Source organism: Humulus lupulus, chromosome X (assembly GCF_963169125.1).
Source record: "Humulus lupulus chromosome X, drHumLupu1.1, whole genome shotgun sequence".
NCBI classification, from domain to species: Eukaryota; Viridiplantae; Streptophyta; class Magnoliopsida; order Rosales; family Cannabaceae; genus Humulus; species Humulus lupulus.
The window spans coordinates 192,592,609-192,664,331 of record NC_084802.1 but is presented as its reverse complement, the minus strand read 5'-3'; the positions used below and the strand labels follow the sequence as shown (position 1 = coordinate 192,664,331).

General features: G+C 39.0%; 4 protein-coding genes across 4 annotated transcripts; 3 read left to right on the top strand and 1 right to left on the bottom strand.

The window, feature by feature from the left end:
- Positions 1-23,531: 23,531 nt before the first annotated feature.
- On the top strand, positions 23,532-26,398 carry LOC133803857 (outer envelope pore protein 24A, chloroplastic). The gene is made up of 3 exons (XM_062241998.1): positions 23,532-23,859; positions 24,188-24,547; positions 26,128-26,398. Exons 1-3 carry the CDS (start codon positions 23,659-23,661, stop codon positions 26,206-26,208), a joined length of 642 nt encoding a protein of 213 aa, XP_062097982.1. The 5' UTR covers positions 23,532-23,658; the 3' UTR covers positions 26,209-26,398.
- A 2,245-nt stretch (positions 26,399-28,643) lies between these two features.
- Positions 28,644-32,560, top strand: LOC133803323 (uncharacterized). The gene is made up of 11 exons (XM_062241321.1): positions 28,644-29,290; positions 29,373-29,427; positions 29,547-29,646; positions 29,744-29,966; positions 30,098-30,157; positions 30,253-30,380; positions 30,690-31,272; positions 31,397-31,511; positions 31,613-31,662; positions 31,872-32,015; positions 32,200-32,560. Exons 1-11 carry the CDS (start codon positions 28,778-28,780, stop codon positions 32,449-32,451), a joined length of 2,223 nt encoding a protein of 740 aa, XP_062097305.1. The 5' UTR covers positions 28,644-28,777; the 3' UTR covers positions 32,452-32,560.
- A 21,745-nt stretch (positions 32,561-54,305) lies between these two features.
- Positions 54,306-58,108, top strand: LOC133806559 (uncharacterized). Its single transcript, XM_062244649.1, has 10 exons — positions 54,306-54,893; positions 55,020-55,364; positions 55,466-55,708; positions 56,182-56,367; positions 56,455-56,556; positions 56,657-56,985; positions 57,088-57,214; positions 57,278-57,464; positions 57,622-57,784; positions 57,880-58,108. Exons 1-10 carry the CDS (start codon positions 54,306-54,308, stop codon positions 58,106-58,108), a joined length of 2,499 nt encoding a protein of 832 aa, XP_062100633.1.
- A 620-nt stretch (positions 58,109-58,728) lies between these two features.
- Positions 58,729-59,250, bottom strand: LOC133806558 (uncharacterized). Its single transcript, XM_062244648.1, has 2 exons — positions 59,182-59,250; positions 58,729-59,070 (listed from the first exon to the last, which is right to left on the bottom strand). The coding sequence occupies exons 1-2, from the start codon at positions 59,248-59,250 to the stop codon at positions 58,729-58,731; spliced, it is 411 nt and encodes a 136-aa protein (XP_062100632.1).
- Positions 59,251-71,723: the final 12,473 nt, after the last annotated feature.

The following is a 71,723-nucleotide window of genomic DNA, read 5'->3' as shown; positions in this document are numbered from 1 at the left end:
CTTGAGTGGGAAAAGTCCATGCCAGTTGTATGATTCACCATGGACTACAGTAAAGTCAAACGAGGTAACGAATGGTATTGGAATAGAATCTGTGATTGATGGTTGGCAGTGGGAGATGATAATCAGAAGCCAGAAAGGTTATTATGACTCTAGAGTATCCTGAAGTTAGTACGGAGGGATGTAGTTATGGACCATAAGGGTGGATTACCTTATATTGCAGGTAAGATGAGTAGATACGAAAAGTTGTGACTCAACAGATTGAGTTAGAACACTTTGGTTCATGTGAAAAAGTATCACAAGAGTGCGTATGTGCGAAGGGATACCGTATGTCTCTGTGGGACACCAAAGTCGATAGGGTTGGATTGAGACCCTTTATTTTCCCAAATTCTAAAAAGGGTCGTAGAGGGCGATGAGTATAAGATTGGGATTTAGAATTATCGATTACCTTCAGAAAGATTGACAACCTAAAGGAATGACCCAGATTTTAAGAATTTTACCTCGAATGTGTAAGTTTTTAAGGCATTAAGGTAAGTACGGTCCCTTGATTGAATAGTCATGATGATGAATGCCGGTCAACGGCTAGGGTGATTCTGAATAAGATATAGGGAGATAGGGAATGTGAAGTACTCATCCTGAGAAATTAGATGAGGGACAAGAAGTATTTTAGTTCGAAATTGGTCTGGAGGACCAATGAAGTTGTCTAGGATTGTTAGGGCAGGGGTGTCTGCTTATTTAAAAGAACATAGGGTTCACAAATTTAAATATGGGAATGTGGAGTCCCAAGACTAGAGACGTTATACTTCTCTGAGTATTGTGGACTAGAAAGGATAAGATAGTTTGAGAAAGAAAGAAAGAGGAGTTTTGACTCTTGATTTGATAGACTTGTGAGATCCTAACCAAGATTAGGCCAGGGGCCTACATATTAGCCTTACCCCAGCATGGGTAAAGGCTTGTAAGGCGTTACTGGTGCCAGTGTTAAGGAAAGAGGTATCGAGTACTACCCCTGATTGAGTGAAGAAACCCTGGAATGTCAGTGGGATTTATTGTGTAAGGAAAGGACATTGGAAATCACAGATAAAAGAGATAAAGTCTTACAGAATAAGACTGTCAATCTAGTGAGGGTGTTATAAGGAATATTAAGGTAAAGGACTAGGCTTTGAAATTATAGTCAGATTTGCTAGATTAGTATCCTGAGATGTTTGAATAAATTTCGAGGATGAAATTTCAATAAGGAGGGGATAGTTGTAACGTCCCGAATTCGCTATTAAGGCTAAGTGCCTTGAATTATGGTGCCTGGAGGGCATAATAAGATTTATATGTGGAATTAATGGAACATATGTGTTATTATGTAAATATTTATACATGTTTATGTGTATTAAATATGCACGTGGGCTCGTTCTTGTGAATTGAGGCTTATTTGTAATTTTTGACCAGTTGAGGGTATATTTGCATTATGTATGTATTGTGAGTGAGACCCCAGTGTTATGGGGATATATTTGAGATGTATGGTCTGAGATGATCCTAGTGAGCGAATTAACGGAATAGTCACAACGGGGTCAAATACCCGGCTTGAGGTGAGCCAAGGGGTATTTTGGGAATGTAGTATGTATTCGAGGTTGATCGGGTAACGAGTAATTATTTAGTGATTATTGGGTATGTCGGGATTGATTGGGAATTTATAGGGCTGCTCGAGGATTATAGAGAAATGTGGCAAATGACAATTTTGCCCTTGGGGCCATTAAAGGATTAGAGTGTGCTTAAGGGGTGTTTTGGTCCTTTGGCCATGGGATAGACCCAACCTTAGAGTGACTCATCCACTTAGAGACTAGAGGAAACATTCAGAAGGAAGCAAAACAAAATAAACACCCAACCTCTCTTCTCCCTCTCGTTTTCTATCTCTCTCTCTCACCCTCTTAGTTGGGGTTTTGGAAAATTGAAGGGAAAGGCTCGGAATTCCTTGAATTTTTTAGGTGATAGCTAGGGAATTAGAGCTGTGAATTGGAGCTAAGATTGGGGTTATGGCAGGCTGAGGTCAGAGCTAATCAACTGAGGTAAGGTAAATTCTTTAGCTTTTCTGAATTTTCTGTTTAGTTGTAGTGAGAGGCTGAATTTCTGATTTTGAATTTGTGTTAGAGTTTTGGTTTAGTAGTTGGGATGGTGGTACTGCTTTGGGTGTAGGAATGAGAAGTAGAGGCTTAATTCTGGCTTTAGTTTATGTTTCGGGGGGGTTTCAGTGGGATTGGCTTGAGAAAACGCAGGGGAATTATGGGTTTTGGAGCTCGAGCTGCGCCGCAGGCTAGGGCGCCCCGTGACCCGTGTCCCCCAGGAGAGAGCCTTGGGGCTCTCTGACTTGTAGCGCGTCGCGGCCCTAGGGGGCTGGGTCGCGACTCAAACTAAAGGAAATAGCCAAAACAGGTTTTTAAGCTCGGGAACTCAAACCTAAAGGCTCGGGAAGGATTCTACTACCCGGTTTAGTAGAATTTGAGGTTAAAACTACACCTTGAAACTTTTGAATAGTCTATGTGATTGATGATTACCATTATTGCTTGTGGCTAGGTTATACCGCTAGGGCTCAGGGAGAGCGATCGTGCTCGAGACTGCCATATGCTAGCTGCTCGGGACTTAAGGTAAGAAAACTGCACCCGGGTTGTGAATGGGGCTTAGACCCCTATTAACGAATATGTTATGATTGTGGATATATCTGTATCTGAGAATATCTGGATAGGCATGCTTGTGTATGTTGCCTTTGATTGCTTGTTATGCAATGTATATTTGTGATTATATCTATTTTGAAGGGCGCCTGGGACCGATAGCAAGCATGTAGAATGCAGTCCGACCTAAGCGTGCCGGGGTCGGCTATAAGACGAGAGGACTCAGCATAAGGGCGCTGGGCCTGAACATGATACAATAAACATAAGGTTGTTTGCACTTAACTAATTGCATTGGTTGATGAGATTGGATTATGTGTCTGATTGAGCTGAATGTTATTGGTAAGCTTATTGCTTATATCCTATTATTGATTGAATTTATTGATCTAAGTTTATTTTTTATATAGTATTGCTTATTTGTGCCTGTTCATTTAAGTTTTCTTGCTGAGCCTTGGCTCACAGGTGCTATGTGGTGTAGGTAAGGGAAATAGATAGCTGGACTAGCCATGAGTTGGAGAGCTTCAGGGGTGGTGTGAACATATGCAGCCTACTCGACCACCACAGCCAGGATAGCCTGGGAGGAACTATGGTTGAACCCTGCTTTGCCGCTTAGGACAACTAATTTGTATTCCATTTGTCTTTTATCAGTCTGTAACCACTTTTGGGATCTTGTGTATAAACTTAATATTTTTAATGAAAAATAATCACTTTGTTGACCAAAATGTTTAATCCTAAGGAGCAAGTTAGTGGTTTAGTCACAACGGAGAGTAATACCCAGCTCGGGGCGAAAAAATGGGTATTTTGGGTGTTGAGGAGAGTCACCGGGACTCATGGTATCGTGGGTCGTATTTTGGGAGAAATGGCAATATTTCGAGTTTAGCGAAATTATCTAGGGAGATTTGGGTATAGAGCGAGATTAGAGAGTGAAAATTACGTTTTTTCCCTTATGGGGTGTTGAGAGAGAAGCGAGTTGAGTGGGGGCATTTTGGTCATTTGAAACCTTTCGAATATAAGGTTAAGGCTGAGTTCATTATTAACTCAGAAAACACAAACCTCTCCCCATCTCTCTCTCGTTCTCTCTCCCGTTCTCTCTCTCTAAGCTTGTTAGCGTTTTTGAAGGAAACTCGAGTTTTAGAGCTCGGATTCGAGCAAGAATAGAATCATATAAATTCTAGGGAAGATTAGAAGCTTTATAGCCTGGGGATTTAGCTGAAAAACTACTTTATTAGAGGTAATTCGAGCTTTCAAGTTTCTAAGTTTTGGTTTTTTTTAAGTTTCTTAAGCTTTGCTTGAATTTTGTGATTTTGAGGGTGTTATGGTTCAATTTTGACTTGGGTTTTGCTGCCTCTGATGTATTAATGATGTTTTGGGACACAATTATGGGCTTGGTGATTAGTGCTCAAAAATACAAATTTATTAGTTTTAAAGTGTAAAATAAATTAATTTTTAATTAATATTTTCATGAATTTATTGTAATATATTTTATAATTGAAAATATTAATTTTAATTTAATTTATGTTTAATTTTCAGGAAATAAATTGCATTTGGACACTAATAAAAATGGAGAATAGAGAAATAATTAAAACTGAAAAAGAAAAGGAAGAAAGTGGTATTTTTGGAAGAAATGAAGCTCAGGCCCGTTGGCCCAAGCCCAGCACAAGCTCTCCCTTCTCTTTGCCCAGCTGCCACGTGTCACCGCCACCGCCTGCCAAGCGTCCCAACTCCTCCTTCAACACCTGCATTGACCACCATACACATATATGCATATCATATATCATGTAACCTTGCCTTCTTTTGCTGAGGCCCAACGCAAGCCACCCATGTTAGCCATTTCCAACATTGACCCACATATATGCATATATGCATATTTGATTTCCTTCAGCAAAGCTCCAACGTGAGCTCCTACTCTCCTTCAGCAAAGGCCCAAGCCATTCATCACCAAAGGCCCAAAGCACCCAATGACCCAGTCAAGGCCCAAGGCATTTTCTTCAGCCAAGGCTGCCTACGTGGCACTCTCTCATTGGTTGAAAATGGGTCAAAACCCTCTTGTGTCACCAGCCATGTTTTGTGGGTATTGGGCTTTGTAAATTGCTATTTTGAGCTTTATAGATTATGTTTTTGTGGTATTTTAGAAAAAGAGCATTTTGACTATACACAAAAATAGCTAGGGTAATATTGATAATAAGATTTGATTTTTCAAAATCATATTTTATTATTAATATTTCAGATTTATTTTGTAAACCCCATTTTGTTGTTTAATTTCTTTTTAGTCATTTTCCCCATCTATAAATAGGGACACTTTCTTCATATTTGATATGTAATTTTTAGAGTAGAGAAACTATAGCAAAATTTTCACTCACTTTCTTCTCATATTTTCTTCTTAGAATTTTGTGAGAATCATGAGCATAACGGCCTAATCTTCCTAGGAAGGTTAGGGATGATTCCATATGCAAGTGATGTTATTTTGCTACTTTGATTTACTATGTTCTTAATGTAATATATTTGAGTTATTTATGTTCTTTCATCTCTATCTTTATTTTGTTATCTCTATTTACTTATGCTAATAGTATATAGGATTAGTCATGCTCTTTCTATGTGCTTCTAATTAGTAAAAGTAATATTGATACATAATTTTATGTCTAATCTTCTATTGCATTATTGCCCTTGGGTATTTTGTCATTTTTAGATTTTTCATAAGATTAACATTGTGCTTTTAAAGTAAAGAACTTTATAACTCAAATGAACTTTTGTTAGAAAAACTATGGACTTTAATGTTAGATTTTCCAAGTAAATGTTGGGATATGAACTATTTACTTGTGTATTTTTGTAAATCAAGTAACCAAGCAACTAAACAAGCATATGGATGATTCTTGAAACCTTTCATTTTCTCAAACTCTTGATTACATCTTACCTTTATTTCACTTATCTCATTTCATCACTTTATCAAAATACAATACCAAAATCTCAATCATCTTTCTATTTACAATTTTATTTACTTCTTGTTACTAACTTTTTGTGCTATTTTCTACTAACCTTTTGATTTTAGGTTACCTCCTTGTGGATCGACCACCCGATCTTACTACAACTACCGCTTAGTGTAATCACATTTTGGGCGTTAAACACTTGGTATCGCTTTGGAGTGAATATGCAAGGTTTTGGCTTGGAGAAAATCGTTGTTTTTTTGAGTTCGCAGGGCTGCACCGCAACCCTGTTCTTGGGGTGCCGCAACCCTCATGAACTCAGGGGCCAGGGCAATTCCTTGAACCGCCATCGCGCCGCGGTGCTTGTTGAGCTGCGCCGTGGCCCATATCCATGAAAATTAAGGGCTAGGCTCTCTGACTTGAGGAGAATCGTGGCACTTGGGAGGGACGACACGACTCAAATTAGAGACTTTTGGCCAAATTAGGTTTCTGGTGGGGGGAACTCAAACCTAAGGGCTCGGGAAGGATTCTACTACCTGGTTTAGTAGAATTCAAGGTCCCGAAGACTAGGACTCGGTCCGAAATTCTTTATTTACTCGATATTGATGGATATCTTTTATTATGGTTATGACAAGGATACCGCTAGGGCTCGGGACGGGATCGTGCTCGGGGGTCGTGTTAATTAACTTGTGCTTGGACCAGTGGTTAGAAAAATGCACCCAATACGTGATATATGTGATTAGGGCTTGGCCCGGTTGTTAGATATAGATATGATTAGGGCTCGAGCCCATGTGAATGAGCATGATTATGATTATGCATGTGATTACTTAATTAAGCATGCTTGAATACTATGTATTTGGATAATTGTTAAATGATGTATGCTTGTTTGCATTATCTGATTGAAAAATAATAACTTATAAGTCAAGGACGACACTAGCGCGTTGAGCGTAGATCGAAAGCATTGATTTATAAGTCAAGGATGGCAATAGCGTACTGAGCGCTGGTCAATATGGTTAGGCCTAATCAATAGCGTGATATACACTTGACTGACCCTATGGTTGTTGGAAAATTAAAGCGCTAGGTATGCTAGGCCAGCTCTAAGGCTGGTTATCCAAAGGATGGGGCAATGGGCCCCGGGGTGACTCTATAGTCCCTATCCTAGGGCAACAGGCTTTGGTATGCCTTATTAGTCATTTATTTAGGGCAGGACCCCGAGGTGACTCTTTGGTCACGTATTTAGAGCAATGGGCCCCGATATGACTTATTAGTCACTTATTGGAATATAATGCATGCATGATTAGGGTTATTACAGCTAGACATGCTTATTATGATTCTGTAATATGTTATTAACTGCTTATGAGCATGTTTAAGTTTTCTTGCTGAGCCTTGGCTCACAAGTGATATGTAGTGCAGGTAAGGGGAAAGGGAAGTTGGACCAGCCATGAGTTGGAGAGCTTCGGTGGCGACGTGTACATATACGACTACTCGACCACCACGACCGTGGTTTCTCAGAGGAACTAGGGCCAAGCCCTATTTTCCACTTAGGTCGGCTGGTTATAACTTTTGAGTTGCAATTAACCCTTTAAACACTATTTTGGGATCCCATGATGGAATTAAATGGTTATTCCTTTTGACCAAAATTTTTAACCCTAAACCGCTAATCATGTTTAGTTACACGATTATGGCTAAGAGACTTGGTTGGAGAGTCTAACACTATTTAAAACACCGTGTAACGGTCTTGGCTATCCAGGGAATTACAACTTGGTATCAGAGCGTGCCAAGGTTAAGGGTTCTTGAAGACTTGCTGGACATGTACACTCGCCACTAAAGACAAGCTGGAGACAGGGTTTGGTAACTATTTATGTGGTTATGTGTTTAATTGCTTAAATAGGATATAAATGCCTTATCTGCCTGCCTTATTAGGGAGCATGAGATATTCCGATAGGGCCTGGCCCTTGACTATTGAATGATTGATAAAGACATGCTTATTAACACTGATATTGCTTGTGAACGTTAAAGAAATGCTTATTAGTGCTATTATATACATATGTATACCAAAAAAAATGCTTATTAGCATCGTTATTTGCTTATAAATGACAGGAAGCGCTTATTAGCACCATGTTTGGGTATGAATATGAATCGACATGCTTATTAGCAAGATTGTTTAATGTGAATGCTTGTTTATTCGGCCAAACCCCTTCGAGAGCCCCTGAGAACTGGCAGCAAGTGCTTGCTAATATGCAAGCCAAATTGTAGAGGCAGGAAGAAGAGATCCGCCTCCTGAGACAACAATAGGTTCCTGCAGGGAACATTTAACCAGAGGTGCCACCTGGGTTGGTGCTGGTAGTAGTACAGCCGCCAAAGGCTGAGAATAGATAGGAACCTCTCTATGAAAGGTTCAGGAAGCAACACCCTCCAGTTTTTTAGGGAAGTGCAGATCCGGCCAAGGCCGAACAGTGGATGAGTATGGTTACCGATATCTTGGATTTTATGAGGGTAGTTGGTAATGAGAGGGTGGCCTGTGCTACATACATGTTTCGTGAGGATGCCCGAATTTTGTGGGAAGTAATATCCTAGACCAGGAACGTGAATACCATGAATTGGAAGGAGTTCAGAACAATATTCAATGAAAAATACTATAATGATGCAGTTAGGGCTGCAAAGGTAGAGGAATTCTGTAAGCTACTTCAGGGAAACATGTCAGTGACAGAGTATGCATTGAGATTTGACAGATTAGACAAGATTACTGCAGACTTGGTACCCAATGATGGGACAAGGAAGGAAAGGTTCCTTCAGGGGCTACAACCTATGATAGCCCGGGATGTTCGCATTACCATCGTGCCTGGAGTGACGACTTATGTAGAGGTGATGGAGAAAACCCTTACTGCAGAGGGCAAAAAAAAAAAAAGAAATCTAGCACGGGAACGCGGCTAGAAGAGAAACTAGGAGGATGAGACCTCTGTTTATGGGTTCAGGCAGGGGCGGAGGCCCCGGTGACTAGAAAAAGGAAGGCTCCAGATGCATTTTCAGCTTTAGGCCCTAACAGGAGGCTACATGGTATATAGATAGGCCGCCAAGGTGACAATGAGGGTTGGAGGACTTACCCAGAGTGCGACAGATGTAGGAGGCGTCATGTGGGAGAGTGTCGGGAAAAGGCTTGCTTTCTGTGCAGGATAGTGGGACACTTAAAGAAAAATTGCCCGAGAGCAAGAAAGGAAGAATCAAGGAAGGCGGATAGCTCGACTCCAGCTCGAGTGTTCACACTAACGCAAGCAGAGGTTGAGGCTGAGGCTAGTCCCTCAGTGGTGATAGGTCAACTTTCTAGTGCTGGAACCTCTTATACTGTTTTGATTGAATCTGGTACTATACATTCTTTTGTTTCTAGTAGGATAGTTGATAGACTATGTAGGCCATATGATTATTATGTTGGGGGGTTCGAAACCTTACTACCCACTACGGAGTTAGTAGTTTCTAGAAGATGGTTCAGATCACTACCAGTGACAGTGGATGGTAGAGAATTTTCAGTTGACTTGATATAGTTGGTTATGAAAGACTTCGACATATTTCTGGGTATGGACTGGTTAGTATAATATGAGGCAACCATAGAATGCAAGAAGAATATGGTAACCTTTGAGCCTAGAGGTGAGGATCCCTTTGTATTTGTTGGCACTGTGCATGGACCCTGTGTACCTATGATATCGGCATTAAGGGCTAGAGACCTACTGTGACGTGGATGCATAGGATTCCTAGCTAGTGTACTCAGGTCGTGTTAGTGGGACCAGAAGAGGCTAAATTAGTTAGTGAGTTTTTGGATGTGTTTCCAGAGGATTTACCAGGGTTGCCACCACACAAAGAGTTTGTTATTGAATTGGTGCCAAAGACAGAGCTAGTGTTTAGGGCATTGTACTGAATGGCACCAACAAAGTTGAAGGAACTGAAGATATAGTTACAAGAGTTGTTAGACTTGGGTTTTATTAGACCCAATTTCTCTCCATGGGGTATGCCAGTTCTATTTGTAAAGAAGAAGGACGGTTCTCTGAGGATGTGCATTGACTACAGGGAACTGAACAAGTTAACCATTAAGAATAAGTATCCTCTGCCAAGGATAGATGACTTGTAAGACAGTATTGTCAAAGATAGTTCTTTGATCTGGTTATCACCATCTGAGGATAAAGGAGGGAGATATACCGAAGACTGCTCTTCGCACCAGATACAGGCATTCTGAGTTTCTAGTCATGTCATTTGGTTTGACTAATCCCCAACAACTTTGATGGATATGATTAACAGGGTGTTCAAAGACTATCTGGATCGGTTTGTGATAGTCTTCATCGATGATGGTTTATTCTCAGTCAGAGGCAGAACATGAGCAGCATCTCAGGCTAGTGCTACAGAGATTGAGAGAACACAGACTGTATGTGAAGTTCAAGAAGTGTGAGTTCTGGCTACCGCAGATGATTTTCCTTGGTCACATTGTCAGTAGATATGGGATCAAGGTGGACCCAGCTAAGATCGAGGCAGTCAGAGATTGGCCAAGGCCAAGGAACGCCTCAAAGATCAAAAATTTCCTTGGATTGGCAGGTTAATACATGCATTTTTTGGAAGGGTTCTCAAGGATTGCTACGCGACTGACGGAACTGACACGCAAGAACCATAAGTTTGCGTGGTCAGATAGGTGTGAGAACAACTTTCAGGAGTTAAAGCGGCGGTTGATTACAACTCCAGTATCGAGTCTTCCAATAGATCAGGAGAAGTTTGTAGTGTACTGTGATGCCTCGAGACAGGGTTTGGCTTGCATTCTTATGTAGACAGGGAAAGTGATTACTTATGCATCATGTCAGTTGAAGAAATATGAGCAGAGGTACCCCACTCATGATCTGGAGTTAGCAGCGGTGGTCTTTGCATTAAAGGTATGAAGGAACTACCTTTATGGGGAAAAGTGTGAGATATACACTAACCCCAAGAGCCTGAAATATTTCTTCACACAGAAGGATTTGAACATGAGACAGAGGGGTTGGCTGGAGTTGGTGAAGGATTATGACTATGAAATCATGTATCACCCAAGAAAGGCCAATGTGGTGGCAGGTTCTTTAAGCCGAAAGGGGTCGGGGCAATTATATAATGCGAGATAGATATCCAAGGAATTGGCAAAGGATATGACCAGAGTTAGAATAGAGTTAGTGGTGGGCCAGTTAGCCAACATCACACTAAAGTCTACTCTTTTGGAGAGAATTAGAGGGGACGTCCTAGTTGATGAGGATTAGAGGGGACGTCCTAGCTGGAGTGGCTAGGGACTATATAGTGTTAGAGAAGAGCTTACTGAGATACAAGGGTCGGATCTGTGTTCCGATGGATGCTATTATCAGAAGGGAGATTCTAAATGAATCTCACACTACCCCTTACTCTTTGCATCCATGCACCACGAAGTTGTATCAGGACCTGAGGACTGTGGCTAAGTGCCTGACATGTCAGCAGGTCAAGGTTGAGCATCAGAGACCAACAAGGCTATTACAGCCTCTGGATATCCCATAATGGAAATGGGAGGATATCACAATGAATTTTGTTGCTGGGTTACCTAGGACCATGGGTCAACATGATTTGGTGTGGGTTATCGTGGATCGATACACCAAATCAACTTACTTCTTACCAATGAGGATGACTTATATAGTTGATTGGTACATAATTCTCTATGTGAGAGAGATAGTGCGCCTTCATGGGGCTCCGAGGTCGATTGTGTCAGATCGGGACCCAAAATTTACTTCCAAGTTTTGGGGAAGTCTGCAGAAGGCTATGGGTACACAACTGAAGTTTAGTACTACCTATCATCCTCAGACAAATGGACAATCTGAGAGGACGATACATATATTAGAGGACATGCTGTGAGCATGTGTGCTGAACTTTGAAGGGTCTTGGAGTAAGTATTTGCCTATGATACAATTTTCCTACAATAACAGCTATCAGTTGGCCATTGGGGTGGCTCCTTATGAAATGATGTATGGTAGGAAATGTAGATTGCCCATTCACTGGGATGAGATAGGAGAAAGGAAATACTTGGGTCCTAAGGCAGTTCAGAGGACCAATGAGACTATTGAGAATATCAGAGCTCGGATGCTCGCATATCAAAGTAGGCAGAAAAGTTATGTAGATCTGAAGCACAGGAACATGGAGTTCCAAGTGGGAGACTATGTCTTCCTTAGAGTTTCACCATGGAAATGGGTGAAGATATTTGGAAAGAAGGGACAAGTTGAGCCTTAGGTTCATAGAACTGTTTGAGATCCTAAAGAGGATTGGTCAGGTGGCCTATTGATTGGCTTTACCTCCGGCATTGTAAGTTGTACACAATGTGTTTCATTTCTCGACGCTTCAGAAGTATGTATCAGATGTGACTCATGTATTGAGTGATGAAGATCTGGAGCTGCAGGTAGATCTTTCCTATGAAGAACAGCTAGTCCAGATACTAGACATGAAGAACAAGATCCTGAGGAACAAAACCATACCTTTGGTTAAGGTATTATGGAGGAATAGCAAGGTCGAGGAGGCGACCTAGGAATTAGAGTCCAACATGCGGGACTAGTATCCCGAGCTGTTCAGGTAAAATTTCTAGGATGAAATTCTTGTAGGGGGGGTAATTGTAACGTCCCAATTTCCCTAATAAGGCTTAGTGCCTTGATTAGAGGGCCAGGAGGGTAATAATTGAATATTATGTGCATGTTTGTGATTATATGCATGATTATATGAATTATGTGAGTTATATTATAATATGACTATATTGGCATGTTTAGTGTATTAAGCATGCATGTGGGCACGTTTCTTATTAGAAGGGCATTTTCGTAATTTTGGCCATTGAGGGCATCTGTGAATATATATTTATGTGTTATGTGATTGATACCACATTATTATGTAGATATATTTGGGTTATTCGGCACGAGGCGATCCTAGGGAGCAAGTTAGTGGTTTAGTCATAACGGGGTCAAATAACTGGCTTGGGGTGAGCCTGGGGGTGTCGTGGTAATGTAGTACATTACCAAAATTTATTGGGTAATGGGAAATTAATTGGTGATTATTCGAGGATATTTGAGTTAACAGGAAATTATGAGGCGTTAATTATGATTAGCGGGGAAAATGGAAAAATATGGATTTGCCCTTGTGGGCATTGAAGAGGGCATTAATGGGCAAGGGGAAATTTGGTCCTTTCTCTCCTAGTAGTGACTTAGTCACTAGAAAGCTTCAGGGATAGGAACCAAATGGAAACACCTCACACACTTTCTCTCTCCCAGTTCTCACTTTCTCTAAGAAAGGTTGGGATTTTGATATTTTGGACTAGAATTCTTGAGTTTAAGGCTTTGAATCTTGGAGTTGGGGCTAGGAATTTGTTAACAAGCAGCCTATGGTCATTCTTATCAGTTGAGGTAATGTCTTCCACCTCTTAAATTATGAGTTTTTGAAGTTTTAGAGTGTGCGTGAGTTTTATAACTCAAGGGTTGAATTATGGGTTTATGATTGAGTTTTGATGTGTTTACTATTTGTTTGAGCTATTGAGTCCATTTCTAGGGTTAGTTTGGTTTAAATTTGTGTTTTGGGGTGAATTTGGGAGACTTTCGATTTTGGAAAATTGAAGTTTTTCTGAGTTCGCAGGGACGCGCCACGACCCTCATGAACTCAAAGAACTTGGGAGGTGTCTCAAACTGCCTTAGTGCCACTGCGCTAGTTAAGTTGCGCCGCGGTGCATGTTTAGTGATTTGGGGAACGGGCTATTTGACTTGTGGAGAGCCGCAACTCTTAGTGAGGGGCGGCGCTGCTCAAATTGAGGAATTTGGCCAAAGTAGGTTTTGAGTAGCGGGAACTCAAACCTAAGGGCTTGGGAAGGATTCTACTACCCGAATTAGTAGAATTCAAGGTCCTGAAGACTAGGACTTAGTCTGAAAGTCTTTATTTACTCGATATTGATGGATATTGTTTATGATGGTTATGACTAGGATACTGCTAGGGCTCGAACGAGATCGTGCTCGAGGGTCGTTGTTAATTAACTTGTTCTTGGACGAGAGGAAATAAAATTGCATCCAATACGTGATGTATGTGATTAGGGCTTGACCCAGTTGTTAAATATAGATATGATTAGGGCTTGGGCCCCTGTTAATGAGCATGATTATGATTGTGCATGTGATTGCTTGATTAAACATGCTTGAATACTCTGTATTTGGATAATTGTTAAATGATGTATGCATGTTAGAATTATCTGATTAAAAAGCATTGACTTATAAGTCAAGGGCGACAATAGCGCACTGAGCGCTGGTTGATATGGTTAGGTCTAATCAGGAGCTTGATATGCACTTGATCCACCCTATGTTTGTTCGAAAATTAAAGCGCCAAGTACACTAGGCTAGCTCTAAGGCTTGTTATGCAGAGGATAAGGCATTGGGTCCCGCGGTTACTCTATAGTCCCATATCCTAGGGCAACGATCCCCGGTATGACTTATTAGTCAGTTATTTAGGGAAGCGGCCTCGGGGTGACTCTATGGTCACGTATCTAGGGCGACGGGCCCCGGTGTGACACTGTAGTCACTTATTTAAATAGAATGCATGCATGAGTAGCGTTATCATTGCTATGCATGCTTATTATGATTCTATGATATGTTATTAAGTGCTTATGAGTATGTTATTAACTGCTTAGGCCTGAAGCCTTTTGTATGTGAGCACTTTAGGCCGAGACAATTGCCATCGGGCTTTTAATTCAGGGTTATTTTTACCCTCAATAGAATTCCCATATTTTGGTATAACTCTAATCTTTTGTTTGCCCCCATTTTCTATCAAGTATTTATGTTTGTGAACCTTCAAAGTCCTTATATGTCCAAATAGTTATAGGGGATAATTTTTGATCGAGGAATTGTTGCCTGATGGCTTGCCCAGTTAATTTCTGGTCGATGACTTGGTTATTTCCAGAAGTTTGATTGCCTATTCACGTATACCTATTAGGGATTAGGCCTCGGACCTGGTTTTGTTCTAGGATTTTTGTACCTAGTTATGCTCTAGGATTTTTCTTATGCTTTGAATTTTCTTAACTTAGTTCGTATTCAGAATTTATTTAAAAACTCGAGCTTTAAGAAGTCGTAGAGTAACCAATTTTCCAAATTCTAAGTCGCAAAAATTTTAGCCTAAATTTTCCAAATTTTTCAAAGACTTGTCGAGGGTTATATGCCTCCAAGATATCAAAATTTATAAATATTCTAGATCTTTTACATAATTAACTCGTGCTGAATTATGAGAATAAAGTGAAAAGCTTGGTACCACATTTAAAATACGTAGCAACCCATGTCATTAAAATTCTAACAAAATGAATTAGCTTTTATAAATAAGCCTTACAAAGAACAAAACAAATTAAATCTAGCAAAGATGTCCTATTACTGATAATACTTTTTGAGATGTAGAGGATTCCAAGTTTACGGAACCAATTCTTCACTTAACTGAGCTAGTTTGAAGGTTTCTTCTCGTAACATCTCCACGATCTGATAGGGTCCTTCCTAGTTTGACCCCAATACATAGTCTTTAGGATCTTTGATAGCCAGAAATAACCTTTGGAGCACCAAATCCCCCAGCTCGAGTCTACACCCTTTGAATTTTGAGTAGAAATACCAAGCTACTCTCTGCTGATAATGGGCGAGCTGCAACTGAGACTCTTCTCTTTGCTCTTCAATTAGATCCAGGGATGCATTAAGCAGGTCATGATTATGATCCTGGTTGTAGGTCTTTTGCCTATGTGACGTCACTAGAACCTCTAATGGGAGCATAGCCTTGCTTCCAAAGGTCAGAGAGAAGGGTGTATGCTCAATAGATGTGCGATGTGAGGTCTTGTAGGCCCAGGGCACTTGCGGAAGCTGTTCAGGCCATAACCCTTTAGAATCTTCTAGTCGGTTCTTTAAGCTTGCCTTTAGGGTTTTGTTTACTGCCTCGACTTACCCATTAGCTTGAGGGTATGGTACGGAAGAGAACCTCTTCATTATGTTGTATTTCTCGTAAAAGGTTGTGAATAGATTGCTTTCAAATTGAGTTTCGTTATCAGACACAATCTTCTTTGGGAGTAGAAAACGACATACGATGCTTTTCACGATGAAATCTAGCACTCTTTTTGAGGTTATAGTCGCCAGAGGCTCGACCTCCACATACTTAGTAAAGTAGTCGATGGCAACAATCGCATAGTGAACTCCTCATTTTCTAGTAGGCAACGAGCCGAATAAGTCGATCCCCCATACAGCAAAAGCCAAGGCGATGAAATCATGGTTAGCTCCATGGGTGCTGCTTGAGCAATAGTGGTAAAACGCAGGCATTTATTGCACTTTTGGACATACGAGGTCGAGTCCTTCTTGAGCGTAGGCCAGAAATAGCCTTGCCTTAATAACTTTAGAGCCAAGTTTTGCCCCCTAGCGTGGTCTCCACAAAACCCTTCATGTATCTCTCAAATGATGGTTGTGCTTCCTCGGGTAGAATACTCCATAGAAGGGGTAAAGAATGACCTCGCCTATAGAGAATTCCGTCGACCATAACATAACGCGGGACCTGCTACAACAACTTTTGTGCATTCTTTCGTTCTTCTAGCAGTTTTCCAATCGTGAGGTATTCAGCTATGAGAGTCATCCAAGTCGGTTCTTCGCAAATCATTTTAATCTCAATTGGCTCTTCATTGATGCTTGGTTTATCAAAGAATTCTATGGGGACCACGTTCAATGTGTCCACTTCTTTGGTTGTGGCGATTTGGGCTAAAGCATCTACATTCGTATTATGTTCGCGAGGGGCCTGTTCGATGGAATAAAAATTAAATTATGACAGTTCACCTTTAACCTTAGCTAGATAAGCTACCATTTTGTTTCATCGAGCTTGGTACTTCCATAATACTTGATTAACCACGAGCTGAGAATCACTAAAGCATTGAATTGCTCTTGCTTTCAACTTTTTTTCTACTCGAACTCTACCCAGTAATGCCTCGTACTCCGCTTCGTTGTTGGAAGCATCAAAACCAAATCTGAGAGTCGTATGGGAGCAATGTCCTTTGGGTGAAATTAAAATTATTCCAGCTCTAGACCTGTTCTCGTTTGACGATCTGTCAACGAAGAGTTTCCACAACTCTTGTACATGTTCTCTCATTAGTTCATCTTGGAACCCTGTACATTCAACCACAAAGTCAGCAAATGCTTGGCCTTTGATTATTGTTCATAGTTTGTATAATATCTCGAACTGACTGAGTTCGATGTCCCACTTTAACAAACGTCTTGATGTCTCAGGTTTTTTCAAGATCTGCCTTAAAGGTTGATCGGTTAAGACGTGTATAGTGTGGCACTGAAAATACGACCTGAGTTTTCTCGAGGCCAGAATAAAACAAAACACGAGTTTTTCAATAAGAGGATATCTGGACTCAACTCCCAGAAGCCTTTTGCTCACATAAACACTGGTTTTTGCGTTCGGTTCTCCTCTCGAACTAACACAGCGCTGGCAACGTTTTTTGTTATGGCTAGGTATAAGTACAAACATTCCCCATCAATCAGTTTTGATAACATGGGGGGCTCAGCCAGATGAGTCTTCAGATCCTGAAATTCCTGTTCGCATTCTTCTGTCCATTCAAATCATCTATTTCCCCTAAGCAAGTTGTAGAAGGGAAGACATTTGTCTGTGGACTTTGATACAAATCGGTTCAAGGCAGTGACCTTTCCAATTATGCTCTGTACATCTTTTTGTGACCTTGGTGAAGGAATTTCCAATAGCAACCTGATCTTCTTAGGATTCACTTTGATTTCCCTTGCGTTGACTATGAAGCCTAAGAACTTCCCCGATGAAACCTCAAAAGTACATTTCTAGGGGTTCAGCTTCATGTTGTATTTTCTCAGAATGCCAAAAAATTCTTCCAGGTCGGATACATGATAATTGATAGTCTTTGACTTGACAAGCATGTCATCAACATAAACCTCTATATTTTTCCCGATCTGGTTAAAAAATATCTTATTGACCAGCCTTTGATATGTTGCACCACCATTCTTTACCCCGAATGGCGTGACATTATAGCAGTATACGTTATGTTCGGCCATGAAGTTGGTGTGCTCTTGGTCCACAGGGTTTATCGCAATCTAGTTATATCCAGTATATGAGTCCATGAAGGACATGAGCTCATGGGCGGCTGTGGTGTTAACCAACTGATCTATTCTTGATCATGGGAAATAGTCTTTGGGAAAAGGCCTTGTTGAGGTCAGAGAAATCAATACAGGTGCTCCAATTTTCGTTGGGCTTCGGGACCAAAATGGGGTTGGCTATCCAGGTTGGATATTTAGCCTCCCTAATGAACCCGCATTTCAATAAGCTAGCTACATCTTCCTCCAGAGCTTCTTCTCGCTCTTTTCCCAACAACCTACATTTTTGCGCCTTCGCATGCACATTTTTGTCCAGGTTTAATGTGTGCATCATCATTATTGGACTGGTTCCTACCATGTCTTCATGTGACCAGGCAAAGACGTCAACATTTCTTCTTAAAAATTCAACCATTTCCTTCTTTCTTTCGGCTCCAAGATTTTTCCCAACCTTTACCACTTTCAAAGGTACTTCTAGGTCGAGGATGATTTCCACTAGCTCCTCTAAAGCATGGAGCTCAGATTTGTCTTCTCCTAATCTCGGATCAATTTCTTCAGGTCGGGCCACCTTATTTCCGACCTCTTGAGGTTCTTCCACCTCTCCAACAATTACCATTGCCCGAGGTTCCTCATTCTCCTCAGTTATTACCATGGCTTGCTTCCCATGTTATGACTTTACCCTCGTGGAAATGCTATAGCATTCCCTGGCAACGAGCCGATCTCCCCTCACGGTGCATATCCTTGAGGACTAGGAGAATTTCATGGCCAAATGACGAACTGAAGTGACAGCTTCAAACGCCATCAGCGCAGGTCTTCCCAATATTGCATTGTAGGTGACCAGATAGTCAATTACTACGAACTCGAGCACCTTGGCGACAACTCGTGTCTCCTCGCCCAGTGTTACTACAAGCTTGATTGTTCCTATGGATACCATCCCCTCTCCTGAAAAATCCATAGAGGGTCATAGAGGTCGCCTTGAGATTGTTAGAGAATATATATTATTGCTCAATGGAATTATGGAAAAACCAAATACAACTCTATGCAAAAATACAATGGACAATATAATATTGATTAAATAAATATTACAACTCAATTGCTCAAAATACAAGTAAATAGAAAGATGTAGAAGAAGAAGATTACAAACTCAATACTATAATAATACAAGTAAATAAGATCAACAAGATCAAAAGAATGAAAACACAAACAAACTCTCACACAACCAAAGTGTAGAGTAGTGGGGATCACCAACTTGAACAAGGTTCAAGACCTTTGTCCAAAAGCTTATTTCCCCCTATTCTCTAAGCACTAAGGGATCTCTCTAGGAAATAGCTCTCTGGAATTATCAAGCCTTTTGGTGTATTTTTCAGCCAAGTGCTTTGTGGATGAAAAATTGTGTGTCATACAAGTGAGCATTAGGCTCCTATTTATAAAGTTTGAGATACCACTTTGAATTTCAAATTCCACCAACCCCCATGGCTGTTACCAGTGTTTAATTGGATGTTTATGGAATTAAAATGGAGATTTGGGAGTTATTTAGGATGTTAGAACCATTCAATTTGGAAAAAACTAAAAATTCACATAGGCTGTCAGCCTCACTGGCCGCGGCCACTGGCTTCTGTCCCCCAGGCCGCGGCCACAGGTCATTTTCAGCACAAAAAATTCATTTTTCCAAAACGTCCCAAATCCTTTCCCACATGATTTTGTAACCTCCAAACACCTATTGAGAGTTAAAAACATGTCTCCAACAGTCATATATCATCATGACTTTATGAAATCCAATCACAAATGTGTAACATATAATATACACATTATTGGGTAATATTTGGGAGTTACAAATTTGTAACTGATTTTGTAACTCCAAAATATGTCACATTTGGGCACACACATTAGTCCAATTTTGTGACTCTCAATAATATGTTACAAGGTGTGACAAATCACATTTTGTCACATTATTTAATCTAATATTATATTATATGAAATAATATAACATTCCCCCACTAGATTAAATAATCACTTTTTGTAACACTTATTTAATCAATCAAACATTATATTAAAATATAATAGAGATAGCCCTATCTTTTCAAGGGTGGACTTGAATAGCACATTCATGAAACTCCCATTGTCGACCAGTATTCGTGTCACCCTCCAGTTAACGAGCTAAATAGTTATCACCAATGGATCATTATGAGGGAATTTGACATGGCTAGTGCCTTATTCCGTAAAAATGATTCGTTGTTTATCCAATCACTGTTGTTTAGATAGCCTTTGCTCCGAGATAAACTCAGTTCCATCATGCATTTTTAGCTCCTGAATATATCTATTCTGGGTCCTACTGCTCGTCCTTGCCAGATGAGGTCTGCCTACAATGGTGGCTATGTCCTTTCCTTCAACAGGGGGAGGGATGATATGATTTCCCTGAGCTGATTGTGTTGGATTGGCCTAGTTATCCAGAGTTAGTTGAGGGTTCTGCCCCACATGTTGATTAAAAGATACCTTATTATGAGTGTATTAGGCTAACGATCCAACCCGAATGAGAGTCTCGATCTCATCTTTCAGTTGACGAAAATCATTAGTGTTGTGGCCGATGCCATTGTGATACTAGTAGAACTTAGCTGGATCTCTCTTCGCCCTTTGATGTTTCATGGGCTTGAGCTTCTTCCATGGAAGGCGACTAGAATTTGCCAAGAAGATACATTCTTGTGTGTCTGCTAGGTCGGTATAGGTGGTGTAGATGGAGATATATTTATCCCCGTGCTTTTTTTTCTTGGACCTGCTCTGGTCGCCCTCACCAGTCCCTTTTCGTTTATTACCCCTGCCTAACTATTCTGGGTAGCGGGCTGAGTCGTAGCCACAACATCCGCCACCACTCCAACGAGCTGAACGAGGGTCTGGCTAGTTCCTGCGACAACAGATTGTGCCTCTTCTAGGTTTATCCACTCTTGAGCTCAAGCCAAGAATTCATCAACACTTTTCACTCCTTTCCTTTGGAGCTCCTTCCATAAGTTTCCTCCTACAATGATTCCTGATAGGCCATGAGCTTGACATTGTCATCATCATCTCTAGCTTAGGCAGCTACATTAGTAAACCGATTGAGGTAGGCCTTCAGGGACTTGTCGGGCTGTTGCTTAATGTTGGCCAGTGAGTCGGCCTCCACTCGAACCTCTTTGGTAGCTCGAAACTATCTCTTGAATTCAGAGGACAAATTTTTCTAGGAGGTGATTGAGTGTTTCTTATACTTGTTGAACCACAACTTGGCTAGTCTGATTAATGTAGTTGAGAATAGAACACACCGCAGGTCGAGGCTCACGTTGTGGGCCATCATCAGAGTGTTGAAGGTCCCAATGTGGTTGGACAGATCAGTGGTTCCGCTATATGTGGGCATAGTTGGCATCTTGAAGCCAGCGGGATACGGAGTTGCTGCAATATGAGGAGCAAAAGGCTAGAGCTTCTCATCGGAATCACAATCATTTATGTTTTTCCATATAAAAGCCTCTTCATTTGCACCTCCATTAAGGCCAGCCGTTCGAGGGTTGGATCCTTCATCTCTAGGTTATTTGGGAGCTGATTACCAATTCCCATCCTATTGTGCGTGTTCGGTGAGTTATTGTCCCTCCAAGCTTGAGCTTGGTTAGGCGGGACGTTCCCATTGTCACGAAAAATAGACAGATATCCCATGTTTAGAGTATAGCTCCTTTCTTCATGACGAGCTGACTGTCCTCTCTGTTTGTTTAGATAATCACGCAGGTCGGACGGTGGATTGGAGTGCAAGATTTGAGCTGAGCTCAATTGATTTCTTAGGTCACTTTCATTTCTATGGGAATTTGTGTTACGGGGATTCCCGAACTTGCCTCCGCATTGGCTCTTTATCTAATAGTTCCCATTCGTGAAACATATTGCTCGTGGTTGGGGTCGAGGAGCTGGATTATTGGCGCGAGATCGCAGGACATAAATGTCTTCTGAGGGGGCAGGATTTCTCCTACTATTCCCTTGAGTTGGAGCATTCCTCTGTGGGCGAGGTGGCATTGGATGTTGAATTGGTGATAGAGGGTGTCTTATTGGTGAGGCTATACTTGTTCCATCGGGGCGCACTAGATTAGCTCACCCTTGATCTACTCCAATTTCCCGGGTTGGAGGCAGTGCAGACTCATTCCTTCGTGCCTAAGTTGCTGGTCGAGGCACAACCAGATTTACTTGGACGTCTCCTCTCCTTGAGACGGTTTCAACTCGCCCTATCTGGCTAGGCTGATTCCTGGGAGTGTGAGTTGAATTATTATTCCTGCGAGGATTGACAAGTTGATTATTTCGCGGAGTTCATTCAGAAGGTATGGAACTCGGGGTTGCAGTTCGAACAGAACGACTGATGTTAGGTCGATTATTCCTGTGGGACCTGTGGGACCCACTTTGCCTCCTCATGACATTAACATCAGTTGCAGGAGGGGGTAATCGATTTAAAATCTCTTCAATTATCCTATTGTCTTGGGCAAGATGGTTCCTTAGCGGGGCATTTTCCATCTCGATGGCTGTCATGTACCCAGGATTGGGATTCGGTGGGTGTGAGGGTGAACTTCCAACATCGTCATGTTACACATGCTGTTTTCTAGGGCGATGTTGTGCAGATTTACCTTCTCCAGTGGGGATGGTCGTACGGTGACCTCCTTGATCATCAAGTTGCTCCGTTTCGTTGTCACACATAGAACATGTGACCACCTTGATGATTGTTAGGTTGAAACTTGTGTGAGAATTCAAGCTTAATCTTCTCTCAATGAATGCACCAATCTATTGACACGATTTTTCGTCAACATGAGATTTAGAAATCCGAGACAAAGAGATTAAGCTTTTTATAAACTGTATGTATAAGAAATAACAAAAACAAGACCACGAAGCACTCAGACAATTTTACGTAGTTCAGTGGTTAAAATCCACCTAGTCCACGAGTCACTCTTATTGATTTGTTTTGGACTCTTGATGAAATTGTTTATGACAATTTCAGCAGAGTTTTGACATACAGAATGTCGGTCCTTTTTACAGTCCATTCCCTCTATATTTATAGGGAAAAAATGGTAGACACTATTGGGTAACCATTCATTAATATGGTAAATGAGAAATTTGGGTAACTCCTATTTACATAAATATATAACCGCCTAATAATTCTATATGTTATATTGGGTGATAAATACATAATAAAGTCTGGGCATTTATTAGGCGTTTAAGGAATCTCCGAGTCTTTTGGGATCCTTTACTGTGCGTCATAGTCAGGCTTCTGCGAGCTGAACACACTCCTCGAGCTGGATGTTGTAAGGCCAATGCGAACTGATGTGGATCATGTTCAGAGTTTTACGAGGACGACTCCGTCGTTATGTACCTCGAACTTAATTGTTGACGTAAGAGACGATCTGTAAACTCGATTGTCACATATTGTCAAGTAAACTCGAGTCACTTACTCCATAGTTGAAAGAAAATACTTTATATGTATATTTTTCTTCATGCACTTATCTATCAATTGTACATTGAGCTGATTAATTGAACTTGTATTTTTGGGTAAAACATTAATAATACTCAAATTTAATAAATGATACAAAATCGTTAAAAGAAAGTACACATAAAAAAATTGCTCAAAAAAAGTACAGATATAAAAAAAAAACTTCTTTACGATTAACTATTGATTTTTTCTTTTTTAGTTTAGGATTGGGTTGCTGACTTTCCTTTTTTAATTTGGTAAAAGATTTGACCTTTTATTTTATGTATTATGTGTAGCAAATTGAAAAATAGTAAATATATACACGTAATTATTATAAAAAGCTGTTTAAAAAGAAAAAGAAGAACGAAAAAAGAAAAAAAAAAAGGGGGAATTTGGTTTACAAAACCAATAAAACCAATTCAACCATCACGAGTGAAGGACTTGCCTCACCTCACCCACTCCCACAACAGACATAATAATCTCGTTGACATTGTTGTTGCCCCCTTCGAAGTTCAACGTTGTTTACAATGAAAGCAACCTTCAAGGGCAAGTACGACTCTGACAAAAATGGCGGCGCCACCGCAACTTTCGCCTTTCGAGCCGGCGATGCTAGGCTCAAAGCTTCCATGACCGACGCCACACTCGTTGGTGGTCCAAGCTTGAACGGCTTACTTCTTTCTCTCGATAAGCCTGGCTCCTTCATCATCGATTACAACGTCCCCAAAAAGGTACCCACCTATCCTCAATCTCAGCCCTGTTTTGTTCCCGATAATTCGTTTCGTCAAGTAATGGATTTTTATTTTTAATTGACAAATTCCGGTGGGATTTCCATACCTTGTGCACAATTTTTATTTTTTTTCAAAAAATTATTATACTAATTTACTTTGGCTAGTTATATAAGTATGCTTTGGTTCCGAGAAAAGTGGGATAATTTTGAGATAGGTTTGGCCGGGTTAGAATTTACTTTTGAGGTTTTGGCTTTATTAGGGGTTTCTTCTTTTTGGTTCACGAACGTCAATCATAGTTGACTCATGATTGTCGATCTCTGTGGTGCAGGATTTTCGATTTCAGTTCATGAACACAGTTAAGGTTGCAGAGAAACCATTGAATTTGACTTACATTCATAGTAGAGGTGACAATAGGACTATATTGGATGGAAGCCTTATCTTTGATTCAGCGAATAAGGTTTCGGCTAATTACATGTTTGGTACGGGGAATTGCAAGTTGAAGTATACTTACATTCATGGCGGGGTGACATCATTTGAGCCAACCTATGATTTGGTCAAGAATGTTTGGGATTTTTCTGTGTCTCAGAAGGTTTATGGGGATGATGTGTTTCGGGCTTCGTACCATACAACAAGCAAGATGTTGGGGTTGGAATGGTCAAGGAATTCGAAGATAAATGGATCTTTCAAGGTTTGTACTTTGTATAGAGTTTCTACTTCAGTTTTTGTTGCCTGAATATTTGGAGCTTGCTTTTCATTTGTTAAACATAAAATTTGTTTGGGGAAAGAATGAAGAAAAAGATAAAATATACAGAATTTGTGGCATGAATATAGGTATTAATTCAATTGTTAGTAACTTAACTCCTGGGGCTGGGATTGACACTTGGCAGTTTGGTTACTTTTACCTTTTTCTTATACATCTTGGTCTTGCATATTGTAATGTATTCACTTGGTAGAGAATAGAATTTTCTACGCATACCATTTCATTCAGGTATTTTGCGAAGTGGTTTTGTTTAGTATTGTTGTATTTGGTGATATTTACATTAAGTGGAGGCATGTAACTTGGCCATAGGAATTAATGAACAAAAAGTTAACATGCTTTGAAAGTGAAACACCAGCAGGAAATGTTCTACAATTCATGCTTTGAAAAAAGTTAACATGCTTTGAAAGTGAAACACCAGCAGGAAATGTGTATCTTTTTTTTTTCGTACTCAATGAATGTTTGCTTGCTGGAGTTTCTGATTAAGGAATCATATAGGTATTGATTTCTTATTATTATTTTCTACAATTCAGGAATTTTGAAATTACTGTTCAAGTGTTCTGTGGTAGTAGTAGTGTATAGGAGATGAGATGAGATGATGATTAACCAGATATGGAATAGGCGTTAAAGTCAGTGGTATTGAGAGACTTTAAAAGGTTTCGTTTGTAATTTTGGGCTATTGGTCTAGTCACAGGGGGTGACTGAGGGAGTGTTGGGGGATGAAGGTTAGAGATCATTGTAGAAAGTGTAATTAACAAATAACATAAAAGACAAAGAAAAGAGAGAAACTCTATTCCAACCCACTAGGATGGTTGCTTGAGTATTCTTTAATGAAAGAATGAGAATTGGAATACAACAAGTCTTTAAATTCTTCAAGCAAGCAATTTCTTAATGAAATTTTTGTAGAAAATGGTTGATCTTTGGGAGAGGTTAGAAAGAGTACAAATGTGTGATCAGTCCCTTTGAACTATCTAATAACTTTTAAATAGTGTTAGCACCAACCTTGGCTTGCATCACATATTGCAATTTAAAAAATGCAATTTTTGGAGCCAGAATTTCAAGAAACTGGCAATGTGTCGCAGCCTTTGCGCATCCTAGGCGATGGTTTGCCTACTAGGTGGCTACATGGTGACACGTCGCCACCTATACGACAGAGTCGTCTCTTTGGACCTGTGATGCGTCGCCACGTAATGCAAGTCCACCTGAATTTTGATTCTTTTCCTTTGCCCAAATTGTCCCAAAAATTGTCAAATTTCTCCTTATGTTTAGATTTGTTTATATACTCACTGTATTCTTCCAAACTCAATTTTGTCAATTTTTTTTTACGCCAATTACTAAAATTAAAAATTTTGACCTACATGTGTGTGATTTTCTCATTAACATTACACCTCCTTGTGTAGTATTCTATTTTATATTCAACAGATCATGACAGGGAGTACAATAGTTTGTAAAACCTTATCTTATTTCTACACTTTAAAGTTATATAACTTATGCTTGTTGGTTTCTTACAGATTTCAGCATCATGCGATTTGGGCGCTGAAGTTAAGGTACCAAAATTAACTGCTGAGACCACATGGGATTTTGAGATGTGAGAATCTTTCTATTTCATAAGCTTTTCACTTGTTTTCCAATGAACAACTTCACTTGGATGCTCGATATTCGGACATCACTATGTCATTTATTAGTGTATTTCTATTTATGGGCATCTCTATGCCATTATCGATTAAATAACTTCTCTTTCAAAACTCCATTTACCAATTTAAGAATTTTTTTCTTACCCTATGCATTTTGTTTCCAAATTAGATAAATATCAAGAGAAGTGCATAATAAATTCACTAATTTAGGCATTTAAGTTGGTATTTTCTTTGATGGTTTGAAATTTTTCTTTGCATAACATGAGGCGGTCTGTTCTGTTAGGTACGAGTGATACTTTTCTCTCACGACCCACCTCAATGGGTGATCTATTATCTTATGCTAGGGGGTGATACTGTGATATTAGCTATATAGGTTGATATTAGTTGTTGACTGTTGGTTGTTATTTTGGTTGTCATCTTGGAGCACCCCAAATCTTCCTCACCATGGAGTTTACTAGTTATAGCTTCAAAGAGAATGTTCGCAATTTAAATAAGATGCTTCACTTTATATTTGTGTGTTTATACATATATATTTATTTAGCAGGCGTAATTTAGTATTTGAGAAGGCAAAATATGATCCGCGAGTTAAGTTCTTGTCCAAAAAAGCTCTCTCGGATTAAAATTTGAATGGATGTAAGATATTAAATTTTTGTATCATCTCGAGACTCAAATAAAACTGCTCGAATGTGTATGTTTTACTTTTTAAATGAAATGTGGAATAGGTGTGTTAAAACTCATGCTCTTTGCTTAACATTTACCAATTACGGTTATAAAACTTCGATTTTTCTTTTTTGTAATTAATGAAAACACTATCATTAAAATTAATTTAGGATGAGTGTTATGCATGATTTCAGCATGACTAAAAATATAAAATGTATGACTAAAAATATAAAATGTACGATGAATACTACTCTCACTCTCTCAAATCCCATTTATCATCTCATCTTACAATAAAAGGGTATGTGCATTTTTTTGAGTCACAATGGACCTATTGGGCTTAGATTCTCTAGAATTAATTCTCTTTGCTCAATGGGCTGACCAAAGATGTTTTATCGTGTGTCTATGGGTTCCAAGTGTGTTAGTATGTTGTATCCATCTCATTATGACCCGATAGTAATATTATGTCAGTTATCTTCGTATACTAATAATGACATTACATAAGCAACACTTAATTATGTCATTTCATATAAAATATTCTTACACTTATCATATAATGACCATATCTAGTTTCATATAATCATACTTATTTGACACGTGTCTCTAAGTAAGAATTTCTAAGTCATGACACATCATCATTTGAAAATTAGTGATATTAATCTCAATAATCTTAAATCTCAAATCCTAAATTTTAAATTCAAAACCAAACCAAGACAACCACAGATTTTCGTCGCTAGTCACTGTCATTGTCCTCGAAGAGCCTTTGTTGTCTCGCCACCCGACAACATCCCTAACCATTGAATCAAAGCCCCATTGTGAAGCTCGAATGAAGCGTCGAGCATCATCGTCTGTCACAACTCCATATGCCCCCTCAAGACTTCGCACTGACATCATCTACCCAATTGTCGTCGGTGGGGAAAGATATGAACAAGAAGAAGTAGAAAAATAAAGGAGAATCGAGGAAGGAAATGAGGAAGAAAAAAATGATAAGAATAAATGTTAATTATAAAAAATATGTTTTTTTAGTTTTGATTTTTATAATATTGTTTTGTCTTTATTTGAAAAAATTATAATTTAATTTTATATTATTAAAAAATTAATTAGGTTTTTTTTTAATTTTAAAACCAATTAATAAGATTTTTTTAACAAAAAATTGTTTAGTTAATTTGATTAATAACATTTATTTTTGATTAATTAAAATATTATTTTTAATTATTTTGAAATCAATTAATAAGATATATTTTTTTTAAATTACTAGGTGAACTATCATACATGGCTGGATAGTTAGTCCTTAATGGAGCTGCTGACAATAACTGCATTATTTTCGTATTGTTAAGCGATTTTACAGTAAAAAAAATTGAATATAAAATTATAACATTACTTTAGGTACTGCAAATATATATATGTATATATTTTACTAAAATGTGACTTAATGGTAGATCTAGATTTGCTTACAAAATAAAATTTGAGGGGATAATTTTTTATTAAAAAAAAAGATGAATTCTTTATTTATTTTGACAAAACACCAATTTCATAATATGAAAAGGAGTTTTTCGTAATTATAATAAAGTTTTGGTGTTGACATGACATCTCCGTTTAACCCTAACGGATCAAGAGAAAAATAAAAGATCAGAGCCGTAAAAGAAGAGATGATCATCCGAGTGGGGCCGCCGTCTGTCACAGCGTTACAAGTAATTTTGGCGGTAGAAAGCACAATACCTAAAAGGTCAAAAAGATTTTCCCTCTCAAATTTCAAAACACGGCGCCTAAATCCATCTTATTGCGCTCTCTTCTTATTCTTCTTCAAAATTCCAGGGTTCGGTATCTCGTCTCTCAATCAATTACAGACAGAAGAGAATTCGTCCCTACCATGGAAAGCGACGACGAAGTTCTGCGGTTTTCCTCCCCGGAGGGAGTTTCTCCAGTCCGCGAAAGAAAGCTGAAGCGTTTGAAGAAAGCAATTAGGGTTTCAGATCCCCAAATCGAGCAGTCTGATGATCGAGTTTTAATAGCAGAAGCCAATTCATCTCATTGTGAAACCCAAGAATTTGAAGGAACGGAAGAGTTCTTGGTGTCTAGTTCGGGATCGGAGGATTATGAAGGGGGAAACGATCTGGATTCTGGACTTACTGGTTTGGGTACTGAGGGCAATGGTTTGGGGGCTAAGAGGGCTTTGGATTTTGGGACTTTTGGCGTGGGATCTGGTGAAGATCGAAGCAATGAGATTGGAGAGGGCAGTGGGGGTGATGTGTCGATTGAGGAACCGGAGAAGACTCAGCGTAATTCTGACTGTATTGAGGAAGAGAAGGACAAAAAGAAGAGGAAGAAGAGGGATGATGGTGGTGAGGGTAGCGAGACTGATAACAAACGGATGTCGGAGAAGGTAAGCTTTGTCAAATTCTGAGTTTGAATTTGCTATTGAGTTATCTCGTTTACATATTCTTTCTGCTCTTATGACTTTGCAGAAGAGAAGAGAACATCTAAAAAAACTCCACGCTGAATCTCAGAGGCTGCTGCGAGGTATGGACTCTTAAGTGTGCCATTATTCTTTTTGGTGCATAACCTTCGACACTCGTTGATTAGCGGTTTGGTTAAATTATTGTACTCACTTGAGAATTGCATTTTTTTTTCTTGATAAGAAACTAGAGACGCAAAGTTTAAATCCGCACCACTTGTTCAGAAGCCTATATCTTCAGTTTTGGAAAAGATTCGACAAAGAAAGTTAGAGGTTGCACGAAAGTGAGTATTCCAAATCTGACTTTGAATTTGTAGGTTCGCTAAGTTTATACTTGTTGCAAAGTAGCTCATGGGTTTACTATTTTTGGGTTGTTGACAGATCTGCTATTATAAGAGGTACGTCTTTCATTGATGACAGTGACAGTTTATCAGGAGAGGATTTTGTAAACCCAGAGTTAGAAGACAGAGAAGGAGATAGAGTTCCAGTAACTATAGATGAGGAGAAAGTTGCAGGTGGGACTGAAGCAGAGGGTAGCATCGATGGGCTGCAGAAGGATGAATCTGATATCATACACACCCGAATAACAGTTCCTCCTCAGTTAGTAAGTTCTTTTGCTAGAGTACTGGATGGTGACTTAAAAAGACATTCCTGCCTGATTATTTATTGGATGGAAAACAATAGACATATGGTTCTGGTAATTTCAACTTGTTTTACATGAGCTTTTGAATTCAGGTTATGGATGGGGAATCAAAGCAGTCACAATCATTTCGTGTTCCTATTGGTGATACTCAGGTTCTCTTTCACTTTCCACCTCAATGGTTTGAAAATGTTTTGTCAATCCAGTTACTGTGTATTATAATTAATAACTTGTTATTTGAGTATTGTAGGATTTGTTTTCTGATTCCCAAACAAGTGACTCTAAAAATGAGACACCAAGCAGTCCTTTGGAAGAAGAATTTGTGCCTTCAGTACTTGCAATGAGCTTAAAGTTTGACTCTGCCCCTCCCGATGATGTGTTAGTTTTCATAATTCTATCTCATCCTTGGAAATGTGTTATGGTGTCTTTTCTCTTCTATTCGGTTTTTGTTCTATGTATGCCATATACAATAGTAATGACTGGCTCCTTTATTGCAATTGGCGTCTGCTAATGTTTGGATGTGTATTAAGTCTGTCAATATCACACGCACATTAACCAAGTCAATTATAAGAAGGCACAATTCAGGATATTTTTTTATTGCAAACTTGTAAACACAGCACTTGCAGTTTGTTTTTTTTTGAACCAGTTTTCGTACAAGGTAAATTTAGTTGTCATTTCTCTTTGTAGTACTTCTGATGAAGAAGAAGTTGATGATGACAAAGAGAATGTTAATCCCCATCCATCTAGACCAGCTGGTTTGGCTTCATCTCCCACTGGTGATCCTGTCAAAGCTTTTGTTGATGATGAAGCTGAAGAAGAGGATGATAGTGACAATGACCTGTTACGATTCAAAGATAATGATGAAGATGAGGATGATGAAGATCTTGAAGATCTTAAAGATATGATAGCAACTGGATATGAAGAAAAGCCAATTGATAATGAAAGGCGCAATGAACTTCACCAGAAGTGGCTTGAGCAACAGGATGAAACTGGTACTGAAAATCTTCTGCAGAAGTTGAAGTATGGTTCAAACATTAGAGAACCAACTTTAATTGAAGAGAAAGAAGATACGGAAGGTGAGGAAGACGAGGAGACTGGTGATGATGAAGCATCAGAAGAGTTGACTCCATCAAATCTTGTGAAGATGAATTTAAGGAAAGTAAAGCAAATGATTCCTCAAATGTTTACAGACAGCAATGATGCATACTTATCATCTGATGATGATGAAACAGAAAAGAGGCACGCCAGACAGTGCTTGCTTGAGAAAGCTGTGAGTTATTTGATGTGACTTTTTCCATGCATGGTTGGAGCTTTCCGATTTATTATTGCAGTCATGCTTTGGATTCAACGCTTTTATTTTATTATAAATACTAAAAATAGATTGTGTAAAACAGGAGGAGCAGGTTACTTTCTTGTCACCAGCAGAAGATGAAAGTTCGAGAGAAGTTTTTTGTCGTATAAAGAAGCTGAATCTTGTGCTTGATACTAAGAAGAGAGCTAAAACAAATAGTAAGATACTTTATATGTAGATAATGAAGATATGCAGTATTTCACCGACTGCAGTTCTTTGTCGTCTTATTATTTCTTATTATAATTGTTCTGTTTTGCAGCACATTTTGATATGTCTCACATGGGAGTAAACAGAAGCCTTTCATCAAGGGTATGCAGCTCTCTCTAATTTATGAAATCAAGCTATGGGATGAAAGTTTAATAATAATATATTATATTTAAGTATGCTAAAAAGAATGTATTAGATGATAAAATTTTAGTGATGGGATTGGGGCTGAGCATAAGACGTCAGTAACTATTGATTATAGTAAAGTTAGGCTGTCAGATGCTTTTAATTATAACACTGCTGTTGCTTGTCAGTCATCTTTCCTTAGCCGGGGAGGATCGAGTAATTTGCCATCATCCAAGAGGCAAGGATCAACAACAGCCCGTTCTTTTATCTTTGAACGAGACGATAGCAATAGTAGGAGCACAATCACAGCGTCGGAGGATACTTCAGAAACGGTAAGTTTTTTCAAAAAGGAAGTGTAGGCGCTTATACATGTTTGTCTCGGTATCATTGGCCCATTTTTCAGCATTTAAATCAGCAGAACATTTAGTATCATTAAAATATAAAAGGGGTCAGTCATTGTTTGCACCCTTAATCCTTGCATGTCCATGACTTTTTACTAGTTTAAATTTCATATAGGACAAGCAAATTCAGAGAGAGAATCGACCAAAGGCTGCGTCCGTTAAGATTAGCAACTCTCAAGTAAAGATAACCAAAAGCTCATCTTCTGTAACGAAGCCAGATACTTCATTATTGGATATATTGAAGCGAACTTCTATGACATCAAAGCGATGCAAAATGGATAGTGTGGTCACCCGAACTGAATCTATGTTAGCTTCGTTCAAGTTGGTGAAGAAACCGGTGAAGACTAATGAAGATCGTAATATATAGCTGGCAACTTTGAAATGATGTACTGCATAATCTACTGATTCAGATGAACTCATTAAATATTTGTGCGATTCACATTAATTGGTTGCATTATATAACACATTAATTTTTTTTAACAGAATGCGTTTTCACTGATGATGTACTTTCAGTCAAGACAAGAAAACGTTATTGATTTAATTTATGGTTACTTGAAATTTAGGGAAGGTTTTTTTTTTTTTTTAAATTAACTTTTTTTTTAAAAGAATTATGATATTTAGTCGACATGATTTTTACACTGGCCAAATGTGTATATTCTGTTGGTCCATTGCATGTGGATTTGTCATTTCATTCAACAAACAAATGACATAAATTTTGCTCCCACAAATTATATAATTTTTAAAGTTCTTATTTAAAAAATATCATATTTATCATAAGCTAAACGTATATTAACATAAAAAATATATATGGTTTTGAGAAATTATAGCAAAAATATATGAAATAAGCTTATTCCCTTCAGAAGTTTCTAATCTAACTCGCCTTTTGAGTTTAGGTTTCCAATCTTAAAATTTTTCCTCTAAAATAGAAAATAATAAACTTAATTAAAAAAAAATTAGGGTAATTTGCGGCGAAAATATCTAAGTTGGTTTTATAACACTTAAATACCTAACTCTTGTTTTTGGTGGTAAAAATACCTTCCGTCAACAATCCTTGGCATCCGTTGGTACCTGACCGTCAAGTGCCATGTAGAGGTAAATCTGGCGATTTTAATTGGTCCACGTAATTTTTAATATTACAGGTCACCTAAATCTTTTTTTTTAAAAAAAAATTCTGATATAATAAATTAAAACTAATAAATAAAACTAAAAACTAATATAACTAAAAACTTAACCATCTGAATTAAAAACATAAATTATAAACCCCATCCTTCGAGTACAATTTGAAGAAAACGAAGGTCTAGGGCATAAAAATTTGAATGTGACCATGGAACAATGGAGCTGCAATTGTCGGCCATCGAAAGCAGTCGTCATCAAGACTTCTTGGACCAACGATAATCCTGGAAGAAGATTCAAGTGCTGCCATAAGTATCGGGTGTGGTTAATTTGTAGTTTTTTTTTGAAAATTTTGGGTTTGTTCATCTCTTCTTGAATTCTACTGGTTTGATGATTTCTTGTGTTTACAGAGTAATGGTGGTTGTGGGTTGGGTGTGGTTAATTTGTAGTTTTTTTTTGAAAATTTTGGGTTTGTTCATCTCTTCTTAACTTCTACTGGTTTGATGATTTCTTGTGTTTACAGAGTAATGGTGGTTGTGGGTATTTCTCTTGGTTAGACCCTCATATGTGTGCCCGAAGCAAGGTGGTCATACCTAGGTTGTTGAGAAAAATTAAACAGTTGGAGGATGAACTTGTTTCTGGAAACACACATGCCGATTGGAGCACACAACAAGCTTTGAGTGATCAATCTGTGGGAGAGGATATGATTTTTGTATCTGATGCTGATTGCAAGGATGGAGTACAGCATGAAGATGAAGTTAGGGTGGTAAAAAGTAATAAAAAATTATGGGTTGTAGCCATTGTAGTAGTTTTAATATGTATCAACAAATGGTGTTAAGTTATGGGATATCATTGTATGTTTTGTTGTAAATTATGATCCAATTTGTTGGACCCTTTTGTAAGTGTTATTTGTTTAAATTGAATTTGATGGTTTATTTTTAATCTGGTGGTTTTAAGTTTTATATTTGTATTGTGCAATTCCTAAAGTAAAAAAATAAACAAGTGTACTTCATTAAGATGCAATCCCAGAGTAAGAACCAGAACCAGATAGTATTGACATCAAGTTTAAAGGTCATGTTGTCCATAACTAGCAAACAAACTAAGATCTAATGCCTATTTGGTTTACATCAAGTGCAAAGGCCATGTTGCCCATAGCTATCAAAAACATAAGATCTAGTGAAGTCAAGTATTTACAAAAACATCAAAAATCCCTAACTAGACATAAATTAGTTCATTCTCTATCTTCAAAAGCTTTGTCAAAAGTGTGAACATTCTTCTAGCAGATTGTCTAGGCATGTTATGTGGACCTAGTCGAAGGACCACCTTGCTGAGAAAGGTCATGTTGTCTGGCTCGAGTTTTGGGACCCCCTTGCTGAGAAAAGCTTTGTTTTTGCTTTGTCAATCGTTCTTTTCTTTTCTTTGTTGCTTCAGTGGGATTTGCAGCCGGTGGCCTACCCCTTTTCTTTTTAGCAGGAACCTAACAAATAAAAAATTCATGGAGTTAATCTGGTGTAATCTTTCATCAATGCATTACCTGAGCATTTGTTGGGTTGGGGCATGTTTTGATTGTGTGGCCTGGCTGTTTGCACTTTTTGCACAAGTGGATCTGACCAAACCTTCGAGTTTTTGTTGAACTTGGGGGTGGTTCATCAGATTCTCTTCTTCTGGCCTTTTTTGGTCTCCCTGGCAGATTAGTTCCAAAAGGTGGATATATAGGGTTCAAATCAGTCTCTGGCCACTGCTCTGGGCTTGGCATAGGGTATATGATTCATGCATAAGCTTTCAGAAATGCCTCTTTCTTATAACATTCATGGATATAGTCCATTATCTCTGCCCCACTTGTCCATATGGCAGCCAGTGCGTGACCACACGGGATACCAGTGAGTTGAAATCTTCGGCAACTGCAAGTCAATTTTTGCAAATCAACATCAAATGACTCATTATTTGGGCAGTCAACTTGAAATTGATAAGTTGCAGCCCTAGTAGTCAGACAATTCTTGGCAATACTCTTGTTCTTCTCCACTACTTGCAATATTCTTTTCCCCACGGGATGTATCCACTTCTTCAGACTTTCCCTCTTATTGAAAAACCGACTCATTAGCCAATAACGAATCTTTTCTAGCAAAGTAATTATCGGCTTGTCTCTAGCATCAACTATTGCAGCATTAAAAGATTCACAAAGGTTGTTTAACAACATATCACATTTCGCCATTTCACTAAAATGTGACCTAGACCACTCGGATGGAGTCTTTAGTGCCAACCAGTTGTAAGCATTTTCACTAGTTTCCCTTAACTCTCTCATCCTCTTTTGAAACTCTGGAATAGTGGTTGCCTTTGCTGCTGCCCATAGTTGTTGTTTCAATAACAAACCTGGGTGGTCTTTCTTGAAGTTGGAATGCAAGTGCCTAACACAATTTCTCACCTCTGCACCCTCAAAAATAGAAGCAATAACATTCTCCAACCCTTTCTGCCTATCGCTCATCATAGCAAACTGAGAAGGCCTGTCAATTTCTAGATCTTCCTTCAACAATTCTAAAAACCAAGACCAAGTGTTAGTGTTTTCTTTCTCACAAACTGCATAAGCAATAGGATACATTGAGTTTGTTGCATCTATTCCTACTGCAGCCAAAAGCAATCCTTTACAATACCCTTTGAGGAAGCACCCATCAAGACCAATGAGTGGTCTACAACTAGATCTGAAACCTTCCTTACAAGCTTTTAAGCAGATATATACCCTCTCAAATATCCTTTTTCCTTCTACCATATTTGATTTGATGATGGCAGTGCTACCTGGGTTTGTAGCCAATATCATTTTGCAGTAGTCTTCCAAGATAGCATATTGCTCAGAGACACTACCTTCAAGCAATATTTTTGCTCTGGCCTTTGCCCTGTAGAATACCCAATTAGAAACATGTGAGTACTTGGTTTTAGTTGTCATCTCTCTAAAAGTCTTATACTTCATATCTGGATTGATTCTGAATTGCTCTAAAAAATACTTAGACAACCAGGGAGCATCGACATGACTATTATTAAGGACCAAACCACAGTTGTGGTTATCTACTAAAGTCTGCACTTTGAAAGCAGTGTTGTCAGCTCTTGAAACACTTGCATACGACAACCAAGGACATTGTTTAGCTTTGCATTTGACCCTAATTCTTCTCATGTCATTGCTTACATATTTAAACTCTCTATTACTTTCAATAAAGTACTCTTTAATAGTAGTCCTCAGTAGTTTTGCAGTCCCAAATTCCATTCCCAATACAAATTTGAAATCCTTAAAGTTGGACCTAGGGTTGTAATGTATTTTTGACTTCCTAGGCCCAACCTCTTCACCATCACTTCCAAGACTTTGCAAGTCTTCTTCAGTGTCCACCCCATCTGACTCATCTCCCTGAACACCTTGGCTGCACAAATTTGTCACACTGCCCCACCATTTAGTTGGATCAGATGGCCTACCCATCTCTTTTTCTGCCTCAACCTCTTGCTCATACTCCTCATCATTTAACTCAAAGTCTTCCTCTTGCAAACACCCTCTTGACTGCCTCTGATTAGAACTTTCAGGCATCTCATGTCTTGCATCATTCACTTCATCTGGCAGGACCTCCTCATTTTGTGTGTCAGCTTGAGGTATGGGTGCATCATCCCCAGCATCCATTTCAACAGCTGCTTCCTCACTATCCTCATTCCCATTCCCTTGTTCTGCCTCATCATCATCACCATACTCATCATCATCACCATACTCAGTTTTCTCACTATCTGATGACAGTTCCACTACAGGTATACCCACCACATCAATATCGGATGGTAACTCCTCAATCACACATCTCCTTAATATTTTAGGGGGAGGGTCAGGTATATGGGGTACTGCAGTGGGGTCTTCCTTCCATTCCAAACCAAATGTAGCCTCAGGTAGGACCAAATACACTTCAACCTCTGAAATTCTCTTGACATCCAGTTCATTAAGTATTTCTGAAGCTTCCTTAGGCCCAACAACCATCTTCCCAGCATTAAGATGCTTCCCATGTGGCTTATATAGAAACCCGAAAGGCATAGAATAACCTAATTTGCTAGCAATATCCTCTAGCACAAGCCTGCTGAATTTTCTCTTCGAAACATTGTCAAAGTAGTCTATTAGCCCTTTCTCATATCTTTTATTACCAAAGGGCGTGAACCAATGCCCCCTATGATGCAATTTGACTGTAAACTTCTCACAATTTTTATCTGTGTACAATATACACCAAAACAGCAGTACACAGGGGAAGCAAACCAAGTCAAAAGTAGTACTAGTGAATAAAATAGTCAACAAAGAAACAGATGCACTATTTTACTCCACAAAAAATGTCAAAACCCCAAAATGGACACATAGAGATTCCCACAAAAATCCATACGTATGGACCCCACTGTATAATCTTAAATATGCTTTAAAGCATCTCCACCAACTAGAACCCCAACAAACTTGATATAAAAAATGTAAAAAAATTAACTCATTTATAACCCCCAAAACCGAACCCCCAAAACACAATCCCCAAAACACCGACAAAAAATTTGAAATGGGTTCTAGCAAACTTACCGTACGCTGGTGGTGGGTCGTTAGGTCCCCTACGTTTCGCCATCGCCGTCAACGTTTGCAACTCAGTTCGTCTTCCTCCTTCGTCCGTATGCTTGAAATCGTTTCTTCACTTGAAATCGTTTCCTTCTTCCTCATTCAGAAGAATGCTTTTCGTCTTTAACTTAGTTTTTCCAGTTGTTAGTTTTTTTTTCATTCAGATGGTTAAGTTTTTTTTTTTTTGAATTAAAGATGGTTAAATTTTTAGTTATATTAGTTTTTAGTTTTATTTATTAGTTTTAATTTATTATATCAGAATTAAAAAAAAAAAAAAGGATTTAGGTGACCTGTAATATTAAAAATTACGTGGACCAATTAAAAATCGCCAGATTTACCTCTACATGGCACTTGACGGTCAGGTACCAACGGATGCCAATGATTGTTGACGGAAGGTATTTTTACCACCAAAAACAAGAGTTAGGTATTTAAGTGTTATAAAACCAACAACTTAGGTATTTTCGCCGCAAATTACCCAAAAAATTAATATATAATTATTTAAACAAGCAGGCAAATTTTAAAAATTCTTATGTATATACAAATATATTTATTTAAAAAATATAAAATTGATATATACGTATATATAATCTAAATTATCAAAATAACAATTATTAACCGGCGTTTTTGGTCACCGACACTAAGTCACTGTATACGATAAAAAAATAAAATTAAATGAATTGAAATCATGGAAATGATACAAATTTTTTTAGGAAATTTTACATAAAGTGCAAAATATATCATAATATAAACTTTTTTACTAGCACATGGCAATAATTACTTTTCTACTAATCACGTTTTTTTATGTTTACGTTATATGTTTTTTTTATTACAAAAATACTACTTTTGTCTCTTCCGTGTAATTTGTATTGATGAGGTTTTTTTTTTTAAATTTTTTTCTGCAACTTCCCACCCTTTCCACTTTCACGATATACTCTCTTCCACTCTTCTCTCCATTTTTTTTCCTGCTCCACGATCACACTATTTTATTTATGCTCCATGATCACAGTAGTATCTTAATTTTTTCCCTAAAATCTGTGTTCTTAACGGTTATTGAAGCATTTAAGCCCATGTTCTTTGTTGTTATATATAGCATTATCTATCATCTATGGCTATATTACGATCGGGATCTTCTACTCCTGTTAAAAAAAATTCCAAAGTCTCCAAAGATTTCTAAACAAGCTTTGCTGATGGGGAAGAAAGCTTCTGTGAAACGAATTGAAGAGAAACCACGTTCTCATAACTCGCCCAAAGCCGAGTCATCGAAATCCCAATCTCAGAAACGAAAGTTGGTTTCTGATGCTGTTGAAAGGAGGAAGGCGAAAAAGGTGAAATCAAGCAAAGTTGTGGGAGATGACCCAAAGAATTTTGTTGTTATGGTTTGCATGTTGTTTGTATTGTATTATTTTGATGTTGGTTTTTAGGGTTTTGCATTTTTTTTCACTTTGACTGTTGAATGTTCCGAATTTGTTTCTTGTAATGTTTGTTTGAATATGTATTGTAAGTTTTAGTAATTTGCCTATTTTAAAGTTTTTTATATCATCATGTTGTTTTGTTGTGTTATTATTGTTGTCCTGTTTACATTTTTTCGAAATTTATTGTGTGTTGCATCGTGATTTACAGTTGAATGAAGATAATGTGTTTGTTTTAATGTTTGTTTGAAATTGCATTATAAGTTGTTGACGCCGTTTTTCGTCAACAGTGAAAGAAGAGCACGTAAACAATAATTAGTAATGGCCAATAAAAATATGAAAATACAAACACGATTTTTTACGTGGTTCAGCAGTTAAATCTGCCTAGTCCACGAGTCTTTCTTATTAAGACTTAAGAATATCTCTGAAAATCCTTCAAGGATGAATTCTCCAGAGTTTTCCTTAAGCTCACAAAAGTTCGGTCCTCTACAATGGTACACGACCTCTCTATTTATAGAGAAGATTGCAGAATACTATCCCACATATTTCGGGTAGTTACTCTATATTTGCAAATAGATTAAATGGCATTAAATGTCTGCAATCCGATGTAAAAGGAAACGTTCCCTGAAGATCAGGGGGCGTATAACTAATCAAATAATATCCCCTGATTGTAGGGGATTTTCAATAATAAATGTAGACCGCGTCTTGTTCTTGATGACTCATTAGGATATTCAAAGTTATTATCCTATATCACCAAGGCCATATTCTCCCAGGTTTCTTTCTGACTTCCGAGTTATAACATATCCCGAGGCCATATGGCTTCGAGCTTGTACGTGCATCAGGCTCGGAGCCCTGATCCGAGGTCATCCCAGAGAACAGATGCACCTCGGGGCCTATCCTTCGAGCTCGTGAGGATTTCGAGGCTACCATCTTCGAAGTCCTCTCTGTTTCGTAGGCTCGTTGTTTAGATTTCGAACATATTCCAGAATTTACGAGTTCACTCATTATGAATCCAGCTTTCGAGGTCACAATCCTCATGGCTCGAAATCTGGGTATAACATCTTGCCCCCTAAAAAATATCTGTTCGAATCCTATGAGAAGGAAACTTTTGAACTACCTTCTTCGGGAACCGTATCGTCACATACTTGAGAATGGACACGTGTCAGTTGGGTATTGCTTATTCAGGGTACTCGAGTACGTTGGAAATCTGCCCACGATCATTAGTCTGCCACCTTTTCGGTACCATCATGTCATCAATCCCTGACCGTTGGATTTTATGAGGATTCTGGCCAATAGCTCAGATTAATCCTTTTTATCACTTTTTTCCCTCTATATATATAAGGTCTTCTTCTTCCTCTTATTTTACACGCATCAGAAATAAAAGAGAAGGGACAAAACCAGAGGCCATCCCAGAGAACTTCTTGCTTGTGCATGTTCTCTCAGCCGAAAAAACAAAGGACCTCCGGTTTGTTCGAGACCGTGAGCTCATATCTGCAGCCTCTCCTTCAGTCAATGATTTCTTTGCAACCGCCATTATTATGTAAGTGTCCAATTTTTATTTTCCCTCATACCCGTTTCTGTTCATATTGTTCTTGTTATTTCTGTGAATGTACTAGTTTATTTTCTTAGTACGATACGTTAGGGAATTTTTGACCGATAGGCTTTCATGTTTCAAGTCTCCATATTGGGTTTACATCACTGGTTCCATACCCAGTTTTGGTGTTTGAGCAAGATCTCTTTTTTCTGGGTTTTAAAATTTTAAAAGACATTTCTTGTATACCAAGATATCGGGTATAAAACCTTGGCCTTGAAGAATGCACGATACCCAAGATTACCTTTCCTGGATATCCGCCACTCTTTTTCCCCTGATTTTCGGAATTTTAAAAAAAAATTGTCCACTCCCCTCCTTTTTCTCGTGGAATACACGTTCTGACTCTTTAATAAGGGCCTTAGTTTCGAACTCGCTTCGTTCTTAAGCTCCGAGCTTGTCCTGTCAAGCTCGTAACCTTTGACTTCTTGCATGCATGGCCCTCACCATTTTTTCTTTCTCGCTAGATGTCACAGAATCTGGAAAGACGGTGGGGGTCATTGCTGGCAATCCCTTACTCACCAAAAACCCCGAGCCCGGAGTCGTTGTTTGCTCGGAATTAGCGTCGAATTCGTGAGTACGACCTCGCGCGCGAGCAGGAGGATATTCGAGCTCATTATCGCCGCCAAATAGACGAGGTCATAGAGAAGAAAAGGAGGATCCTTTGAGAGGCTATTTATCCAGAATCCAACTCAGGGCCCAGGCCGATCCCACTTGACCCTAAATTGACAGTGACCGTTGCGTACAGCCCGGGAGAGCTCCAATTTTCACTCATGGGGGAGCCTTCTACCTCGCAACCGAGGAGAGACATCTTCGAGGCTGAGCATTATTGGAGCTCGGTTACCTCGACAAATCAGATAACTGATATTCTGGCTTTCCATGGCCTCAGGTTGTCAAGCTCCTTGAGGTGTCGAGCTCCGACCGCTATCGAGCGGAGCTGCTATTCCCCTGGGAACCCTGACAACAGGCTGAGGTATGTGGCATGGAGTCAGGAACACATGAAGGCAGGAGTGCTATTGCCTTTGAAGTATTTTTTCAAGGACTTCACAGATTTTGTTGGGTTGGCTCCGTTCCAGCTCAACACCAATTCTTACAAGGTTCTGTCTGCCTTGAGGTCGCTATACCACAAGCTGAAGTGGGAAGGACCTTCACCGCAAGAGATTTTGTATCTCTTCTGTTTGAAAAGTAATCCCTCCTGAGCTCGGGGAGGAGATGGCTTTTACTACCTTTCGAGCTATCCCAAAGAGAAAAAAGTGTTTGAGGATCTCCCTAATCATCCACCTGATTTCAAAAAAGCCTTCTTCTGGACAGATGGCCTGTCCCCGTCTCGATGCTACTCATTCAGGCGGATTCGTAAGTATTCCAACCTTCTTTATCTCTGTGCTTGGGTTCTTATTTGTAGGTTCGTACTTAGTTGCAATGTGTCTTATTTTCCAGCCAATTTCCTCCGTCCTACTCCCGACGAGGCAATGAAGGGGCATAGAGAGGCCCTGCTCCAACTCCTTTACGGCAGGAGGTCTCTCTCGTACCTTTTGCATGAGGATAAGCTCCGAGACTGCGGGCTTTTGGGAGATGGCCAATCCACCTCGGACTGGTCCAATAAAAAGTATGATCATTGGGAGCAGCTGCGGGCAAGAGGAAGCTGGACCATCCTTGAGTTGGAGAGCTTAGGTGATGACGTGTACATATGCAGCTGCTCGTCCGCCACGGCCGAGGTTTAAAGTGGAACTAGGGTTGAACCCTGTTTTTCCGCTTAGAACGGCCTGTTGTAAATGTTTTCTGTAATAGACTTTGAAACTTTATTTTTGGGATCCCAATGTATATGTTAAACGTTCTAGTGAAACGTTACATCTTAACCAAAGTTTTTAATCCCTAAACCGCTAATCATACTTAGTTCACGATTTTGGCCAAATAACTCGATTAGCGAGTTTAGCACTGTTTACAAGGCACACCGTAACGGTCCCTGGAGGGTTGGGGCGTTACATCATGTTGAGGAGTTCGTGCTCGACGGTGCTGCCGGGACCCAAGGGGCCGTACTTAGCTCGGATGTCCTCTCTCGAGTGGGTCAGAGTTTTTCAGGCTTCGGCGCCGACCATTGGGACCTTGTGCACAAGGCCTCAGACTATAATACTCTTTATGATAAGAGTATTAAACTTACTGCCGCGGTAACCTTCGCAACTCTCCTTTAATCGTTTGTGTCCCAGCTCGTGATCTAATTCATTCTTTGTATTTCAGGCCCTTGTCGTTTCAGCACAGCTTAATTATAAACTGACCAACGAGGTGCAAACGAGTATGTCTCTGGCCCAAGAGTCGAGGGATCTCCAGTTTAAGATGGCTGATGAACTCAAGGACTCGAAGATCGAACTCGAGAATGTGAAGACCCGTCTCATGGAGCTTGAGAAGACAAAAGCCGAGCTTGAACAGGCGAAGACTCGTCTTGCTGAGCTGGAGAAAGCTAATGCTAAGCTCGAAGAGGAGAAAGCTGCTACTTTCGATATCATGGAAAGCGAGAAGGCCCGCCTCCAGAACAAGTTCAAAGAGCAGAAGGAGAAGGCGGTTGACCAGGCCATGTACAAAATTTGGGTTGACAATGCCGACCTCGATACCAGCTTCCTGGGTCCTCTCGAGGCCAAGTATGTAGAGCGGTGGAGTGCCCGTCTTGAGGCGAGTGAAGCCGCCCAAGAGGTTGCTCAGAAGGATAGTCATGTTATAGTGCCGTTGACGCTGGAAAAGCCAAGGGGACTGCTCCTTCCTGATCCTCGCCTCGGGGCTGCGTCCCTTTATTCTTTGTAATTATTTTAATTTATGCCCGTAGGGCTGATACAATTTCTTTTATATTAACTTATATATGCTTTACATTTCCTGGCTCGAAATATTTTGCATATTTTATATTAATGATTTGTTTATGTTTATTTCTTCATACAAACATAGTTTGGATTTAAGCTCGAAACTCGATGCATTCACGCATAGTTTGTTCGAATTATCCGCTTCCGATCTCGTTATTCATCAATGTCGGATATTACTTTAACCACGAACTCGAAAGTACTTGTATGGTGTGTAATATAAATGGTCTAGTTATATCCTATTGCTTAGTTACTTTTCCTCTTCCTCGGTTATTTCTCCGAAGTTATGAGTTCGAAACTATTTTCCCATAAGATGTTCCAGCCTCGATCTCGACTTATCTCGAAGTAGGTTTAAATTCTAACTCGTTGATTAGTTTTAGCTGGTTTGTTCCAAACCTATTAAGTTTGCACATCTGGTTAAATCCAAACGTTATTATCTTTTGATAATTTGGTTGTCCAAACTATTTAAGCTCGCGTATCTGGTTACATCCAAATACTTTTGTTTTTGATAATTCGGTTATGTCCGAACTATCTAAGCTCGTGTATCTAGTTATATCCAAATACTTTTATGTTTTTCGTGTATGTTATTTTATTTTTTAAGCTGATGGTATATGTACCAATGATGCCCCCTTAATATCCTATGAGTGTGACCATAGGTTATTAAATTAAGAGAGATTGCAAAAATAAAAGGAGATAACATATTGAACGAAATAGATCCTTATTTAATGGAATTCGAAAATAGACAAATTAGTACAAATAGTCAATCATGGTTACAAGCAACACACTTCCTATACTACTGATAGTAAGGTCTAAGGTGTTCGCCATTCCATGCTCGCAGTACCAGGCTCCCGTCCAATCTCGCAAGTTTGTACACACCAGACCGGATGACTGACTCTATCTGGTATGGTCCTTCCCAATTCGGCCCGAGTACACCAGCTGCTGGATCTCGTGTCGCCAAGAATACGCGTCTTAACACCAGATCTCCCACACCGAATTTTCGATCTCGAACCCTCTTGTTGAAATACCTGGTAGCTCATTGCTGGTAGGCAGCATTCTTTAGCTGAGCCTCGTTTCTTTTTTCTTCAATCAAGTCTAAGGTTTCTTCGAGATGAGTGTGGTTTGAGTCTTGGTCATAAATTTGAGTTCGGACTGTTGGAATTTCGACCTCAATAGGCAACATAGCCTCACATCTGTATGCTAGAGAGAACGGGGTATGTCCTGTTGAAGTTCGAGTAGTGGTCCTATAACCCCGTAGGACTTGGGGCAATTCTTCGGGCCAATGTCCCTTCGCTTCCTCCAACTTTTTCTTTAATGAACTCTTGAGAGTTTTGTTTACAACCTCGACCTGGCCATTTGCCTGAGGATGAGCTACTGACGAAAAACTCTTTATTATTCCATTCTTTTCACAAAAGTTGGTAAACAAGTCGCTATCGAACTGGGTTCCGTTGTCGGACACAATCTTCCTCGGCACCCCATATCGGCATACAATGTTCTTTACCACGAAGTCAAGGACTTTTTTGGAAGTTATTGTTGCCAACGGTTCAACTTTCGTCCACTTTGTGAAGTAATCCACCGCGACCACATCATATTTTACACCACCTTTTCCAGTTGGGAGAGAGCCAATGAGGTCGATTCCCCATACCACGAATGGCCATGGGGATGTCAACATGGTTAGCTCGGATGGTGGAGCTCGAGGAATAGTGGCGAATCTCTGGCATTTGTCGCATTTCTTTACATATTCGAAAGAATCTGACTTAATGGTGGGCCAAAAATATCCTTGGCGTATGATTTTCTTGGACAGGCTATGCCCCCCAGTATGGTCTCCACAGAACCCTTCGTAAATTTCTTCGACGATCCTCTTGGCTTTGGGTGGGGTTACGCACCGTAGTAATGGCATGGAATACCCCCTTCTATATAGCTTTCCGTCCATCATGGTGTATCGAGGAAGCTGATACATTAACTTTCGAACCTGGTTCCGGTCTTTTGGAAGGACACCGGTCTCGAGATATTCCACTATCGGGGTCATCCATGTTGGCTCGGACTCGATCATACATACGTCTTCCTCCTCTGGCTCGTTAATGCTAGGTGCCAATAGGTGTTCTATGGGCACAACGTTTAGTTCTTCATTTTCGGCGGATGTGGCGAGCTGAGCTAAGGCATCTGCATTTGAGTTCCGTTCTCGGGGAACCTATTCGATTGTATAAAATTTGAAACACTCCAATGCAGATTTTTCCTTCTCCAAATAAGCCGCCATTCTCGTGCCGCGAGCCTGGTATTCTCCTAGGATTTGGTTAACAATGAGCTGGGAATCGCTGTGGCAATGTATTGCTTTAGCTTTGAGCTCCTTGGCTATACGAAGCCCCGCCAGTAAAGCCTCGTATTCGGCTTCATTATTCGACGCTTTGAAGTTGAATCTCAAGGCAGAATGAAATCTGCTTCCTGCGGGGGTAATCAAAATGATTCCTGCCCCTGATCCATTTTCATTGGATGAGCCATCGACGTATAGTTTCCACAGCTCGTGGGCCGGGGTTATGACTTCGTCGTTGGTCATACCAGTACATTCCACTATAAAGTCCGCCAATGCCTGCGCCTTAATGGTCGTCCTCGGGTGGTAGGTGATCTCGAACTGTCCGGGCTCAACAGCCCATTTAAGAAGTTGACCTGAAGCTTCTGGTTTAGACAAGACTTGTCAAAGTGGTAGATCAGTCAACACATGGATGGGATGCGCCTGAAAGTAGGGGCGGAGTTTACGAGATGAATGTATTAAGCTGAGTGCCAGCTTTTCCATCAAGGGGTATCTCGACTCTGCCCCCAGTAATCTTTTACTGATGTAGTAAATAGGTCTTTGCACCTTATCCTCTTCTCGAACGAGTACTGCGCTTATTGCGTGTTCGGTGGTGGAAAGGTATAGGTACAGTATTTCTCCTGTTTCAGGTTTTGATAAGATGGGGGGTTCGGCGAGGTGCTTTTTAAGTTCCTGGAATGCCAGCTCGCACTCTTCTGTCCATTCAAACTTCTTTCCACCTCTTAAAAGGTTTAAAAACGGGAGACAACGGTCCGTAGACTTCGAAATAAACCTACTCAGGCCGCCATCCTGCCGGTCAAACTTTGGACATCCTTGTGTCTTCGAGGTGAGGGCATGTCAATCAGGGCCTTGATCTTGTCGGGGTTAGCTTCTATTCCACGAGCGTTTACGATAAAGCCCAAGAATTTTCCTGATGATACTCCGAAAGTGCACTTCTGAGGATTCAGTTTCATGTTATACTTTCTGAGCACGCCAAAGCACTCTTCGAGGTCATCAACATGGTTATCGTTAAGTTGAGATTTGACAAGCATGTCGTCAACATAAACCTCCATGTTGTTGCCTATCTGATCTGAAAACATCATATTCACGAGCCGCTGGTATGTGGCCCTAGCATTTTTGAGCCCGAATGGCATGACATTGTAACAGTATAGCCCCTTATCCATTATGAAGCTCGTATGTTCTTGGTCGGGGGCATGCATGGGAATCTGGTTATATCCATAATAGGCATCCATGAACGACATCAGTCCATGCCCCGCCGTGGCATCCACGAGCTGATCGATCCTTGGCAATGGAAAACAATCCTTTGGGCAAGCTTTGTTGAGGTCCGAGTAGTCAATGCAGGTTCGCCACGTCCCATTAGGCTTTGGGACCAACACCGGATTGGCTAACCGGTCAAGGTAAAAAGCGTCCCTAATAAATCGGTTTGCTTTCAACCTATCGACCTCCTCTTTCAGTGCCTTCTTTATGTCTTCGTCCAGTTGTCTTCGCTTTTGTTGCTTCGGAGGGAAGCTTTTGTCTATATTCAGCGCGTGGCTAGCTATATTCAGACTTATTCCCACCATGTCCGAGTGTGACCATGCGAAGACATCCTGGTTCTTCTTCAAAAAGCAAATTAGTTGCTATTTTGTGTCACCTTGGAGGTATTTTCCAACCTTCACCTTTTTCGAGGGATCGGTTTCTTCGAGCTCTTCTAAGGTTTCGAGGTCAGCTTTCTCCTCAACCCTTGGATCGATCTCTTCCTCAATTTTGAAGACTGTCCCGTCTTTATTTTGAATGATGACGAGTGTTTGTGCGCTCGTCTGTTTCTTTCCTCTCAAGGAAATGTTGTAGCATTCCCTCCCAGCCAATTGATCTCCCTTTAATGTTCCAACGCCGCTTGGGGTCGGGAACTTAAGGGCCAGATGCCTTATCGATGAGACTGCCCCCAGCCCAACCAGGGCGGGTCTCCCGAGCAGAACATTGTAGGCTGAAGGTGGATCCACTACCACGAATTCCATCATCTTAGTTGTCGAGACGGGATAGTCTCCTAAGGTTACGGGGAGCTCGATGGAGCCCATGCAGGCGGTTCCTTCTCTTGAAAAGCCGTATAAAGTAGTTGCACATGCTTTCAGGTCACGAAGGGCGAGTCCCATCTTCTCGAGGGTTGCTTTGTAGAGGATGTTAACTGAGCTCCCATTGTCTATGAGAACTCGGTGGATCCTCTTATTTGCCAGCTGGAGAGTGATGACCAGCAGATCATGGTGAGGAAACTGAACATGGGACGCGTTTTCCTCAGTAAAAGTAATTGGTTGGGATTCAATCCTCTGACTTTTTGGAGCTCTAGGTTCGGGTTCGTAGGGAGACCCGTCCCCGGTCTTCAGCTCGTTAACATATCTCTTTTGGGCATTTCTGCCCGTTCCTGCGGGGTGAGGCCCTCCCGAGATGGTTATCACATCCTCTCCATCAATCGGCGGGGGCCTATCCTCATCCCGAGTTTGGGAATTATTGTTTGGTGCGGGCTGCGATGCGGCAACTCTCTGGTTCGCGGTCGCCTGATTAGTACTCTGGTTCTTGACATATTGTCTAAAGTAGCCTCTCGAGATCAATCCTTCAATCTCGTCTTTCAGCTGTCAACATTCATTGGTAGTATGCCCGGTGTCTCTGTGAAATCGGCAATACTTGCTTGAATCCCTCTTGGACTTTTGATTTCTCATCGGGTCCGGATGCCTAAAGGGGACCTGGTTTTCATTAGCCAGGTATATGTTGTCCCGAGACTCGTTGAGCTCGGTGTACACTCTATACACGGAGAAATATCTCTCCCCCTTCTTTTTCTTTCCTCCTTCGGCCTCGGGGTTACTCCCTTCGTTATTTTTTCTCTTGGAAGGGTTTTCCATAGCAGGCTTTGAAGCTACTGGGTCCGCCGAGGTTGAGGCAGAGTTTACGTTTATTGTTGTAGTTTCGGGCTGGGAAGTCACATTAAGTGTCGACCTCGCTTCCTCTACATTGACAAACCTCTGCGCTCGTTTATTAAACTCGGTTAGGGACCTCACCAGTTTTCTTTGCATATCGTCCCAGAGGGCGCTTCCTGGCATTACTCCTGCCTGGACAGCCATTAAGTGTCCACTGTCATCCACATTCCGAGCTCGGGCGACTTCCAAGTTAAACCTTGTAAGGTAACTTTTTAATGTTTCGCCTGGTTGTTTCCGAACATTAGTTAGGGTTGACGCCTCAGGTCGAACTCCCATCATGGCTTTGAACTGCTTTTTGAAGTCTTTAGACAGCTGCTCCCAAGAGGTTATTGAATGTCTCTTATATTTTTCAAACCAGCTTTTAGCTGGTCCTGTCAATGATGCTGGAAATAACATGCATCTGAGCTTGTAACCCACGTTACTGGCTCTCATTATGGTGTTGAACGTACTCAGATGACTATATGGGTCGGTTTTTCCCTCGAACGTCGGGACGTGAGGGATCCGAAACCCTTGTGGAAATGGGGTGTTGGAAATATGGGGAGCAAACGGTTTAAGCTCCTCATCAGAATCTTCATATCGATCATGCTCTTGCTCGTTTTTCAAAAGCCTGAATGCCTTTTCCAGCTGATCGATTCTCTCTTGGACTGGGTCCGCGAGAGGCAAAGTTTGGAATCGATTGTCGTCGATCACGATTCCAGGCTCGCGTCTCCATAAAGGATCTTTACGCCTATTCAAGCGATCCCTCAGGTCCGGATTTATCGGGTCGACATTACCCCGACTCTGATTCAGGTGTTCTTGCAGGTCGGGGCGATTTCTGCGGATTCCAGTATTCTTACGACCTCGGTCATGCTTGCTGACTGACCTGGTATCTCCAGAGTCATCGCTGGTAAAACTCGTCGCATAGTTATTTCGAGATGGATTTCTTCCACGCCTCCTCGTTTCTGCCATGCGAGACCGGGATGTTTGACTTCTTTCTGATGGGGCGCCTCTCCGCTCTTGGAAAGCTTCCTCGTTTCCTTGTCTCCCTCCCGCACACCTTTCGCCCTGATCTCGAACCAGTTGAGCATTCCTGCGAGGGGGCGAAGGATATCTTATTGGTGATGGAGGGAATCGTATGGGTGATGGTGGCTGCCACCCATTTCGCGGCCTAGACGGTCCGGAGTTTGCCCGAGAGGGGTTGGTTGTGTGTGGTGCATTCCTAGGCGCTTGAGTTCGAGCCTCTGCAGGGGCTCGGTTGTTCTCAGTTCCCCCAGGTGCTTCCACGGGTGGATTAACCGGGTCCCTAGCCCGAGTACTCCTCTGGGGCCTAGGTAGAGCGGATGGCTCTGCGGGTGCCAGAGGTTGAGCCGGCCTCCTCGTGGCAGCATCTTTCCGTGGACGCCCACGGGGTCTACGGGGAGGAACGTGTACGTCCCTTGGAGGAGGGGCTTGGTTTTCACGCGGAGGAGGGGGCTGAGCCACCTGCGCCTCTGCGGCTATCCTTGCCAATTCCTCATTCCGTTTGTTGGCCTCTGCCAACTGCTGTTTCAGTTGCCGGTTCTCGAGTTCCACAATAGGAACATATCGCTCAGGATTGTAGTACATATCCTCATCTCTTGGTGGAGGAGGTGGTCCCCTAGAATCGGAGGATCCACTCCGTTCTTCGACATCTGGGTTTTCCATTGGCTGTGTAACGACCCAAATTCACTAATAAGGCTTAAGGGCCTTGATTAGTATGCCTGGAGGGCATAACAGATATTATGTGTGGTTTTAATAATTTAGATGCATGATTATGATTTAAAGCATGTTATATGATTACTTGAGTATTTGAGATGCATGACTATGTGTGTTAGTATGCATATAGGCCCAAATTAGGTTAGAAGGGCATAATCGTAATTTTGGCCATTATGGGCATAACTTCTTTGATATATGTGATAATTGTTGAGACCACATTATTATGTGGATATATACACGATCAGTGACTCGAGACGATCCTAGTGAGCAAAGTAGCGGAAAAGTCATAGCGGGGATTTATACCCGGCTCGGGGTGAGCTCAGGGGTATAAATGGGAATTTAGTGGATAAGCTGGAGATTATTATGACATTGAGGAATGCTATTGGTGATTAATTAGGTATCAGAAATTAAGCGGGAAATAATAGAGACACTCGAGGGAGTAGCGGGAATTGGGTAAAATGACTAAAATGCCCTTAAGTGGACTAAAGGATTAGAGTTAATAGGGAGGGCATAAAGGTCATTTGACTCTTAAGGATGGGTATTACTGAGGTTTTAAGTTAGTGGAATTTGTAGAATATCAAAGAAGTCTGAAAAAGAAGGAAAAAGAAAGAGGGAAAGCAGAGAGAGTTTCTCTAAGTCGGTTTACACTTTCCTTCACCTGTTTCTTGAGAATTTCTGGAGTAAAGCTTAGAGGAGAGCTGGGATAACTAAACATCAAGGATCTTTACCTAAGACTAAGGAATTGGCAAAGGTTTAGCAGGGTTTCACTAACACTTGAGGTAAGATTCAAGAGTTCATCCATTTCTGTTTCTGGTTTTTAAGTTGTGGTACTTGAGCTGAATTGAATGGAACTTTGGGGAATTCAGGCTTAAGGTTGAGGAGTAGCAAGCCAAGGGAGCCTAGGGATAGCTTGTGGGCGAAATTCTATCAAAGGTATGAATTCTAAGCTCTAATTCTGATGTTCAGCTGGTTTATGTTGGGTTTTAGAGTTTGGAGGTGGCTATGGTGAATTTTGAGTTTGTGAATGCATGTGCTTGGGTTTTAGATGTTTAGGGTGCTTGGGATGAGTGGAGTGTGGTCATGAGGTTGTTTTTAGGTTTGGGTAAGAGTTGGAAGAGGTTTAGTTGAGGTTGGCTCGAGAAAATCGCACAAGGGAAATTTTGGTGTTGGGCTGTCTGTGACTAGCGCTACAGCGCTACCCTTTGGGCGCTGTAGCGCTAGGCCATTTTGCTGGAAGGGTTTTGGCTTCTGTCTGTAGCGCTATAGCACCCTCCCAAGAGCGCTGTAGCGCTACCCTGCCTTCTGAATGAGGTTTTAGGGTAATTTGCAAGGGTTTTTGACCTAAGGTTTGGGGTTTGGTTCCACCACCATGTTTGGTGGAACTAGGACATCCTGGGGGGCTCGGGGATTGGCCCCGGGGCTAGGTTTTGAACTTGAGAGTTGATGATGACTTTGGCCATGATTGTATTTAGGTGAGCGCTAGGGCTCGAGTGGGATCGTGCTCAAGGTGTCGAGGGATCAAAGCTATTGAATTGAAAGGTAAGAAAACTGCACTTGGTTATATGATTGTGATGGGACTAAGTGCTCCCGAGAATTGTATCATGTCAATGTTGGTATCACGCCATGGGACATGTAAAAGCGGCCTAAGAGTGCCGTACATACTAATAGCGCACAGAGCGCGACTCGGCCACTGGGAGCCATGAACACTAGGATAACAGAGGGAGCAGCCTATGAGCGCTAGCCCTGGTTATCGTTTATAAACTGTGCATGTTATGTGTTGATATACCTAGTAGGTGGAACACTTGACTATATTGAATGGTTATCTGACTGAGGCTATGTGATGCAACGTGAGATATTGACTTGTCTGATAATTGCTTATGCTTTATTGTTGTTGTGTTTTCTTGCTGGGCCTTGGCTCACGGGTGCTACGTGGTGCAGGTAAAGGCAAGGGAAAGTTGGACTAAGCCTGAGGTGGAGAGCTCCGAGGTGAAATGTACATAGCCAGCTGTTCGATCACCACGGTCGAGGAGTGGACCAGGACAGAGATTACCTTACCGCTTGTTTTGCCTTAGTATGGTTGCATATTGTACCTGAGTCTTGCAACTTTTGTAAATGATCTTTGAGCTTGTATTTTTGGGATCCCGTATAAACAAATAGTGTTTCTTAATGAAAAATGTGACTTTTGAGACCAAAATGCTTTTAACCCTAGTTCCTTTGAAACTTCTGCAACACAATTTTAATTAAAAGACTTGATTAGCAAGTCCGGCACTTTATAAACACACAGTGTAACGGTCTTGGCTATCCAGGGCGTTACAGGCTGTTTCCCAGGACGTCTTGGATAATTCTCTTCAGGTGTATTTTGATTATTAGTGGCCATGACTTTTTCAGGAAAATGCTTAAGGCTCTCAATGAAAGCACTAAACTGTTGACGCCGTTTTTCGTCAACAGTGAAAGAAGAGCACGTAAACAATAATTTGTAATGGCCAATAAAAATATGAAAATACAAACACGATTTTTTACGTGGTTCAGCAGTTAAATCTGCCTAGTCCATGAGTCTTTCTTATTAAGACTTAAGAATATCTCTGAAAATCCTTCAAGGATGAATTCTCCAGAGTTTTCCTTAAGCTCACAAAAGTTCGGTCCTCTACAATGGTACACGACCTCCCTATTTATAGAGAAGATTGCAGAATACTATCCTACATATTTCGGGTAGTTACTCTATATTTGCAAATAGATTAAATGGCATTAAATGCCTACAATCCGATGTAAAAGGAAACGTTCTCTGAAGATCAGGGGGCGTATAACTAATCAAATAATATCCCCTGATTGCAGGGGATTTTCAATAATAAATGTAGACCGCGTCTTGTTCTTGATGACTCATTAGGATATTCAAAGTTATTATCCTATATCACCAAGGCCATATTCTCCCAGGTTTCTTTCTGACTTTTGAGTTATAACATATCCCGAGGCCATATGGCTTCGAGCTCGTACGCGCATCAGGCTCGGAGCCCTGATCCGAGGTCATCCCAGAGAACAGATGCACCTCGGGGCCTATCCTTCGAGCTCGTGAGGATTTCGAGGCTACCATCTTCGAAGTCCTCTCTGTTTCGTAGGCTCGTTGTTTAGATTTCGAACATATTCCAGACTTTACGAGTTCACTCATTATGAATCCCGCTTTTGAGGTCACAATCCTCATGGCTCGAAATCTGGGTATAACATAAGTTATTAGGTTAATTTATAGTTTTAGTAATTTGTTTTTGGAGATTATTTTTATTTTTTATTCTGTTTTATTATTGTTGTTTATAAGTTTACTATTTTTGTTGTTGTTGTGTGGTTGTTTTGGTGTTTTTTTTTTATTATTGTTTTTTTATGTCCATTGTTGTTTATGATATTTTTGTTTTGTTGTTTTATGGTTGTTTCATTACCATTTTTGTTAATTTATTTATTTAATTTTTTTTGTAGGATTGACATTACTTAATCAATTTGAAGTAATATTTTACCGCCCAAGTTATATCTTGTTGTACTTATCAGGTTATTAAGGACCTTAATAACTATTTGTCTGATAAATAAAAACAAATTTTTTCTGAAACTTGTTTTGATAGTTTCTTGAATCTTCCTGCATTTAATCCACAATCTCAATTAATGCATGAGTTGTTATTGAGGGAACTTAAGTAGCTAAATGAGTATGAGCTATGGGTTATGGTTAGTGGTATTAGGTTGAGGTTTAGTATTGAAGAGTTTGCTTTGATTTCTGGTTTAGATTGTGAAGGGGAGTGCAATAATTTTAATTTCAAACAAGAGTCAAATAGCTTTTTGGATAAATATTGGCCAGGTTGTGATAAGATTTCTAAGCAATCTATTCGTGAGTGTTTTAGGGCTAAGAGGTGGGGTGATGATGATGAAGTTGCTGTAAAGTTGGCTGTTCTGTATTTTGTGCAGTGGTTTCTACTTAGTTCTAGGAAGGAAAAACAAGTTATGCGTGAAGATTTAGATGCTGTTAATAATGGTTGTTATAGTGAGTACGCATGGGGTAAGAAATCTTTTGATGAAACCATTATGTCTCTGAAGGGTAAATTAGATAGTTGGTACAATGCTGTACAAAATTCAAATGAGGAGAAGAAAGTTAAACCTTATTATACATTGGTTGGTTGCCCACATGTGTTTCAAGTTTGGTTTTGTGAGTGTTGTCGCTATATGGTTGGGAAGTACTGCAAATTAGTTTCTGAAACTATTCCGAGGATTGCTAGGTGGAGTTGTTCTAGTACTCTTGATCTGAGATTGTTGAAGGTTACTGTTTTTGATATTCCAGCTAAGAAGTATGATTTTATGTTGTTTATATGTTAGTTTACTATTGTTATAGCATTGTCTTCCTATTACATTTTTTTTTTATGTTTTTTGGTGGTTGTTTTGTAGATGATGTTGAGAAATCTGAAGCCAAATGATAATGAGGTTGTTGTCTTCAAGTTGGGTGGATTTTCTTTCAATGCAGATGTTGATGAAGTTGGGGAAGCAAAAGTAGATTATGTGTCCAATGTGGGTCTTGTTGGTGGTGAAATCCCAACAACCCTCCCTGATGGGTCCACTCAATTTGATTATTTAAATGCTAAGATGGATTCGTTGGTGTCTAAGCATGAAGGAATGGTTGCAGAGTTATTGGATTTGAAGGAGTATGTGAAGTCTCAATTTATTGGTGTTACTGCTCTGTTGTCTGGTATGCATGAGAAGTTTGATACTGTTTTTGTGGATGCATTTGATAAGGTAGTGTTGTTTAGATGTTGTTATGTTATTGTTCCGGTTATGTTACAATCCTGGTTTCTGCATATATGTTTGTTGTTTAATGTTTTGGTTTTTAAATGTAGGTTGAAGAGAATGATTCTGATGATGATGATGATAAAGGGAGTGACGACAATCGTGAGAAGACTAATGAAAATGAAGAAGAGGTTAATGAGGAAGAAGAAGTGGATGCTGGAAAGGATGAAGGCGAGGACAAGGGGGAAGAAGGAAATTCTGGTGTAGAAATTAAAAGAAAGCAAAATGAGATTAGTGAAGAAGATGATGATGAGGTTGACAGTGAGGACACTGAGAGTGAGACAGAACAGAAGGTATCTACATAGTTGACTTCAGTCCACTCATGGCATCAAAATGAAGATTTATTTATTGTTTTTGTTATTATGTTTGAAACTTTAGTTTTTTGTTATTTTGTTAAATGTAGTTTTTTTTTAACATTGTTTTTTGTTTTTTGGGGACTAAAAACAGGTTTAGTTATTGTCCTATTCTTGCTTTAATGCATTTATGTTGCTTGATGCATATCCATTTTTTGGATAATTATCATTGTATGGTTGTAATTATTTTATATTTTCAATGGATATTTTCTGTTTTGGTCATTGTTATTGTCAACTTTTTTTTTCTTTCATAAATTTATATATTCATTGTTATTGTTATTATATTTTTTAAGTATGTACATTTTTCTTTTTCTTTTTTCATTATTGTTGGTTTATTAATGTTGTAGTGTTGCAATTTTGTTAATAAAATGACCAATTTCAATAAATGTGTTTTTCTATTGTTGTTTTTACAGGTGGCAGATATTGTAGCAACTGTATCTGATGTTGTGAAACCTATGAAGGAGCGTGAACTTGATGCTTATAATGAATCTTTGGATTTTGGAGATGATGTAGTTGTTTTTTCTAAGGAGGACATAACTGAAAACGATGTTGTTGTGTCTAAGGATGTTATTGATGAAAAATATATTGTTTCGGGCAAGGTAGATTGTTTATTTTTATTTTATTTTTTTAAAAAATATTTATTTTATTCCATTGTTCACTTTTTATTTTTATTTTTATTTTTGAAGGCTGCCAGTGAAAAAGATTTTGATGCGTTTTTCAATGGATTAAGTCAGCTCCAAATTGAAGAAACAGTGTTGTCTAGATTAGAGGCTGTTTCAAAAATGAAGGTTTGGATTGTTGTTTATTTGTTGTTGTTTTATGGTTGACATGTTGTTATATATGTTTGCTATTATTCCATACATTTTTCAATCCATTGTTGTTGTACAGATTCCTACTAGTTCCTTTGCAGTTGTTGAAAGCATGATCATTGGTGATCAATTAGGTCAGGAGGGACTTGGTGTTGTATCAGCGCAAGAGTCTAATGCTGTTATTTTTGGTAGTGTTGTTGAGGTTAAGGATAGTAATATTTTAGAGAAGAGAATTATGAAGCCTGCAGTGGCTTTGAAATCTCCATTCCAGCAAGATTTTCTATCTTTTGGTTCTGGTGAAGAAGGTGAAATATTTCAGATGGTGTCTTATGTAGAAGGGTTGTTTCCACTAGATGACAACATTGGAGAGGTCCCTAATGAGGAGCATGAGAAGGATTTTGATTTTTGGCTTTTTGATGGTTGAAATAAAAGAGTGAAGTATGTTATTAGTATTATTATTTTTTATTTGATATTGTTCTTTTTAATTTATATGTATTTCCTTTATTTCAGGAAAACTAATGTTTATTTGAAGGGTAAGAATATATTTAAGTCTGCCTTTGACTTTGGAGTTGATATAGTGAATGATAAACTGTGGTTCCACACACTTTCTTATTGTGGAGAATGTCTAACAGACTCGGTGAGTTTTTTTTTCTTTGTTCTTATGAGAACTTATTTTGTTATTATTTCATGTTGTTTTCAGCATAATGATGTCATATTCTATTACTTAAGGAAGAAGGGGAAATATTCAGCTTCTCCAAAGGTGAACTTCACTACAACAGATTGTTTTTTTAGTAATAACATATCTTCTCTTTATGAGAAATTTTTGCAAAAGAATCGGGATGCATCGGTTCTTAACCTTAGGCATTCAGTTGCTCAGTTTATAAAAGGTAAAAAAAGCTTATGTGCGGTGAACCATGGATTGAGTGTGACCATGTTTTGTTCCAATCAATATGAGGAAGGAGAGCCATTGGATTCTTTGGCGTTTGAATATAAGGGAAATGATTCTTTACATGTATAACTCGTTGAATTCTGGGCGGTATGAAGTTGCATCTATGGCAGCTATGGAGCCATATTCTGTCTTGCTGCCAATGTTTTTTGGGTTGCTGAATTTTTACAATATTAGAAAGGACCCTAGTGCAATTTCTATTGATTCCAAGGCTCATTTTTTTGTTGTTAGTGTTGATGGATTGCCTCAACAAGAGGACAAGTAAGTAATGTCCTATGTTTTTTTATTTGTTCTATGTAATATTTTTAATGCTTGTTTACATTTTACCAATCCATTAAAGGGTATCTATTTTGCAGTGATTGTGGTATTTTTGTTGCATCCTTTGTTGAGTATTTTGTTGATTGCAAGAAAATTCCATCAAGTGACTTTTCAGTTGAAGATCATCGTTCTAGATTGGTTGTTCTTCTTTATTCTTATGGAAAAATGAAGCAAATAGAGAACGTTGCTAGTCAACCTGAACTTCAAAAGAAGTCTCCTAAAAAAGTTAGTAAAAAGTTGGAAGAAAATGCAAAAAGTTGTGTTTGAAGGATTGATGATTGTGTTTTTTTTTGTCGGCAGCTTTGTAACAACTTTTTAGCAACAATAGAACAACTTCAAACATTGTATTTTATTGTTTTTTTTTTTTTTATGTAATTTCAGTTTTCTAGATAATAGTCTAGTTTCTTGGTTTATTTTGGTAACAGTTATTTTGTTGGTCCTATTTCCTTTACAGTATATTTTCAGACTTTCATCTTTCTATTCTTTGTCATTTTTGTTTGTTTGACTATTACAACTATATAGCAACAAGAAACCAGCATCCTCATAATATAAGCAATTATGTTTTAAAAAGAATAACTGGTCATCATTGATTATGACTTAATATCAGTCTGAGGCATATGCCCCAAAATCTATAAAGACAATAAAAAAAACATTTCATTTTAAAACAAGGGAGAAACAAGAATTAATCAATTTCCTTCCAATGTTTAAGTGTTTAAAATAAAAAAAATTGAAACCAATGTTATTTATTTAGGTGATTTGATAAACTAACATATTTTTTTTGTGTTGCTGTGTTATTATTCTTAACTTATTGGTGGTCGGGTTCGACATGTTTTCCTATTATGACCTCTTTGTTCACACTTGCTGCACTCGTTCTTCTTTTTAGTTGCTCAAGCAGCTATAATTCTTTTTTTTTGTCTTCCAGCCTTCACTCTTTCAAATGGAGGCAACACTATGATGTCTTTGAAAAAGTCTGGTAATTCCCAATGTTGTTGTTTCCCTACTGGATACACAGTTGCATCGTATGTTTCTAACCATACTTTTGTTGTGTAGTAATGTGAACAATAATCGTAGGGGTCTATGTTCATCTCCTTCATCATAGCAAGAGCATGGCCACATGACATTTCATCCTTCTGAAATCTATTGCAAGTGCAATTTCGTTCTTTAATATTTACAATCCATGACTTATCTTCTTTAAATACCTCAAACATATATTCATTTGCTGGCTTTACCTGTATTATATGTTGTATAGGTACAGTGGCAGCATTAGAGCAATTCAATAACAACAATAATGATTGACAGAAATAATTGAAAAAAAAAACTAAAAAATTGGTCAATCTTACAGTCAATCTCAAAGAGTATACGAAGTCGTTGGTGAGTGCTTGTTCTGCAACTGATGTCAATCTTGTCATTGTTTTGGAGCTAGTTTCCTATTAGTGTATGACCAATCTTGGAGTAATCCACGCAAACACTCCAAAAGTGTTGTGACAAGTACTTCTCTAGCTGCCACGGTGGCTGCATTAAGTGACTCAACAATATTGGAAGTCATTACCGAGTACCGTTTGTTTTTGGAGTAGAATCTTGACCATCTATGATATCCAATTTTCTGCAAATAATGCCTTATTCACGTATCCAATTTGTCAAGCTCCTTCATATGATATTCGAATTTCTTTTCTGTGTACGTGGTTGCTGCAGCAAAGAAAGGTACACTGTATTCCTTGGCATGTTTCTTGTAGGTTATTTTCAAGTTGCTTAGCAGGTGGAATATGCAGTAGTCATGTGTTATTTATGGGAAAACTTTGTTTGTTGCTTTGATTATACTTTCATGTCGATATGATATTATATACTGGCCTCTCTAACTCCATATGGTTATCTTAATTTTGTGAAAAACCACTCCCATGTTCCTCCATATGTAGACTTCAAGAAAGTGCCATCAACAACTATTATAGGTTTGCATTTTTCCCAGCCTCTCAAAGATGCATTCAAGGCCATGAATAGAAACAACAAACTATCATCTTCTCCTTTTTCAATGTCAACTATAGTTCCACAGTTGGTTTTTTGTAGCATGTACAAGTAACTTGGTATTAGGTTGTAAGATTCATTTGTATTTCCTCGTAATTCGTTGAGTGCATGTTCCTTACTTCTCCATGCTCTTGTAATGACCCAACTATTTCTAAGACCTTGGACCATTAAAACTACTAGACATAGCTACTATTTTTGAGAAAACATACATAAGAAAATAATCATAACTTTATTAAAAATCCAAAATAAATATTGTGCAAATTACAAAATAAGATGTAAAATATGGTATGGGTACCCATTGTTTAATAAAACATAAAATCAATTATTCAAAAACTAAGTGCGAAATTACAAAATAAACATAATTCAAAAGACTAAAACAAACATCATCCTCGATCGACACGCAGTCCATTCATTCCATTCATCCTTAACACACAAGCCAAGCTGCCAAGAATCCTTCCGCCTCCATAATCATTTTCCTGCATCACACTAAAAATAAAGGAGTGAGCCTAATGCCCATCAAGGAAAATCTGATAACACATAAATCATAAACATATACTAGAAAACATATGACTATAAAAACATATATCATATAGGACTACAATGACCATCATTCTTCTTGGGGCTTGCTAGCTAGGCAAATCATATGCCCATAAATTTGTAGGGCTTGTTATCTAAACAAGTCATATAAATTTGTGGGGCTTGTTATCTAAACAAATCATATGCCCAAGGATTATAAAACACACTCTTGGGGCTTGTTATCTAAACAAGTCATATGCCCAAGGAATATAAAACATATTCTATACATATACATATCATAAAATACACATATCATAACATAACATATAAGCACATAAAATCTATCCTATTTTGCTTACCAAAAGCCGAGATATTTGGGAACAAGAATGGGATTAGAACACTCCTATAAACCAACAGTAGAAATGGTGAGAATCTCTAAGAATAAAGATGAATATGAGAACTAAACCATCATGAAGAAACTTAAGTTTCAAGAACTTAAATACCTAATCAAGAATCAATAACAAGAGTTAGGATCTAAATAAAAGAAACTAAAGAAAACTATAGAATCATAAGGAACTTGACTTAAGGAATAATAATACCTTGAATGACCTTATGGATTGGTCTAAACCTCAATACCGAAATCACACTACTTCTCACTTCCCAAGTGTTTATAAAAGCTTAGAATGATAAAGCTTTAACCCAAAACCCAAGTGTATCTCTCTATAGTAACACTAGCACCTTGGAGGCTCTGATCAAATGCTTGAAGAATGAAGAAAATGGCTGAGCACTAGGTCTTATTTATAGAGTTCAAGGAGTGAAACTAACCCCTTTTAATTTGAATAAATAAATGATTATAAAATGAAAAAGATTTGAATTTTTCGTTCAACTGACGCCCAAAACTCGGTCAAAATCGTTCAAAGGAAAGTCTAAGTGGTTAAGGGTATTTTTAAAATTCAAAAATCAAACTTTAAAAAATACACTCATGGAGTCGATATATCGCCCCCCATAGGCGATATATCGCCTCCCCCTGTATTCCTGAGCCTCGATCGATCATTCGTGCAAAGTCGATGTGTTTTCTGTATCTCCCGTAGGCAATATATCGGCCCCTATGCTACGATATATCAACATACGTTGATACATTAAACACGTATTTTCACTTTTTCAGCATAATTTAAATTGACTTTGACTGAGTCATAATACGATCCTAACAGCTGCTGGAAGGTTCCAGAGCTTTCTTTTATTAAAACTATCCATAAAAAATACTTAATTCCTTAATACTCATAATTATGACAAGTGTCACACTCTTATTAGCTCTATCTAAACCGTAGGTTATAATAAATATATATCTATGACCAACAATATTAATCAAACCTTATGTTATAATTAATATTCTTAAACTTATAAAATCCATAACTGTTGTTATGAGTTTCCAACTAAGTCCCGACTTGAACCAAAATCCACGGTAACTAGCATAATGCAACTAATACTAACTATTACTACTACTACTATCTAGCTAGGCTAAGTAAACATTCTGGGACTCTACATCTTTCATATAATTCATCTTTATACCGTATTTATCATTCAAGTCGCCTCTGATGTCTAGTGGAGTGCATGTTGCTTTCAGGTTGAGGAACTTTGGCTTTATGTAGTTGCCTATTAATTTTGATGTTGCTTGTCGTTGATCACCGAATCTGATTTCCAAAGAGCATGTGTGTATTTTATATTATTTTCTAATGATGAATTCTTGTGTTGTTCCATTCCTTGATGCTCTTATGGACCACTTGCAGTTTTTGTCCAAACAAATAATGTTGTATTCTCTAGAGCATGATTTGAACACCTTGTATTGGAAGTGGTTTGTTATTGCAAAGTAGCTGAGAACGCTTTTTAGTGTTGCCTTGTCTTTGTAGATCTGACCAATTTCGATTTTGGGATGGCAGGGGTTTGTGATTACAAGTGAATCTATATTTTCAAGCGACAAGTCCTTATTCTTGTTGTTCTGTAGTTGTTCCAACATTTTTGCAGTGACTTACTTTGCATAGTCAATGAAGTCAAATGTTTCACTGATTTCTTCTGTGATTTCATATTCTTGTTGCTCTATTGTTGATTCTGTTGTTCATGGTCCATTCTCAATCATCGTCAGTTCCACTGTTATTGTTGGCTCTTTATATGCGTAGAATGAAATTTGATTTGATGTTGTTGCAATGTTGTCTACTGTGTTCACACATAGTGGATATCTTGTGAAGTCAGACTCGTTCATTTTTAGCTGCAAGTAGAAAAGGAGACTTGCATCATCCACTATTTTGAGGGGTGGGTAGCCGTCCTTCACTTGATACTGTAGTTGCATTTGTGTTGTTGCAGGGTTAAAACGTAACTGCAACAACAATGTATGCACAAGTTCTTCATATTTGCAATTTCTAGGTATCAATTCCCCACTAGGTTCAAAATCAATGTAATTCTTGTTGTCAACCCATTTTCCATTGTTCTGAATCAGTATTGGTATTGTTTCCATTTGATGAAATGTTAAATAATAGGCTTATTATATGTAATAACTTACAAACAACTGTAAAACAACGTAAGAGCAACGCATAATATATATAGTCTGAATTCTTCAGTCAATTTGTTAGCATTAATATCAAATATAATTTTACAACATAATTGGATGAATACTAAAGAGAATCTATATGAAAATTACATACCTCGTTGTGATGTTTTAATGAGTTAATTGTTACAACAACTATTTTCCAACAATTTCTTCCTTGATCTGAATTTTTCTACAAAATTGAAGCAAAGATTATGAGATTATTCAGGCAGTTTTGATGAATTGATTTTTTAGTTTTTGTTGGGGTTTTTTGCTGCTTACCTTATAGTTGACTTGATTTTCCCAGAAATTGAATGTGTCTAGCCATTTTCAACATAGCTGCTGTTGTCTTTTTGTTGTAAACCTTTATGCCAAAAATCAAATAGTACGCCATTGTTGTTGCTGGTTTCTCAGATTGGGATCGAGTTGTAGATGTGGGTTTGTTTTTCAGATGAGATCTGTCGTTGTTGTGGTGTTGTTTTTAAGATCTGAATTGCATGTAGTTGGGTGTTGTTTCAGATCGTAATCATCTGTATCTTTGTTGTTGTTTTAGGTCAATCATCACCGTTGTTTGTCTTCGTCATCGGTTTCTTGATAGAGTTTTTGGCTGGGTTTTCGTTGTTGTTTGCGGTGGATGTGTTGTTGCAGATGGAGGCCGCCGTGGGTAATCCTTGACAGAGAGTATTCAATGCCGCGTGCGAGAGAGAGATGAAGTAGTATTTTTGTAATTTTCAATTTTTTTTGGTATGGAAGTAAAAAATTCCGTGCTACAGTAATTATGTTATTTTTTTATTACTTTTTGGTCATCATAGAAAAAATCTCATTTTTTTATAGTGGTTAGGCCTCAAGAGTTGGTAATGACCTACGCCCACTTGCACTTTTATTTATTAGAAAAGTGTCACACTTAAGATCAAGAAGAAACATGGTTTAATTGAGTTTCTTAAGCTAACGAAAGAATACAATTCGAAGAGTTTTGTATGTAAATTACTTACAAAAGAAATCTCTAGTTCTTTCTCTCATCTTTTTCACTTAGGATTAATGATTGAATAAACCCCTTATTTATAGAGAGTCTTAATGGGCTATGAGCACAAGCATATCTAGGCCTTTCACGTGTAGGTGTGAGATCAGTACATTCAATTACATATTCAAATAATATAAGAATAATACAATTTAAATATCAGTTACATGAATATCTTGAAATATTTTATAGTGTCTCGTGAAACTTGGATCTTTGGATAAAGCGTATTGCTTATCAAGCAAGTCTTGTACTTCGAGCAGCTTCATGAGATGGCACTAATCGGCTCCATCATCGAGCATGCTATTGGCTCTTTAGGAAACAACCTTTTATACTCTGACATAGCCTCCCCAAGCAGCTACTGCTTCTGACCGGCATTCTAAATTTAATGTGGTATGACGCCATGTGTCTTATTCGTAGCAACCACGTCATCCAGTCAAAATTGGGTTAAACATTTGCCCCCAAGTTTATCCTAGGGCGAACAACACTGGATAAACTTCCAACCTTCGACCAAGTAAGTATCTATTCACCTTCTTAATATCACTTTACAGCTCATAGCTTTGCTTTTATACGTAATGTCCACGCCTCCTCGAATACGCAACTGGAAATTTTTGGGTTTCCTAAGCCTCTGTCACACTTTCCCACTCTGTCATCATTGCACATTTTCAGAGAAAAACGAGGCACCTTTTCACCAACCCATGCACATGATATCACATCACCCTAGAAACTCATAATGCATTTTTTGAGATGACGTCACCTGCTTGCCTCCGAGTTGTAACCAATAAATAGGTCTTCCCATAACCTTTCATTCTTTACTTTTTCAAAATTTCCAAGCTTTCCTTTTCTATGAAATCCTCTCAAATCGTGACCTTGCTCTTCATTCCCTCTTCCAAAAATTCCATTTTTCTCCTAATATTTTAACCAAATTTTCATCACAATAAGTTTCTCACCACATTTTTTGTATTTGCATGACTCTTTGTTACTTGTCGCATAACTTCCATGCATCTTTTGGAGATTTCATAACTGTGTTCTTGATGCTCATGATTTTTTGCGTAGAAACTAGTTTGATTTTTTGCAAAAATCACTGATTTTCTAGGAAAATGTCAATTTAGGGAGTAGTAAAATGATTTTAGGTCTTGGATTACCCTCGATCATGTTGTTGGCTTCAAGAGAATTTTATTTTTATTTTTTTGAAAACTCAAAGAAGTACTGCTTGCCTTTTTAAATCTGCCCTGCTCAAAGGTAGAATAGTATTTCTCGAACAGCTCAAACTTACTTAGGCACACACATAGGTTGGTCGAATAGCTCATCTCTCCTCTACTTTTCACCAGATGTATACATGCGATCACTGGGGGAGTGATTATTTTATTGACCCGGACCTGCTACAGACTCTGGTCGATGAAGTGGAACGAAGTCGATCAGATATTTGTTAGGAACAATTCCTAGTGCACAACGAAAATTGCGGTAATGGTAGTATCGTATACAACAATTTTTTTTTCATATAAACAACTTTATATGAGGATCCTTTAATATGCAATATATTAATCAATATAATATGTATATGTAAAAATAATACGAAATGATTTACCTCTTGTAGCCTATCAAGAATCCTTGAATCTTTCCATATATATTTCGATCTTCCTATCCTCGCTAGAGTACTCACACCTAGATCTTCCAAGACGTTCTCTACACCTCAAGATGTGGGTGGGCACATAGAGAACAAGAATCAATTTTGTGAATCAAAAGTATTCTCAACACATGAGACTTTTGATTATAGGCTAGAGAGAAGGGTTTACTTTTGTGAGGAAAAGATGAACAATTTTTCTCTTATGTAAAAACTCTTCTTTCCTTATTTTCTATCATATAAAATATATAGGTATTATCATAATAATAATAAAATTAATCATCTTTAATAATAATAATAAAATAAATAATAATTAAAGATAAAGTCTTACATTCCATTTTAAAACCATTTTCAAAATATTTTATTAATTAATTAAATAAAATAAAAAAACCAATAACTGATTACTATCAGTAGTGGTACACACATAGGACAATTCAAGAAGCCCTATGCGTGAATCACTTCCCTGAAAAATGAGATTTGATTTTTCATGCATTTTATTTTAATTAATTAATAATTAGAAATTCAAATAAGATATCATCTTTTTAAGGAAAAGATAACAACTTAAATTTCAAAATTCAACATTCAAAATTTGAAGCCAGTTTATGAGAGGTTCCGCAAGCAGCACGCTCCAAACTTCGAAGGGACTACATACCCCTTTGAGGCTGAAGAGTGGCTAAAGAATGTGGAGCCAATTCTGACACACATGAATCTCAGTAATGCAGACCGTATATCCTGAGTCTCGTCATTACTCAAGAAGGATGCCAGGATATGGTGGGACTTGGTCCAGCAATCGCATAACATTGCCACCATGACATGGACTCGATTTGTGGTGCTGTTCCACAAGAAGTATTACAATTCAGCTGTACTCGCTTCAAGAGTTGAGGAGTTTGCCAACTTGAAGCAAGGTAGTTTATCAGTGGCAGAGTATGCTCGTCAGTTCGACCGCCTAGCTAAGTTCGCATCTGAGATGGTTCCAACTGATTTTCTGAGGGTGAACAAGTTCGTTAGAGGACTTTGACCTAAGATTGAGTTGGGGGTTAAGCTAGAAAACCCAGGAAATACTACGTATGTCGACGTTCTAGAAACGGCAATAGAGGTAGAGAGGTTGCAGGCTAATGTAAGTAAAGAGGAAGCCAGTAAGCCTGAGCCTAGACAGCAGGGTCAACCTCAGATTAGTCGGAACAACAGCCATAATAGCAACAATCAGTTCGGAAACAACAATAACAGTTAGAAGAGAAGGCATCCTGATAACAAGCAATTTGACAGCGATAAGAGGGCATGAAAAAATAATGGGGGAAATAGGCCGGGTTATGTGGAATACCTGCCATGTGCTAAGTGTCAGAAGAAACATCCTGGAGAATGCCGCGCAAACACCAAGGAATGTTTTAACTGTGGTCAGGAAGGACAGCGGAAAAGAGATTGTCCTCAGCGCAACCCAGAAGGGAAGAAAGACGACAAGATGGTTCTTGCTAGGGTTTTTGCCTTAACCCAAGGAGAGGCTGATGCTAGCAATAAGGTGGTAACAGGTCAGGTTTCTATCCTCAATAACATATGCTCTATATTATTTGATTCGGGAGCCACTCATTCGTATATCTCGTTAGGAATGATAGAAAAACTAGACAAACCTTGTGAAAAATTTAGAACTAGGTTTGTAACCGAGTTGCCTTTGGGCAAAGTACTTTTATCATCACGGATAGTACGAGGCGTACCGATCAAGATTGAGGACGTAGAACTAGAAGGATACCTGATAGAATTGGTGATCAAGGACATTGACGTTATACTAGGCATGGACTGGCTAGCACGGCATGGCGCAACCATCGACTGCAAATGCAAGATGGTGATGTTCGAGACTCCTGACGGCCAGAAACTATGCTTCATGGGACAAGCTTCAGGATTACGCACCCTGTTAGTATCATCTCTCAAAGCTCAAAGAATGATGGAAAAAGGATGTTAAGCATTCTTAGCCAGCATCACAAATGTGGTAAAGGAGACACCACTTAAGGTTGGAGATGTCTGTATTGTAAGAGAATTCCTAGAGGTATTTCCCGATGACTTGCCAGGGTTGCCGCCAACTCGGGAAATTGACTTCACGATAGAATTAGTACCAGGCACCGAGCCTATCTCTAAGGCACCACACCGGATGGCACCTACGGAACTCAAGGAGTTAAAGACGTAGCTACAAGAACTCCTAGACTTGGGTTTTATTAGGCCGAGCCATTCACCATGGGGAGCACCGGTGCTATTCGTGAAGAAAAAGGACGGAAGCATGAGAATGTGCATAGACTATCGCGAGCTGAACAAGGTAACGATTAAGAATAAGTACCCGCTACCCCGGATCGATGATTTGTTTGATCAACTATGAGGCGCGACTGTATTTTCAATTATTGATTTACGATCTGGGTACCATCAGCTCAAGGTACGGGGAGAAGTGTAATGACCTAACTACTCTAGAATTTGGACCATTAACGAAAACTTACACATAGACCCTACTCTTAACAAAACTTACAAGTGAAAAGATCCTAACTTAATTAAGACTTGTAAAAATAAAGGTTTAACTTACATAAATTATCAAGTAGGATATGGGATCCCATTGTTTTAAAATCAAAACATGACATAATGATAATTAAAAAGAGATTACATAATAAAATGCGGAAAGATACATATAAAAACCATAAGAAAACAAAAACTACATCCTCGAAACCGAAACTCTCGACTCCTTGAATCCATTCCGCCTCAATACACATTCTCCAAGCTTCCAAGAACCTTACCCACCACTAAGACTATTTTCCTGCACATATAAACAAAAAGGAGTGAGCCTAATGCCTAGCAAGGAAAAATCTAACACATAGTCCATATACATAAATTTCATAAAAACATAACATAACACTTATATCACATACATACTATAATGCCCATTATTACTTGGGGTCCCATAGACTAAACAAGTCATATGTCCATTAGATTAGTGGGGTCTTGCTAGCTAAGCAAGTCATATGCCCATAATCTATTTGGGGCTTGTTAGTCATATAGGTCATATGCCCAAGCCTACAAACATATTTAACATAACATATTTCATAACATAACAACCATAAGATAACATATAAAAAGCATATAACATATAAATTCTATCCTATTTTCCTTACCAAAATACCGGGATATGAGGACAGAGTTGGGACTTTGGAACACTCCTAAAAACCATTATAACAGGGTGAGTCTATTGAAGAAAAAGAGATGAAGGAACTATACTATTAAAATATACTTACCAAAACCTTGTGCTCAAGAACTTAGATTTCCTAACCAAAATAAGAATAAGGTTAGAAGGCTGAGTAGAAGACTATGAGAAATTAAATAAAATAATACCAATGAACTAGAGTGTGGAAATACCTTGAAGACTTGTAAGACCAATCTAAACCTTGAACTGAAATGCTATAAAACCTTACTTCCTAAGTGTTTGATAAGCTTATGATGATCAAGCTTATGATTCCCAACCCAAGTGTTTACACTCTCACACTCACCTAGCAACTTGCAGCCTCTAAACTTAGAGTAATAGATGAATAAATGGCTGGGTACTAGGTCCTATTTATAGAGTTTAGGAATGAAAAGATCTTCATTTAACTTGAATAAAAATAATGGCTTTTTAAGTGAAAATAATTTGAATTATCGTTCAGCAGAGACTGAAGACTCGTTCAGAAAGGTGCTGGACTTATCAAGAGGTTAGGGATTTGAATGAGAACGTTTTTGAAAACTTTCAAAAACACACTGAAGGAGGCGATATATCGCCTGGGCCATTATGCCCGAGGCAATCGTGCAACGTTTTGTGTTTCTCGTATCTTCGTACTGCGATATATCGCTCCCTATAGCTGCGATATATCGGCATACGCTGAATATTTAAACACGAAATTACATATTTTTAGCTTAATTTGAATTGAGTAAACAACCTTGACTAAGCCCTCTAACGTTTTCAAAGCTGCTGACTGACCTTAGGGTATTTAAGTTTTTAACCTTAATAAATTTAATCCTCAAAATACTTAATCATCAATAAACCCATACATAACATGTGCTATTATCCTATTGGTTCTTATCTAAACCTTATAGTATAATAAATATTATCCTCAATATCAGTCATATAAATCAAACCTTAGGTTAAAATTAATATTCCTACACTATAGGTTAAACTTAGAAAATCTACAAGTACTACTATGAGTGTCCAAATAAATCCCGGTCTGAACCAAAAATCCACAGTCATAAAGATAATACTATTATTACAATTATACTACTATCTAACTTAACTAAGTAAAGTTCTTGGACTCTACAAAAGATATCCCTAAGACAGCCTTTAGAATTCGTTATGGACATTACGAGTTCTTGGTTATGTCCTTTGGTCTTACTAACGCACCAGTCGCGTTTATGGACTTGATGAATAGGGTCTTCAAAGACTACTTAGATAAATTCATCGTAGTGTTCATCGACGACATCTTAGTATACTCTAAGACTGAAGTAGAGCACGAGGAGCATTTGAGGTTGATTTTGTCACGACTGAAGGAGCATCAAATCTATGCCAAGTTCAAGAAATGCGAATTTTAGCTTTTGCAAGTGGCGTTCCTCGGGCACATTATATCAATAGACGGAGTTGCAGTAGACCCATCAAAGGTAGAGGCTGTAAAGGATTGGCCAAGACCAAAGAACGCATCTGAAGTAAGAAGCTTTATAGGGTTAGTAGGTTATTATAGGAGGTTCGTAGAAGGCTTTTCTAAGATAGCCACTCCGCTCACCAACCTGACCCGGAAACAAAAAAGATTCAACTGGAATGATAAGTGTGAAGAAAGCTTCCAGTTGCTTAAGGATAAGCTTTGCTCAGCACCAGTACTCTTTGTACTGACACCCAACGATAAGTTCGTAGTTTACTGCGATGCATCGAAGCAAGGATTGAGTTGTGTGCTGATGTAAAATGATAAAGTGATAGCCTACGCTTCATGACAGTTGAAGGAGTACGAGCAGTGCTATCTAACTCACGATATGGAGTTGGCAGCGGTGGTCTTTGCGTTGAAAATCTGGCGCCATTATCTTTATGAAGAACGGTGCGAGATTTATACGGACCACAAAATTTTAAAATACTTCTTTACTTAGAAGGAGCTTAACATGAGGCAGCGCAGGTGGTTAGAGTTAGTGAAGGACTACGACTACAAAATCCTATACCACCCAGGAAAAGCAAACGTAGTAGCCGATGCGCTTAGTAGGAAAAGTTATGGAAGTTTAGCAGCTTTAGTCAGAATAGAAAAGCCGCTACAGCATGAGTTGATCAGTGCCGAAATAGAAGTAGTTGTCGGCAAGCTGGCTAACTTTTCTATCCAGTCGAATTTGCTAGAAGATATACAGATTGGTCAGGGACATGACGACATACTAGAAGCGCATATGGATGCAGTGAGAGAAGGCAAGGCTACAGATTTCTCAATATCTAGTCAAGGTTTATTGAGATATAAGGTTCGGGTATGCGTGCCAAATAATCAAAGGGTTAAGAAGACGATTCTAGAAGAAGCGCACAGTACCCCGTACTCAGTTCACCTAGGATCTACCAAGATGACTCATGACATCAAGGTAATCTATTGGTGGCCAGGGATGAAGAAGGACATAGCGGAGTTTGTGTCTAAGTGTCTTGTATGCCAGCAAGTGAAAGCAGAGCATCAACGACCTGCAGGTTTATTGCAACCGCTTAGCATACCAGAATGGAAGTGGGACGATATAGCTATGGACTTCGTGACAGGTTTGCCAAGGACGAATAAGCAGCATGATTCCTCTTGGATAGTAATAGATAGACTAACCAAGTCGGCTCATTTCCTGCCTGTTAAGACTTCCTACACGACAGACCAATATGCAGACATCTACGTCCAAGAGATAGTACAGTTGCATGGAATCCCCAAGACAATAGTGTCAGATAGAGGATCGGTGTTTACATCGAGATTTTGGGGAAGTATACAGCAAGCTATGGGTACTAAGTTAAGTCTTAGTACAACTTTTCATCCTCAGACAGACGGGCAGTCCGAGCGTACAATTAAGATTTTAGAAGATATGCTACGCGCATGTGTACTTGATTTTGGAGGATCATGGAATAAGTACTTGCCGCTGATAAAGT

What these genes read in the sequence shown, in the direction of transcription:
- LOC133803323 (XM_062241321.1), top strand. Translation starts at nt 28,778, where the DNA reads ATGGAAAGCGACGACGAAGTTCTGCGGTTTTCCTCCCCGGAGGGAGTT. An exon ending in TTCCTATTGGTGATACTCAG is followed by an intron (nt 30,158 to 30,252) that starts GTTCTCTTTCAC and finishes TGAGTATTGTAG; the next exon opens with GATTTGTTTTCTGATTCCCA. An exon ending in TCTGCCCCTCCCGATGATGT is followed by an intron (nt 30,381 to 30,689) that starts GTTAGTTTTCAT and finishes TTCTCTTTGTAG; the next exon opens with TACTTCTGATGAAGAAGAAG.
- LOC133803857 (XM_062241998.1), top strand. Translation starts at nt 23,659, where the DNA reads ATGAAAGCAACCTTCAAGGGCAAGTACGACTCTGACAAAAATGGCGGC. An exon ending in ATTACAACGTCCCCAAAAAG is followed by an intron (nt 23,860 to 24,187) that starts GTACCCACCTAT and finishes TCTGTGGTGCAG; the next exon opens with GATTTTCGATTTCAGTTCAT. An exon ending in AGATAAATGGATCTTTCAAG is followed by an intron (nt 24,548 to 26,127) that starts GTTTGTACTTTG and finishes GGTTTCTTACAG; the next exon opens with ATTTCAGCATCATGCGATTT.
- LOC133806559 (XM_062244649.1), top strand. Translation starts at nt 54,306, where the DNA reads ATGGTTAGTGGTATTAGGTTGAGGTTTAGTATTGAAGAGTTTGCTTTG. An exon ending in TTGATCTGAGATTGTTGAAG is followed by an intron (nt 54,894 to 55,019) that starts GTTACTGTTTTT and finishes GTTGTTTTGTAG; the next exon opens with ATGATGTTGAGAAATCTGAA. An exon ending in TTGTGGATGCATTTGATAAG is followed by an intron (nt 55,365 to 55,465) that starts GTAGTGTTGTTT and finishes TTTTAAATGTAG; the next exon opens with GTTGAAGAGAATGATTCTGA.
- LOC133806558 (XM_062244648.1), bottom strand. Translation starts at nt 59,250, where the DNA reads ATGACAAGATTGACATCAGTTGCAGAACAAGCACTCACCAACGACTTC. An exon ending in TATACTCTTTGAGATTGACT is followed by an intron (nt 59,071 to 59,181) that starts GTAAGATTGACC and finishes CATATAATACAG; the next exon opens with GTAAAGCCAGCAAATGAATA.